This window comes from Meriones unguiculatus, chromosome 7 (genome assembly GCF_030254825.1).
Source record: "Meriones unguiculatus strain TT.TT164.6M chromosome 7, Bangor_MerUng_6.1, whole genome shotgun sequence".
NCBI lineage: Eukaryota > Metazoa > Chordata > Mammalia > Rodentia > Muridae > Meriones > Meriones unguiculatus.
Window position 1 is genome coordinate 50,730,171 of NC_083355.1, and position 72,089 is coordinate 50,802,259.

The 72,089-nt window shown below is 43.7% G+C and overlaps 1 protein-coding gene across 1 annotated transcript; it reads left to right on the forward strand.

The window, feature by feature from the left end:
* The first annotated feature begins 22,282 nt into the window (after positions 1 to 22,282).
* On the forward strand, positions 22,283 to 58,405 carry LOC132655333 (ankyrin repeat and fibronectin type-III domain-containing protein 1-like). Its single transcript, XM_060388324.1, is given in 13 exon segments — positions 22,283 to 22,356; positions 23,354 to 23,630; positions 24,839 to 24,929; positions 30,760 to 30,867; positions 36,913 to 37,017; positions 37,477 to 37,559; positions 37,562 to 37,606; positions 38,088 to 38,204; positions 44,345 to 44,452; positions 44,454 to 44,561; positions 53,869 to 54,035; positions 56,589 to 56,739; positions 58,214 to 58,405. Coding segments are annotated over 13 exon segments (1,626 nt in total).
* Positions 58,406 to 72,089: the final 13,684 nt, after the last annotated feature.

The following is a 72,089-nucleotide window of genomic DNA, read 5'->3' on the forward strand; positions in this document are numbered from 1 at the left end:
AGCCAACAATCATCCAGTCTTATCTATTTCTTAGCAACCAAGGCCAAAGTTCACAATGTTATTTGACAGAGCTGAGACAAACTTTGATACTTCCTACTCCCAGTTTACTGTTATTTTCCAGATAAAACTCAACAGAAACCACAGTGAGGTAAGGAGCCGAAACTCGGAATCTGAGGGGTTAATGCACCTTGCCCATAGTCTGAGAAATTTTCAGAGTGGGGTGAGATTTCTTCAGTTTACAGAAGTTGAGAATTTTCAACAAGAGAAGCCTGGTTCCACTCTGATCTCCAGAGGATTAGAGTAGCGAGCCCATGTGAAGGGCATCTTAAGCCCTTGCTGCTCCTACTGGTTTCAGAGGTTCACACTGAAGCCCTCAAATCCTAGCATTTTTTAACTAGGTAGAACCTGGGAAACAACCCACCAGATCAAACTCTCCAGGCTGCTACACAGCCCCCACTCAGTGGACAGGTGTCACCAGCCGACCATCCATTGTAGCCACAGCCCTGGTCAGAATGCTAAGCAACAAAGGTAAGACCTGGACTTTGCCCTTTGTGGAGATCAGAACTCATGCCACATTGTCAGTCACTGGGGGCCTACACTCCTCAGTACATAGACCAACCTTTAATGACCAGGCTGCTACCCCAATTGGCTACCTTCTGGTTTCATCTGCCACCACTAATCAGCCTATATGTTGTGCCTAAAATCCCAGAGCAGTTCTCCTAACCTCATGACTTCATTGTATAATCTCATGCCTTTGTGTCCTTCTGTGTGCTATTCCTCTGCTTGGAAAGGCTTTTCACCTCTCCCCTTCCCGTCCCTGACATTCAGATTGCATAAATAAATGGTTGCATGGATGGATGGTTGGATGGATTGATGGATGGATGAAAATAAATGAGGCAAAGAATAAATATAATCTGAGGAGCACAAAAAAAAAAACAAAACAAACAACAACAAAAAAAAAAAAAAAACAACCTGCTATCTTCAAGTAGCTTTAGGTCCTACTCAAAAAGTAAAATTAAAATGGAGCTATTTAGTCTTAGTGCCCTTGTGGCCCACAGCAGTCTTGTGATTATTGGCTATGAGGTACATAGCAAAAAGTTTAAATGGTCATTATGACTCTGGCACCGGCGAAATGGAGTGAGCATTCCTTTGTGTTTAATATTATAGGGAAGCCAATGTTATTCATATAACATTACTCTCACTCACTTGCCTTCTTTGTGTGCAAAAGAGGTGAAATTATACCTGAGGTAGGTAAGTGTGCATAGCTCTGAATACACTAACGGAGTTCGGTGTATATAAAAAAGACAATGATTCACCAAATAATTAGCAGAGAGAACAGTCTTAGCTTGGGAAATGTTAACAATAACGTGTTGATGCATCTGACTCCCTTATGATGAAATTAATTAAAATACATCATCCCATGGCAGCAAGGTGTGCCATCCGCACTCATAATTTTCTGTACTCTATTGATAAATCCTGTAACTCTTAACTAGAAGTTCCACTTTCCTCACTATAGCTAAGTTCAATGTTTTGATAATGGGGAAGATGGAAATGACTGGGGACACAGACTACCATGTTGCAGGATTCTAAGAGCATAGGAACAGGATGCCTCAGTAAGAAATATATTGGTGCTGTGTGAAGTGTCTGTGGGCTCTGGGTGATGCCAGGTTGGTTGAGAGATGAAGGGGGAGACGTGAAAGAAGATGGAGAAAGAGCTATTAACTTCATTACAGCATTCTTCCTCTCACTCATTTGCTAGTCGTTCAGTGAACAGTTACTGTCCCAAGAAAAGAGTACTCAGCTTTCTTAGCTGCTTTGAAACCATGGTGGCACCAGTTGCCCTTTGAGATGGTCATGGTCAAGAGGCTCTGCTTGAAAAGGAAAAATACAAAACAATAGCGAACTACAGGCACACAAACCCTGTCTATTGTGACTCCAATTTTAAGCCTTTAGTAGATACTAAAATGACAACAGCTTTAGATCCTAGATTTTGGGGATGTAAGCACTCAGTTAAAGACCCTGTGTTGTTAACCCAGGTCCACCCTTCCCATGAATGTGAAGTGTCAATTGGGTACCATCTTGCTTTACTCCTGAAACCATGTACCATCACCGAGATGCATCAGAAGACATTCTCTGTTCTTCTCTACATGGGAAAAGAATCTAAAGAAAGTTGAGAACTGGCATAATGTCCCTGGAAGCAACAGAGGGTGGCTATACCTGTGGCTTTATGCATGAAGTCATTTTTTTCTTTAAAGAAAGATACCTGATTCACTAGTTTCCTGCCTGCCTTTTCATCCCCTTTAGTAGAGGAAACGAGTAAATAAACTCTTTCCTGTGTTTCCCAACAACAACAACAAATCCTTCTTTTATATGAACTCATATATAATTCTAAAACCATTTCTCTTCTAATATTAGATAATTAATGAACAGATTTTTCAATTCAGGCATAAACTTCTTTGCATCAGTGACTACAGTGAACCTTACTAGTGCACAGTCCATGTCTCTGGAATGTTCTATTAAACTTATTAAAGATTGTGATTCAGCGGGCTTCCTAGGCTGTGCAGTTTTATCTCAGATTTTTTTTTTTATATAGTAGATATTAAAGTAAACTTTCTCTTCTTCATTTTACAGTCTCAGGAAGCAGCCAGGTATATACCCCACCTTACATGTTAAACTATGTCTTCTTTTTGTATGCTACTATAATTTTTAGACCACTAAATGGTCTAAATTTTTAGACCATTGGTAGCCAGTACCTGAAAATGCTTTTGGGAAAGCAAGACTAGCAGCCAGCTTATCTTATTTTTTTTTTATTTCAAAGCTCAAATTAAAAATGGCAAGAACATTTATAAATGGATAAGGACAGTGAACGCCTTTTGTTTGTCTCGGTCTCATTATTGTTTTGAGACTAGGTCTCATAAAGTCATGGATGGCCTGGAACTCATTCTTCCTGCCTGTATGTTACAAATGCTGGGGACTTACAGTTATGTGCTAAGGACGAATGAGATGAAAACTTATCATTTCAAAATTCTTTGAAGTAATCTATTAATGGTGGCCACATGCAATTCCTGAAAATTTTTGTGTGATGTTGCCTTCACACAACATCAATGGGCTCTTACGTTTCTGCTTAAAATGGGGGTGCTCTGGTTCTTAAAGCAAATGGCTGGAACAGCACAGGCCCTATGTAGCCTCTGCCTGAACTCTAGCTCATGCCTCATTTCCTACTGGAGCTCAATGGCAGGTGTGCCGAAGCTGAGCTTTACGTGGCATCCTCCCCCACTTTTCCAAAGCAGAGGAGACCATGCTAGCTCTGGAACTCTAGCTGGTCCATGCAGAGGACATCTGGGGGCTCCCATCAGCCCATCCACAGGAAGATGAGGGAGTTCCGTTCTTGAAGCACCCAGGAGATTCATCTTGCTGAGGTAACAAGAATAATAATATGTGCAATAAGGAATGCGGGTCTGCATGGGATTTCTGCATTACCTAGGCACAGTGTTGAGAGGGAATAAATTGGCAGACCACTCAATGATCCTACATCACAGTTTCTGCAGAAGGCAGAGGCCTTTGTCACACATTGTCACACATACTTCAGGTGAGGTCAGAAGCCCATCTCTAGAAGTTCTCTGGGAAGTCCCTGAAACAGCTTACGAATTGGCTTCCTGATCCATAGGGGTGAGAAAGCCAAAGTTTAGTGAGACTTAACTGTATCCATCAATCATCCCTGTTGTGTTAGAGTTACTACTGCCGTGATGAAATACCATGACCAAAAGCAGCTTAGGAAGGAAAGGGCTTATTTGGCTTATAGTTCCATACCACAGTTTATCATCAAAGGCACTCAAGGCAGGAACCCAAACGGGGGAGGAACCTGGAGTCAGGAGATGACCTAGAGGCCATAGAAGAGTGTTGTTTGCTCACCCATCACTTACTCAGTCTGCCTTCTTATAGCACCTAGGACAACCAGAGCAGTGAAGGCACCACACACGGGCTGGGTCCCCCCACATCAACCACTGATTGGGAAAACGTACTGCAGACTTAAGGACGGGCCAATCTTTTGGAGGCATTTTTCTCTCCGTCTTCCCAAATGACTTTCTGGCCTGTTTCAAGTCAACTTTTAAGGTACCACAGCAGCCATCAAACTATGAATTGGCCATACCATTATTGTGTTCACAAATTTTCTAGGGCTCTCCATGAAATGAACACCAGCCCTCAGAATGGTAGACAGTCATCCACCCATCCCCCACATGTTTCTTCACTCTTCTGCACAGAGTCCCTCTAATAGCTGATCATGTCCAAATCCTTTAACTAGAAGTGGCCCTGCCTAGAATGCCTGTATTTTTGTCCTGCTCAGTAGGTGAAATGAGAAAATGAACTCTTCCCAATGACTTAAAACAAGAATAAAACACCTTCTTTTATACAAACTCATATATAATTCTAAAACAACTTCTCTTCTGATATCAGATCATTAGTGGACGAATTGTTCATTTTGGAGCAAACTCCTCTGTACCGGTGACTACAGTGGACTTCCCTTGTATCGGAGCGTTCTGTGCGATCGCTCATTGCTCTTCAGTAGCCTTCCTAGGCTGTGCAGTTTTATCCTAGATGTTTTGATACAGTGGATGCTAAAATAAACTTCCTCTTCTTCATTTTACAGTCCCAGGCGGCACCAGCTACACACCCACCCACATGACTAATAAAGGCTGCATCTCATTCTCTCACACTTGTATTTTTAGCGGCTCTCGGGGGCTGTAAGCGCTTCAGAGGCAAAGAGAACCACGTCCTTTGTGCTCGCCCCACTTGCCAAAGAACCTTTAATCTTCAGAACCTTAGAAAGGTATCGTTTCACTTAGAGAGACGTGAATGTTTTCACCTAGGAAGTATCACTGAAATGTGGTACACCCTCTCAGCGTCCACAGGAATTTGGGTTTCCACCAATCTGGCTACTTAAGTTCATTCCATAAAATAGACTAGTGCTTACATGTAACCTAAGCCCACCCTTTGGTAAACTTTAAATCATTTCTAGATTACTTGCAACACTCTCTTGGTTATGGTTTCTATTGCTGTGAAGAGACACCATGACCACAGCAAATTTTATAAAAGAAAATACTCAGTTGGGGCTGGCTTACAGGTTTAGAGGTTTAGTCCATTATCATCATGGCAGACAGACACTGTCCTAGAGAAGTAGCCAAGAGTTCTACATTTGGATCATCAAACAGCAAGAAGAGAGAAAAAGACACTCGGCCTGGTTTGAGCATTTGAATCGCCAAAGAGCACTCCCAGTGGTAGGCTTTCTCCAACAAGGTCACAATGCCTAGTGCCACTCCCTAATGACCAAGCATTTAAATATATGAACCTATGGGAGCCCTTCCTATTCAAACCACCACAAACACTTAACAAGACATAAAATTCTATGTAAATCAATGTTTCGTCACCTTGTCCAGAAAATAATGACAAGGAGTTTGTCCATATCCAGTTCAACTCATTCCTTTGTTAACATTTACCTTTATTATGTTTAAGCATGTGTGTGTGTGTGTGTGTGTGTGTGTGTGTGTGCGTGCACACATGTGAATGTGAAGGCAGATGCCCACAGAGGCCAGAAGTGTGCTTGGAGCTGGAGTTGTGAACTTTGCAATGTTGTGCTGGAAAGCAAACTCTGACCCTCTGTGTAATTATTGAGACTTTTCTGTCCCACCTTGACTGTCCTAGGACAATGGAAGAGGAAAGACTTTTCAAAATCTGAAGAGGGCCTTTCTCCACCGTCCTAACAATGGTGGCCTCTCTTGAATAGTTGCAAAATAGTAATTTTGTTCTTCTTTGTCAACTGTGAATCTGACAGACCACTTTATTAAATGTATTCACACCTTTCAGATATCTTTCTTGTAGTCTTGGTCCAAGAAAAATGACATGCATGGGCCAATTTACATATAAAACAGATATGCTTAAAAATGCCCAGCATTATAGAGTTGAGGTCCAAACCACCAGTTCCCATGAACTTTGTGAATGCTGAAATTCCAAAGGTACCACATAGAGGTAGAAATGCAGAAACCAATGGCAGCAAATGTTAAAAGAGATAACGTGAGGAAGGTAACCTGGCCCTTTCCGATGCCCTTGCTAAGGGATACAGTGTACATCTTGATGCTTTACCCTTCAGAGGATCTGAAAGCAAAACAAAACAAAACATATATGTATTCCTTTTGACATGAAGTTTTCTTTGATGTCCTAAAGTCTCCCCAAGACTCCCCGAGAAAACAGCCCCGATGTGTTGAGACACATTGCTATGTGCCTCAAGGACACCCAGGCTGAGTCTCCCACAGAAGCACACGTTGAGCCTGAGAATAGAAAATAAGGTTCTTTTGTCTCCCTAGGGACACATTTTCTTGCCTTGATGGGAAAATCTAAAGATTGAATTTTGTTTTCAGGGATCAATAAGGTACCTTGTTGAGTAATTTACAGTAGAATGTGAAAACAAACACAGAGAGAAAAGGCCCCGAATAGCACACTCCCCTTGGGAAGACACAGGGGAGACCTACCCTGGCTACTCCTGAGGTGGTCCATTCCTCCTTCTTATTTACTTACTACATTTTGTTCTCCTTCGAATTCCTTTAGATCCTGAGTCACTGCTTTGGAATTTGTTTGTTCCATTGTCTGTCCTCCTATCACACACTTATAAGCTTGCACGCCTGGAGCCTGGGAAGAGAGAAAAGGATGGGAAAAAAACAAAAAAGAGAAGCCTTGTTGGGAAACGGGCATGCTCAAGGAGGCTGCAAGAGGGTGGCGGCATCAGTGCGGCTGCGCACTCTGCAGCACACGAGTTATGCACAAGCTGTTTCTTCCAAGTCTTCGGTGGCTGTTACATGGCTGCTCCCTACCATCCTCCCCTCTCTCGTCGGTACTTATCTGGGACCCCGTTCTCACGTGCAGCTATCATGAGAATACAGAATATACCTTGGCAAGCTCAGGGTCTACCGTTCTGTTTGGTGGCTCCTGCCCCTCAACTGTCCCTCTAGAGATCATAAACAAGGAAACCACAGTATGGAAGACAGCCCTCTGAGCCGTAGAAAAGTGGGCAGAGGTGCCATCCGGGAGTCCCTGCCTTGGCCTGCCAGAGCAGAAGTCCAGTACTGCAAAATGTTTGACGGGGCTTCCTGTGGCCCCAAAGACCCCGAAATGGCCATGAATCCTGTTATTTTCTCCCTGTGTGGACTCAGGAGGTTAGGGCGAAGCACCTTAAATCAGAACCCTGCATGGATTCAAGCTCATGATTTAAAAGTTTTGAGACTCAGACAGCTCCTCTGTAAAATGAAGGAAGTAGTGTTTACCATAAAGGATTCTCACAAGGATCGAATGATTTATAAGAAGACACAATGCCCCAATAAATATCAACATATGCTCTCCCAACATCCTCCAGCCATTATACATATTTAATTCAAGACTTTCTTTTTGCCTTTCATTTTGTGGCATTATTTGCCTGCTAAGTTTTAAAGATAAACGTTATTGCTTCTTTTGAAGTAACTGGATCGATTTTCTTAAAGCCACCAATCCAGCCTCTGCTGCTGGTTCACAGGCACTGTCAGAGAACAGCGAGCAACTCTGCACTGACTAGAGAGATGCTCTTTGTTGCGGCACTTGACATCCCAGTAGCCACAGTCCTCCAAGGACTCCGCTAGTGTCTCATTAGAATGAGCAAGCAATGCGGTAGAGACAGAGATCAAATGGACAGCATGAGGACTACAGTTAATATTGTACCCTATATTAATAATTAACTAAGAGAGTAAATTTTCATAAGAATAAGAGTAACTATGTAAGATGGTGGATATATTAACTGGACTGACTCTAGTAATTATCTCACTATGAGAACGTTCACTAAACGACCATATCACACATCTTAAATATATATATATATATATATATATATATATATAACTTTAAAATTAATAAAGTCCAGTAGCAGCTGATAAAAAAGATCAGACATTAATTTCATAAATGTGTATTAGCATTTGCTAGCTTCTAGGGACCAGAGAAGTGGGGCAAGATGATCAGAGTCTCTGCCATGGAATTAAAGGTAACTGCTCAGCTCTTCACTCTTTATGTTAGAAAAAAAAAAACAGTGTTAAATAGTTAAATACTCTGAAAGAGATAAGACCTAAAGTAGTCTTTGGAGTCAGAAAAAGACTTTTGTGCAAAAGGGATGTTTTAGTGATTACTGTGAAAAGAAAAAATATATATGAAGGTCAAGAGGAAGGAGGAAGAAGAGGAAAGAGGAGGAGGAGAGGAAAGAGGATGAAGAGGAAGGATAAGGAGACATTTCCATCAAAATGACCAGTGTAAGTGAATTTGCTGAAAGGAAGAGCCTGTCATGTTTGAGGATCTAGAAACCAGAAAGTGAGAAAAACACAACCAGTTATGCTGAAGCCAGAGGAAAGGAAAACAAACCTAGAGCTTGGAGAGGGAGTAGAGATGCTCTCCAGGGTCAGTAAGACATGGCAGTCACAGTGGGCTCAGGAACACCTGACTTTACCTCAGAGTCCTGCCCACTTTGATTACGCTTGTCAAATTCCTTAGAATGGCTCAATCTGTCTAGCAGGGATTCTAAGAAAAAGTGATGAAACTGTTTGCAGAAGATTAGCTGATGATTGTGAAGCTTTGGCTTTTCTTCCCTGGAGACAGGAGAAGGGAGTCATGCGGAGTACCCAGTAAAATGTCTTTTATTGTGTCCCTTACAGGGAGCAAAACAAAATCAGAAATCCAGCCGACCTTAGTGCTGAGTCCATAACTTCTACTAAAAGAAATAGAGTGGAGGTCAAAATCAGCGTGGCAGAGATCCTGCCCTCCACAAATCTGAATCGTTGAAGGAAATGTAAACATTAAGGGAACGAAAACAACAACAATGGAAAAAACAAAAACAAACAAACAAAACAGAACAAAAAACAAGCAAACTGCCTGCTTCTGAAGAAAGACTCATCCCCTGGTAGGGAAGCTGACACATTCTGATGCTGACCCTGTGGCTGGTGATTTTAATTTCTTTGAGTGTACAACAGGATCCAGAAAGCTGGGAATTGTGCATACCTTGTATGTTGTCTCGATTTTTTCCCTGAGGGCAACTAAGTACTCATCCACACTTCTTGTAAGGTCCCCATGATGAAACGAAGATGGATTCCAAGTTCACCCTGAAGAAACAGGTTACTTACAGAACATGAGTGAGATTACAGTGACCCTACAGCAGCAGTTCTCAACCTGTGGGTCATGACCCTTTTGGGGGTCAAATGACCCTTTCACAGAGGTCACCTAAGACCAACTGCATGTCAGATATTTCCAATATGACTCATAATACCAGCAACATTATAAAGTAGCAACAAAGATAAGCGTATGGTTGTGGGTCACCACAACATGATGAACTGTCTTAAAGAGTCACACATAGCATTAGGGGGTATGTTATGCCCTAAAGCAACCTCACTGGAAAATTTGCTCCCATGATGGATGAGAACTTCCCCAAGGCTGCACGGATGCAGCACCGCCTCCTCCTTCTGCCCTCCCTAGTCAATAAATTTGCAGGTTCTCTGTGAGACCATGAAGCTCTGTGCAGTCAGAGCAGAATTACATACTGCCTGGTTAGGAGGAGTAGCCTCACCCAGGTGAGGACCCCATGACCCTCCCTGTGCACCTCTTTTGTGAGAAAGGTCAACCAATAATTAACAGGTTTAGCTAGGATGGTCTTTTACAGGGAGATGTGGCCGGACTCGTGAAGAGGAAAGCTGTCTAGCTTGAAGAATAGTCCTGTTCACCCTGCATACACACAAGACAGCTGTTCTCTTTATCCAGCATCCCTCAGAAATGTAGACTACATTGCCAAGGAGTTCTTCTTGCAGTGGCAGGGGTTTACCCTACTCAAAACGAAACTCTCAAATTCAGGAGATTGATCTAAGAGAAAGGCTCTCACCCAAGGAAGCAGTACGCCTCACCTTCAGATCTCTGACTGGCACTCAGTTTTGAGCCTCTGCTATTGCTTATTATAGTCTTACAGTCTTTAAAAAGCAAAAGCTTCTTTAATGAACCAAAGTTATCCCAACAGTGTCCCCCCACCAAAAAAAAAAAAAAAAAAAAAAAAGCCCAAACAAGTGACAATCTAGCTGGACATTTTACAACTCAACACTATGGCAGTGTTCCAAAGAAAAAGAAACAGTGGAGTACTTTATCTGGATTACTGAACTGAGTCTATTTTCTCTTCATAGCGTTCTAAAACTGCCTATTCGTGAAGCCCAGATAACCATGGAATAAACTATAACAGCAATATAACAGCAATGTATGACAATAAAATATTCTTATAACTAATAACAAAACGTAATTCTAACGATGAAACCCAGATAAGTCCTCTTAGGCATGGGGCAGTCTGATGCCATGGGGAGGACTGGATTGGTATTTCTTGCCATGAAAATAGTCAACATTCAGGTTTGTTTGTTATGAAGCTGCTCAGTCAAGTTCAAAGCTGCCCACCTTGCATGCTTTGTCCTTTATCATTTTCTGGGCCAGCCCTGAGTGATGCCGGAGGAATAGGCGCAGAAAGGATGGGCACGCTGCTGGCCATTGTTCAGTCCTCTCAGGCAGCAAGTAGTTGGTAACTGACCTTCTGACCTCTGTGTGCCGCTCCCGCCTACCTAGGAGGCATGAGGATTTTGTTTTGATCACTGCTATGAGGATGTTACCTAACTCATGCCAGGAATCTCCACCCCCATCAGATGCTATATCCAGCTGGCCAGTGGGTCCAGCAGAGCAATCTCATAGCAAAGATTTAACTTGTTTCTTGAGGATGAGTGGATTCGTGTTGATGCACATATGTGTACATAAACACAAATGAATCTAGTAGGAATTTTATAGCATGTGATTTATAAATACCGATAATATATGCAATGTTCTTTATTGCAAAGTCCTTCGAACCCAATAACTTTGCCCAGATGCATTTCCTTATTTATTTCAACCCCTAACCTGTAGCCAACAGTCATAATTAATTCGTAAGTACAATTTTGACGTTAGCATTGGCTGCTATTTTCTTGCACTTAACTGCAGCAAGACAAAGACAAAGCAACGAGATCCTCTTAGGAGCCTGACTTGCTTACCAAGGCTGTAAGCAACTCCCCTGTTAAAGCAAATCATAGTTTTAAAATAGTAGACTGTTTTCTCAGTTCTTCGTGTGATTTGCCTTGCAACTGCCACAGACATTCTTCACTTCAATTTGTTATATTTATGTACGTGTGTGTGTGTGTGTGTGTGTGTGTGTGTGTGTGTGTGTGCAAGTGCACGTTATGACATGGTTGGGGGTGTCAGAGGGCAACCTGCAAAAGTCAGCTCTCTCCGTCCATCAAGAGGGTTCTAGGAGTCACGCTCAGGTCATCAGGTTTGGGTACAAGTGCCTTTACCTGCTGAGCCATCTCACTGGCCCTGAAATGTTTCACTTCAATTTGCATTATTAATATCATCTCCATTACTTTGTTAAATCTAGACCACGGATCAGTACACTTCCTCTCCCAAAGACCAGAGAGTAAATAAATTAGACTTCGCAAGCCACATATGGTCTCTGTCACACATTCTTTGTGTGTATGCTTTGTTTTTACAATCCTTCAGAAACACAAAAACACTAAAGCCGTCCTTTGCTTGCAAACCACACAAAACCAGCCTTGGGTCAGGTCTGGAAGGACAGTTCTCTGGTACTCGGGTCTAGACAGCTCCTGAAACAATAAAACAAGCTGTGATTTATATCATCCACCGACTCTATGGTATAAATATCCCCTTCGTGGACAATGCCAAGATCCCATGACTTCACCGGACAGGTGCTGAGAAGGCGCAGCAGGGCAAATTACCAGTTCTCAAACACACACACACACACACACACACATACACACACGAGTGCACCACCTCAAGAGCAAAGAGCAAAGCAGTAAAACGGGGTGCAAGGAGCCTGAGCATTTGCTGTCTCTTGATGTTATCTATTCAGCCTTTTACCGATACAATTTTCTTTTTAGCTATAGTCATGTTGACCAAATTTTTAACATTATAGCAATTTCTAAGAGTTAACTGTAGCCCAGCACATCACACACTCTGTGGGGCTCCCGGGACCAGCGCTGCCTTCTTCTCTCTTCCTATGAAAGCCACCTTAAAGAGCCACGCTCTCCTACTGCATGGTCCCAAATGGGCCATGATGACTAGGTTTTGAACGCTCTACTTTGTCATTTGTCTGAGAGGGAAAGCACCCACACATCTTACTGGCGACATTTGGCTGGCAGCAGCTGTGCTTAAGCATGGCAAGGTAGTGAACTACTGAAGGCAGCAAGAACAATAAAAACTGCTATCTCCCATGTAGATGTCCAAGAGCATTAAGAGAAAGAATAAATTCACACGAAGCAACAGTGCTATAACTCTTAGGAAATTCAAATGCAAATGAAAACGACTATGTAGCAGACATTTGGAGGTGACCAGTCATGCTTGTTCATCACTTTTTTAAAAAAAAAAAAAACCTGGATGTTTACACATCTCTGCTCCCTGATGTATTTCTGTGTAGTGCTGGCACAGGACAAGCAAAAACCAGAATGCAGAGAATACTCACAGGTAAATTAGCTCAGGCTACTTTTGTGGATGGGAGATTCTGACACTAAATAGATAAATGCAGCCTTCTGATCCCAACTTCGCTTTTAGTCTTCTAGAGGGAGTAGGTGCAGGAAAGTGTTCCTGATATTGGGGTATGCGGGGAGACTTTTTGCCCTTAATTTAAAGCATTGTTTTCCTAGGGAAATTTAATTTGGGAGAAAATGTTTTTCTAATTAACTAGATGACCATGTGCTGTGCAAACAATAAAGATTCTTGTTTGAAAGTAATGCATGCCCCTGCTCCTAGGACTACCAAGGGAATTTAAGATAAAAAAAAAATGCAAGCAGCTCTGACCTCACATTTTATCAGAGCTAAAAAAGACTCCCCAGCAGTTTTTAATGTCAGTTCCCAATTTAAAAGCCACAAGAGTTGAGCGGGGTCGCACTGTACTGAGCCGTTTCTCATCCCTAAAAATGGCTGCGATTGATTGCAACTGGGTCTCTTGGTGGGTGTGTCCTTCCCTCCCTCTCTGTTCCTCTTGTGCTGGGTTTGGCCTGCAAGGTTAGAAACTGCACATTTAGATGGCTCAGAGGAAGATTTCATAATACTAGTGTTGGGCTGGGCAGTCTAGCCAAATTCCATTCATTAGCCCAGGTGCCAGCCAGAGTATGACCAGCAAGAATGCTGTTTTGGTTCCATAGTAGAGATGATAGGAAATCAGAAATGTCCCCACCCCCCTTTTTTACGTCTGTCTCTTTCTGCTTTGGTTCCTAAGAGGCAATGTATAGACAAATGAAGGGTCCAGGATTCCGGGCTATGGAAGACAGGAAGCTAATCGCTAACTCAACCCCTAGTGGAGCAGCTCAGTCAACAGCCACTCTCTTTCTGGCTGTGTTTTAATCTATTCCGACACTATTCTTTTTTAAAGGTATCTACGTAGAGACATCAGAGTTGTGCGTACGTTAGACTTTAAGCATCCCCCAAACAGAAATTGAATATCCAACCCATCTGATGTTTCCAGAGATGCTGTTACTGAGTAAAGACTAAGGTGGGGGCTTTGGGGAACAGCACATTCACAGACGGTCCCTGCCATAAAGGAGCTTTACATTTATAGAGGAGGCACCTGGGGCTGTCAAGGGAATCAAAATTCTAAAATCCCAAGCTCTGCTCTGCAAACACAAAACAAAGGAGGAAGCGGAAGCTTCTTGGAGAAGTCTGAAAGTTGCTGGGGGAGGGGATATTGGCAGGGGTGCGTGCCCTGGGAAGTTGGGGGTCCCCTGAAGTCAAGGCAGCATAAGCAATGAAGCTGGAGTGGGGCGGTAGAGGGGCCAGGGAGAGGATGGTGTAGAAAACCCAACTTTCACAGCCTGGTCTTCCCGAGTATGCACTGGACGGATGAGGCACCCGTGACTGGAAGATCTGCAGGGTTGCAGGTCTTATTTGTGTGTTGGCAGTGTTGCTTCCTGTTTGGGATTTTTTTTTTCGACTTGAGAGAAACCAGTTCAACACTGATACAGGCTTGTTTGTTGATGCTCTTGCTTCTGGGTTGTCCCTTATCCTTTGGAATAAGAAGCAGCCTGAGACGGAGGAAAAGTGTGCAGGCCACAGCACTCCACAGCTTGCGCTATACCTGCTGTAGGTGATGCTCTCTGCTTGTAGAGTCATGAGTCTGTGACACCTTCCATTGCATCAAATATTTCACCTTCGGGAGATCTTCTTGCTAAACTTCGGAACTGTATTTTAAAAAGCTGCCATCAAGTCGCTGTGGTGTGAAGACTAGGACTTTCTGGGCCCGTCTTAGTTCATTTCTGGTGCTAGAACAATATATCTGACACTGGTTAATTTATGACAGAAAGCAGCTTTTCTCTTGGGTCAGGGTTCCAGAAGCTGGGAAGTCCAGGTGGGTGATACCAACAAAACCATCATGCTTCTTCACCTCACAGCTGAAAGCAGAAACGTACAGAGGAGACAGAACAGGGGAGACTGCCTCATTTTGAGATGACCCACTCTCATGGTAACTAGACAGAAGAACTGACCAATCCTGTGAGAGTAGCATTACTTCCTCTTAACAGCCAAACTGTCTCTCAAAGACACTACTGCTTCCCCGCCCTGGTACATTGGAGACCACATTCAGCACAGCCAGGACAAACCACACTCAAACTATAGCACTGCCCCAAATGACTCAATGCTTTTGAAGCCTGGGCGAAAATTAAATATTTGCTAAAATCGCAAAGCTTGTCATTTGAATAGCCAAAGTTATCTGACATAAATACAGTAAATCAGAGTTCTGAGCCGCAGCCTGACTTTAAGGGGCATTGACGCCTTTTTGTGTTCACTCTCAGTTATTATGAGCCTCCTCGTGGTTTAACCCTGCTTCTGTTCCCAAACTAAACAGAGACAGTCTCTGTGATCTTTGTGTTCAGGTTATGTAGCTTATCTGGTCTTGAAGTTTGTCTATATAGCTCTCTTCCTCTGGGGGTTTAGAAAACATAATTTTCTCAGGGTTCTACTACGGAGTCTTTAAACTGCCTGCGGAGAACTTTCCAGAGGGGTCATGCTCCATCACCTTCCTAAAATCTCCTGTTGCTCTCAAGGGGACTCCTGTGCCCTGCTCTCTTCTTCTACCCCAGCTGATCATGTACCTTCAGGCCAAAAACAGCTACCCCGTCCCCACCCCTGACCTCCCCTACCCCCAACCCAAAGAAGGACATGGAGAAGAAAAACTGTTAGCAACCCAGAACAGGCTGGCTACCCCATGAGGAGAAACTTCACCCTCTGATTTGAATTCTTTTTCTCAAACTCTGTCACCTTTGAAACCTATCAGATGGGTCACAGGATCTAATCAGACTTCCATGTAAGACCAGGCAGCCTCGGAGTGGAACCTACCTCTGGTTTTGTTTTGTCTGTCAAGAAGCCAGGTCCTCATGTTCTACTGAAACATGTTTTTGTAAAGCACATTTCAATAAAGCAGAAATACTTTCTGTTCAGACAAAAACAGTGGTTTCTTCAGAAATGTTAAGCATTGTATCTTTGAGCAGAGTTTCACTGATGGCTTGCCAAGCGCTCTGTTATAATTCCTACTAACGCTTCCTCTGATTTGAGGCTGTCAACTGAATTGTTAGACCAGAGTCCCAGCCCTTCCCTGGAAAACTTCAGCATGGGGCTCTGTGCCAGGGTCGTTTTCCTGTGGATCAAGATTTATATAAAAATACCCCTTTTTACTGGAAATCTTGGGTGACGGGAGTTGAGCCTGAAGTTTCTGCACACTCGTGGTGCTATTGACCGGGTAGATGAAATGGCATTCCAGGTGACCATGGCTGCTGTTGGCACAGGTCTGTCTTAATGGATGTCATCTCAAGAGGTTCCCATTTTGCAGCCAGCCTAGGGGGCGGCCCTTGTCCCACCGTTGCATAATAGATGTCAGTGTGATCCGGGCCCTCAGACTGTTGATTCTCATGTTCTGCATCGGAAAATAGAAAGGAACCTGGGTCTGTGAGAAAGCCTGTCCAAAGCTGGCTGCTCTGGCCAGTGATTCATATATGTCAGAGGAGCAGCAGGGTTCTGCCTTCCCTGAACAGCTTTTGTGGGGGAAGCTGAAGGAATCCCAAGGAACAAAGAACAAAGACAAGCGCAGATGTCTCGTCACTGCTGCAGGAATTAGAGCAGTGGTTCTCAACCTGTGGGCCACGACCTCTGCGGGAGGGGAAGGCTGAACAACCTCTTCACCGGGGCTCCCTAAGATCATCAGAAAACACAGATATTTCCTTTGTGATTCGTAACAGTAGCAAAATCACAGTTATGAAGTAGGAACAAGAGTCGTTTTATGGTCGGGGTCACCACAGCGTAAGGAACTGTGTGAAAGGATCGCGGCGTCAGGAAGGCTGAGCAGCTCTGGATGGGAGCAAACAGCTGACCGGGAAGTGAATAGACTGCCTAGCTGCTGCCTGCTGCCTAATGGGCAGACATGCTCTGCCCTCTCCCCCCTGAGGGTACGGGGTTCTTTGTTTCTCTGCGAAAGCTGGGTTCTTGATGCTATTTTCTTAGCCAGTTCTTTTCTGATGGCAAGATCCAGGACTCCTCTCTCACAGGCCTTCTGAGGAAGTCTGGCTGAATTCTTGTAATGAGCACCTGGTACGGAGCAGTCAAGGGTCTCTTTGTTCCTAGAGTTCTCCCCTACGGGCTCCCCCGCGTGTTGGTTCTTCTAGATGTGTTTGTGTATTTGCTGCCTTTAAAAGATGTTTTATTTTTATTTCATCTGTATATGTCAAAGCCTGTGTGTGTATGTATGTTTATGTGTGTATGCATTCTGTATGTATGTGCACCCCATGCATGCCTGATAGTCACCAGATCTCCTGGAACTGGAGTTACAGGCACTTATTAGCTGCCCTGTGGACAGGGGGGAACCAACTCCAGAATTTCTGTAAAAGCAGGCAGTGCTCTGAACTGCTGTCTCTCCAGCCTTTGCTACTCAGTTTATTTTGTTTTGTTTTTGTTTTTTGTTTTAGCTTTGAGTGCTAACTCTTGCATTGCTTTGTTGCTGCTGCTGCTGCTGTTTACCTTCAGTTCAGTGTGACATTTTACTCTGATTACAAAGTTTTCTCAATTTCACTTTAAGAGACTCGGCCTCTTCAAGAGCTAGTAGCTCATCAGAAGAATAAAATAGTTTGAAATAATTATGTACATAGTTTAATATATAATGTATTAAGATATAATCTAGATGTAAAGAACATATATATATATTTTTTTTTTCAATGCAGTTTATTCAGGAACCTTGAACAATCCTCGGACCCTGCGGAAAGCTGGCCCACAGCTTAAATAGCCTCTGGGTAGCCAACCCCAGCGTGCCACGTGGGCAATGCAGATAGGTCCACATACATGGAAGCAAGCCAGATCCTCAGCCTTAGCCAAATGTGGAATTGTTCGTGACAGAGAGCACTCACCATCGGGAAGGTGGAAGGTGGAAACCAGCTCCATCTTTAAGGCATAGCATTCCGCAGCTCTCTACAGTTCCCCCTTTTTGTTTTAGGCGCATCAGGAAGAGTAGAGGTCTGATCTCTGATATTAGAAATAAATTGGGACTTTGTACCGATGTTCATTTAGGTGTCATCCACCCAAAGAGCATCAGACCCGACTGATACCTTTTTCTCAGAGGCGGGACCTGGGGCATCAACCCGCATGCAATCAGACATGCTCTTCTCTGGGTCCAAAGCGGCTGACCCTGAGTGCAGTGCTTAGCCTCGCATCCTGAGCTTATCATTTTAGCTTTTTATGGTATCCAATCATGCTTGGGGAGAATGTCCTGCTTCAATGGCTGTAAAGGCCTGAATGAGCATGGCTGCATCACACTGTTGTGAGACTCTAATCTTGCATATATACCACAGGCAAACCAAGGAGATCAACACCAGAAGGCCTGCTAACGCTCCCATGCCCGCCCATTCCTTCAGATGATTCATGGCTGCAGCAATCCATGTTGATAATCCTGTGGCTAGTCCTGCGTCCACTCTGGTAGAATTTACTGTGACAATGGCCACTCTCAGCTGCTCCATCGTAGTATCGAATTCTCCAGTCCAATTACCTAAAATATAGCTCGACAATTGTTTAGACAGATTTGCAGCACAGGAAAAATTCTCATGTTGTATGCTAGTGACACAAAGTCCAGCATACTTTCATTGACAGCCAGGTTGAGTGATTTGCCATAGGGTATCAATTTGCTCCTGCAAGAGGTCAATCCTCTGATTGAACACCATCAAGCTTCCTTTTAGTTGAGCATTAATTCCTTTTTGTACAACTAAGGCATGAGCTACATTGGCTAAAGGATTATTCAGGGTCTGAGCAGTCTGCCCAGTATGACTCATGGCTAATGCCCTGGTGGTAGCTCCAACAGCCGCCAATGAGATGGTAGTAACAATGGTGGCTGTAGTTCCAAGATCCCTTTTCTGTCTGAAGAAAGTCATAGCGTGAGGGGCATCAATGGGCACAGGCACCCAGTGAGGCATGCGAGTAACCAGGGTATACCTAAATTTACTAGCATTCCAGCATTGGGCAAAAAAGCAAGTATCATTACCACAATTACTTGGCTCTATCTGGCTAATAATGAATAAAAATGGGGAATATAGACAAACAGGTGTGGGCTTATAGGAAATATTATGAGAAGCCTTAACCCCTCGTTGGAACATCCTGTGTCAGTTCTAGAACTAGCAGTGGTGGTGTCTGAGGTCTGAGTAGGTTCAGGAGACCATTGCCCCCAGGGGCGAGACGTGCTCCATGCCAATTGACTAACTCCATGTTTTCCTCCACTTTTGAAAGTCATTTAAGGTTCTTAAATTATTTTTTTCCCTTTTTTTAAAAATTTTTCATCAATTACACTTTATTCATTCTGCATCCCCCCATAAGCCCCTCCCTCCTCCCCTCCCCATCCCACCCTCCCTCCTCCCTCTGCTTGCATGCCACTCCCCAAGTCCACTAATAGGGGAGGTTCTCCTCTCCTTTCTGATCTTAGTCTGTCAGTTCACATCAAAAGTGGCTGCATTGTCCTCTAATATGGCCTGGTAAGGCTGCTCCCCCCCAGAGGGAGGTGATCAAAGAGCAGGCCAATCAGATTATGTCAGAGGCAGTCCCTCTTCACATTACTATGTAACCCAATTGGACTCTGAACTGCCCTGGGCTACATCCGTGCAGGGGTTCTGGGTTATCTCCATGAATAGTCCTTGGTTGGAGTATGAGTCTCTGGGAAGTTCCCTGTGTTCAAATTTTCTTGAAGAACATATATATTTTTAAAAGATCTTTTTATATTATATTTAAGGATATATATTATATGTTATATATTATATTTATTATATATTTATATATTTTATATTACATATCATACATGTATGTATTATTTATATTATAAATATATAAAATATGTAAAAATAATTAATATAATATATACAGAAGATATATATATATGTCTTCTTTAAAGTATATATGTGAGCCAGATATGGCCACTCATACCTACAATTAGAAGGTTGAGGTAGGAGGATCATCATGAGTTCAAGGCCAGCCTAAGCTATGTAGGACGTTTTACGCCCACTTGGGCAACAAAGTGAGACTCTGCCTCAGGCAAATAAAATATATATTTACGGGTTTCATGGTACACAGGATAAGGCAATGCACGTAGGACCTGGAAGTTGATTCATAATCTTACACATTTGATTCTAATTACATTTTATAATATGTCTGAGAGCTTTGAAGACAGGAGACAGGAAAAGTCTGACATTAAAAAAAAAAATCACTGTTTTGTAGAAAGTACTTTTCTGGGAATGTGTGTATTTGTGTGGATACATACATAAACTACAAAATCTATATGTAGTACCAGGAAGGGAAAGAATGAGAGACACTTCTGAGGTTTCTCACAATTAACAAGAGAAAAGACCACATACCATAAAACAAAATACAATGCTAATGCGAACAGAGCATGCTCATAACACAAATCGGGAGAATTAGTTATGTCCGAGGTCCCTAGAGTTGACTTTGCTGGGTCTCACATGCTCATCAGCATTTCACCAACCAAAGACTGGAAGACAAAGAGTAACAAATAACAAAATATGCATCGTGATCAGCTAAACAGGGTCTTACAGCAGAAAGCCCTTCTTTGCACAGAGCAAGGGAAAAGAACAGTAGTCCTGGCTGGGGTCAGATATGAAGGTCCTTGAGAGCCTTGCTAAGATTTCATTTTATCCCCAAAGCAACTAAATGCAATGAAGAGATAGGATAAATAATGACTTTAACCTTTAATTCTCAGTTTGAAGCTTACCTATTGTTTGAAGATCTCTGTATGGATGAAGAGCCAAACTTGTAGCTATCAAGATCTGTTCCAGGATTGCCACAGTAAAAGAAGAAATGAGGAGTTGACAGGAGACAGTTTGGAAATGGAAATTCCGTGTTTAGCCATCAGTTGGTTGTAAGGAAGTAGGAGAAAGACAAGGATGTGCTGAGACTCTGGTCTGGTGGTTGGATAGATGAAGATTCAATTCACTAACATTGAGAAAAGACTCTTGGCAAGGAGACATGCTTAGAGAGAATTCAGACAAAGCAGGGGTACTCGTGGAAAATTTACAGGAGGAAGCTCAAGTGCAAGAGAGAGGCCATACCTAGAGTCACATGTTTAAGACCCGCAGAGACACAAAAGTTAAGGTGAGCACCAGGGGCAAGTACACAGAGTAGAAGAAAAGGCTAACAATGCCACTACCCACCATTTCACCCCAGGAACATAGCATCAACTGGAAAGAGGAAGAGGAGGAGCCAGGAAGAACTTAGTCAGAGACAGTCAAAGAAGTGGGAGAAACTTAGAGAGCTGTAGCCTGGGAAAAGGAAGGCCGCAAAACAGTAGAGGAGGCCAGAAGCAAGTCCTCCTTCATGGCTGCTACCAGTTAAGGGAGCTCTGGGAAGTTTAGGGAGAGTGATACCTAGAGAGTGAAGAAAGCAAGCTGGACTTTCAAGGGACAGAGAAGAGGGGCAGTGGACGGAGACAGCAGCCTCAAAATGAGAGACGGATGACCCACAGGGCAGCAAACTGAGAGCCACTTTGTCTTAATTGTCAATTATTAAGGTGCCATAGAGAATATATCATAAGTCTTCATGTCTCTTGTTTGTCATCAAGAGGTAGGTGTTCCAAGTGGCTTTGGCTCCTAGGGCTCCTGCTTTGTCAATGTTTGCTTTTAGTCCCTCCTGTATGGAAACAGTTATATAAGACGCTAGCTACCACTTGTGATGTCCAATTCATCTTCCTCTGACTGTGGCCTGTGGAACCGGTGGAAGATGCTATGAAAGGGTACAGTTGCATACTATGATGGGATGTTAGAATTTGAGTGATATGAGAGTGGATGAACACCTTCTTTGAGGATGTCAGAGGAAAAGAGCACTGGACAGGTCAGCCACAAACCCCAGCTCCAGGGAAAGCTGTGGAGAAAAGCTGGGAGAAGGCTGACTAGGGAGCAGAAGAGCTTAGCATACAAGACACTGGAGGGAGAGGGTATTCTCAGGAGAAGGTGCTGGAGGAGGAGCTGAGCAAAAGTGTCTTCACCTGAGATGAGAATGTAGTGAGACTCCGAGAAAGCATTGTCAGTAAAAGGAGACTCGGGAATTAAGAAGATCCTAACGGGCCCTTTGCTGTATTCCATGACCTGATGTCCCTGCTGTGTGTTTGTGTACACAGTGTCTTTACATAGCAATGGCCTCATGAACAAAACTTAGGAGCACTCACCCCAAAGACACTTCAATAAAAGATGAGCTAAATGGCTCTGGCCTAGTGCATGCTGACTTAGGTTTGCGTAAGTACACTCTACAATGTTGCTGCAAGGAAATTACCTACTAATGATGACTTTCACAGAGCACATCCTTGTCATCAACCAATGCATATTTAATATGCATTATAGCTCACATTAAAAACATCACAAAATGCATGCATACTGTCATATAAATCATAACTATCAATATTTTAAAATGAGCTATGTGAATGAAAATTAAGTTGTTTTTCTCTGGAGGGGAGAGGCTTACTTTAAAAAAAGGTGAACTTGGAAAGGGAATGTGAGGACATCCAAGGAGGACTGTGAGCTATGCGAGGATGGGGGCAGGGAGGGGAGGACCACTGTTAAAGGCATTCCTGGCAGCACAGCTTATCATGTGACTGAGTCTGGTCTTACTCTCCCCCTCCCCCACAGTGGAATGGAGCATGTCTAAAGACTTTTCCCCTTTGGCCGGGGAGATCATCATGGACAACCTGCAGACCCTGAGGTGGACACCACAGTAAGTGTCCTCCTGATGGACTTGCCATCCTCTGCCTTTTGCACAGGGCGCCTGGTAGCAAATGCCCACTCAGCCAACACCCAGCCCTCTGACAAGAACTGCCATTCGTTAAGTGTGATATGTCTGGTCCCCATAATCTGAGTCTCACAAAGGGGCGAGCAGACAGCATGAACCACTTTGTAAGCTGCCATGTTCTAAGGAGATCAGAAAGAAACTGGCCTCGTGTGAGCCTTGAAAGTGGCTGCTTTCTGGATCACAGTCTAATCTGCAAGGGGATCAAAGGCTCCGAGAGATCCAATTTTGACTCCCTGTCTGATGGTAAAAATAACAGCCTCATCTAGCCCTCACCCCCACCGCCTCACTGAGATCCGTCATCAATTGGAGTCACACAATTTCCTGAGAGAAATCCTTTTTCTCTGATTAAAAAAAAAAAACCTGCCTAAATCAGCTACCACACAAAAGAAACTTATACATGGCAAAGATACAATCTTTCTGTAACATAAACTAACTGTGAATGAAAAGCTGGAACTAACCATCTTTATTTGTTTAACCAATCTAACTCAAATATTAATTATTCATTTATGAACCACAAATAAGCATCCACAAAGCTTTGCTAGTAGAAACACCTAGCAAATCTGCTCAGACTGAGGAAACTCTGAATTTCCTCAAACAATTACAATTCAGAAGATGTTATTATACATACATACATTATATATATATATATATATAATTTTTAAATCAAGATCTTTTAAATGTAATCTCAAACTTCTAAAATCCAACTCAAATAATTAACAACTTAAGACCTTCATATGGGAGGAGCACAGAAATATTTCTGTTGTTTTCTTAGAGGTTAGCCAATTAAAATAGTTATCCATACTACATAACCCCGAAACCTAGCATTAAAAAGCTGCCGTCCAGATTATTCTAAGAGAATTGTTGGTGGTTTGGTCACCACCAAGAATTCTGGCTTTTAGTCCTAATCACATGTCTACACCAGAGAGCAGAACTGTGGATCACCAGAGCGAACAAAGCCCCCAAGTGGGTGGCCCCAGAGATGCTATCAGGAGAAGACTGGCTCCAACACCACAGCTCGCACAGTGGAAGGATGCAGGAAGAACCCCACGGAATTTCCACTGCTTAAAAGAAAAAGTGATATCGTGATAAAAATGGAAAACTCTCCACAGAGAGGTTCTCTGACATCTAAACTGGCTTCTCCAGGGATGAGGTTTTTCCACTCTGCCGTCCAATCAGAGTGGTGCAGGTATTATGCTGAAGTAAATTTATAGTTCTAGGCCATTCCTATAACCCTGAGGTGCATGAAACCCAATTTTCAATGTTAGAGAGAAAGGTGTTAATGTCATCATATGGTAAGGTAATATCATTGAAATCCTAGCAAAATCTCCACAAAGATTTCTTTTTTTTTTTTTAACGCAAACACATTTATAGTAAGCAATTGTTCACCCAATATTGGCTTCTCTACCACCCCTTTAGTCTCACAGAGAAAATAAAATAAAATAAGAAAAGAAAGAAACCTCAAAGCAAATACTAAAACCATACAAAACACTTTAAAGGATTATCAGCAAGCAAAAATCAACACCTTAATTCTTAATGCCATAAAAAGACGTTAAAGAAAATAGGCCATCCTTTTAATAGCAGCTTTAAACTTGAAGTCACATCAGAAAGTTGATTTTTTTTTTTCATGCTTGAACAGCTAAGTAAAGGATGCTCACTGGATCACTATTTATTGTGGCACAAAACGAAAAGAATCCCAGAATCCACCAGTAAAAGACTGGTTGAATAAATGAAGGGCTCTGGTCATAGTCAAGGACTATGCAGCCACTGAAAGGAGTTCTGCCTTCATGCGCTAGCCTGCCAAGAGATTTATTGTAGCTTGCTAACTTTCTAAAGAAACCTGATTGAAGGCTGTCGCCTTTGGAGAGGGGAAGATAAGTAGAAAAAGGTGAGGGTGGGAGATTGCTGTTGTTAGTAAACCTTGTAAAGCTGTGTGGGTTGGAAGAATTTGTGGTGTGTGTGTGTGTGTGTGTGTGTGTGTGTGTGTGTGTGTTAGTCTTTTGTTTCGTTTTGTTTTTCTATTTTTAATTATTTTATTTTGTTTTTTGGTTGGGGCTTTTTGTTTGTCTGTTTGTCTGTTGGTTTGTTAGTTTTGTGAAAAGAGAGAAAGAAAGGGCGAGTTTAGTGGGTGGCAAAGTGAGGGGGATGTAGACAGAGTTGGGGGAAGGGAAACTGTGACCAGAATATATTATATGAAAAATTGATTTTATACATACAAATATATATGTATATGTATGGAGAGAGAGAGACAGAGAGAAAATTGGCATATAATTTAGGGCCATGAGGAGTCAGGAAAAGTAACTATGATATTCTAATTCCAAAATCGAGAAAGTGCACAGAAACCGAGAGAATCCTCCAAATGTGATGGATTACAATGCCTGACGCGGTATCCTGTTTCACTTCTTTGCAGGGCCAACAGTATTTTGTTCAAGTCTCAGCTTACAACATGAAAGGATGGGGACCAGCTCAGACCACAACTCCAGCCTGTGCCTCGCCCTCTAGTAGGTGGTTGCACTTCCAGGATGGCAACATGCTCGGCTGCCCCACCCCTTGGGTGCCCCTGCCAGCTCCCCTCCCCCACAGCTCCTCCTAGCAGCAGCCCTGGAAGAAAGGTCCCTCTGCGGGAATGCTCAGAGGGTGGCAGCTCAGGGGATGGAAGGGGCCATTGGAAATGACAGCAGTTTGCTAACAGTGGTATCTTTCATTATCATTAGCGGTAAAAAAAAATCTCAGCTTCAATTCAACATCTGTAGAATGGGTCTAAGTCGCATCCTCTCGCAGGGCTTTGTAGGGATGGAGAGGACACCATGAGAGTGGCCAGCCATTTTTAGTTCTCAGGGTTCCTTTCCTTGTCTGCAATGGACTCATCCCATTGGTCTCCTATGAGAATGAAACCAAACACCTTTGACTTAAAGACAGTCTGCCAAAGGAAAGCTAAAACTTTTAGTGGTGACTGAGGAACCAGCAAAGACTTCTTCCAGTCATTTGACGATTAATAATTTATGCCTGGTATGTTTGTTATAACTCCCTGTGTTTGGTATAACCAGAAATTTTAATTACGCAGAACAAACATCTTCAGACAGACAAAAGAGTAGACTGTTCTTGACAATGGGCCTCACACTCCAGGTTGTATTTTCATCTGTTCAGAAAGTTATTACTGTCATAATTAAGAGTCATGCCCTGCACTTCTTGTAAGAGTGAGAACTGCTTAATATTTTGTGGAACATAACTTGTATCATATTCAAATGCCTTATGGATGTTTGTTTCCTTCTACCTCACTTTGCACACTTTGGAGCTAGTTTGAAGAAATCAAGATGCAAATAACTGCACAAAATGTGTGCTGCAGCAGTATATTAATAGTGGCTTAATATCACGTGTAGCAAAGAAAACAAATAGCCCAGTATTAGTGTAAAAGTGAAGTATGGTATATTCATGTCCATATTAAAGAACCAAACATGAACAATCACTAAAAACATGAGAAAAAGGTATCGGACGGGTCTGATGCTCTTTGGGTGGATGACACCTAAATGAACATCGGTACAAAGTCCCAATTTATTTCTAATATCAGAGATCAGACCTCTACTCTTGCCTGATGCGTCTAAAACAAAAAGGGCGAACTGTAGAGAGCTGCGGAATGCTGTGCCTTAAAGATGGAGCTGGTTTCCGCCTTCCACCTTCCCGATGGTGAGTGCTCTCTGTCACGAACAATTCCACATTTGGCTAAGGCTGAGGATCTGGCTTGCTTCCATGTATGTGGACCTATCTGCATTGCCCACGTGGCACACCTGGGTTGGATACCCAGAGGCTATTTAAGTTGTGGGCTGGCTTTCCCCAGGGTCAGATGATTGTTCAAGGTTCCTGAATAAACTGCATTGAAAAAAAAACCATTGTGTAGGACTGTAAAAAAAAAGTCCCAAAATAGAGCCTGTATGTAAAATAATGATGATCATGATGATGATGACAAGGAGGAGGAGGAAGATGAATGTAGGAACTCCATTCATTTAACCATTAGTTTATCTACAACTGGCTAGGTTGTGTCTAGATCACTATCAGAATTTAACAGTGGGCTGGGGAGGTGGTTGAGGCAGTAAACTGCTTTCCACACAAGCAAGAGGACCTGAATTTGATCTCCAAAACCCACATAATAAAGCCAGGTATGTTTTTGTAGCGCCAGTGCTGGGGTAGGGACACAAGCAGAAGGAGGCTAAGGCAGTCTAACAAGCATGTCTCAATGAGAGACCATGTTTCTAAAACAAAGATGGATGGCAACTAGAGAAGACACCCAAGTTTCAGGTCTGACCTTCACATGTGCATATATGTGTGTGCACATGCACACAGACAGACAGGTACACACACATTTAATAGTAGATACCCGGGTTATGAGTTTATGATTTTTCTGATTTGTGTGTTTATAATTTTCAAATGTTATGACAACCTTTCACCAAAGACAAACTATGAGCCAGGTGATAAATTGTGGGCTTTGTGCGCAGTGTCTCTCCTTACCCTCACAGAAATCCTTCACCTTCCCCACAGCCTTGTGGATTTGCATCACTGTCATTGTCATCTGTGGCAATGCCACCATCAGAGAGAACCTCCATAAGACTCATTTTGTTCTGGGCATTAACCTAAGAACTTTATACAGTAGCCATGATCTCTTTGATGATGAAGAGGGAGCGATAACCTAGAGGCCTATTTTACAGAGCACAGCCTTCGCACAGTAATTCAGACAGAGGCTTTCCCGGAGGACACATCACGGGTACACAGCTGGACCGTGATTCAAAACTTGAATTTGTCAAGACCCTTCCATGTCTCCTATGGTAACCAGAGCCCCATTATCAGACAGAATAGCAGGCTGAAGACCAGCCAACTATGCCTACTACCTCCAGGAGGATTGTGGGGTGATACAGGGTTACACACGGCCCTGGACCACCGATACCACTGCTCTCCAGACTCCCTCTTCATTTGATAATTTCATTATGAGTCTTATTTGGATATTTCCATTGCTAAAGACTTTTCAGAAACACACTCTGGGACTAGCAAGAGTGAGACACTGAGGAACCAGTCCTATTGGCAAAGGCAGGGGTGTGTGGTATTGGAGATGGAGCAATAGAAAGCACAAAAAGGCTAGTCTCGGTTAACCTGGGAGCACAGGAGGGGAACGAATTGCAAAGACGCACCCCACACAAATACTTACCTGCAGACGAGGCTTAACTTCTAAAGCTCAGATGTCTGGGTTCCATAAGTTTTGCCTTCTGTCCAGACGCCCCTCACACAAGCTCATGTGTAGACCACTCTCCGGAATGACAGGAACGGTTGTTCAGGGCTTAGATGAGTCATTTATTTGTTGGCAATTAACACAGCGAAATGCAATGCTTTCTAAAACGGTGTGCTTGATTAGCAAGGGAAAGAACAGAAAGCCTAGCATGTGGTTAGAGTTGCTGCAGACATGCCATATCACTTGGAAAGAACAATATAAAAACACTCCCATTCTATTTATAAACAAAGTATGACATTGTGATGTAACATGTATCAGTCTTCAGATATTTACTAGAGGACAATGTACTCTAACATGATAGAGTAATTGGAAATTTGGTAATATGTTCCAGTAAGCTATAAAACTTTTTTTTAATATTTTTACAAAAGGCCTTAATGTGTTTTTATAGACTTATGTTATATGGTATGGTACATAATAAGAGAAAAGCACCCAGACAGGCTTGTCTGAGTTACGATCAGGAAAGCCCTGATATGGCCCAGTGAGTGTAAGCTGTGCATTGTGTTGCGATTGAAGTGTCTCATTCCCAGAACAGTGAGCTGTGTTATGTGAAACAATCTGCCCTTTTCCTACCAGGCTAAGTTTATTCCTGTCAGGTTCCTGATTTCTTAATATATTTTCAATTTTCTCCCTCATCCCTGAAGTCTCCCATTTTATGTAGTCATCAGAACTTTCCCAACATCTATGAGGGAAAAAAAAAAAAAAAGAAAAACATAAAAAAAAACAAAAACAAAAACAAAACAAAACAAAAAAAAAAAAAACAAAAAACAAAAAAAACCCCACTCTTTTCCAAAATGTTGGCATTGCTCAGAGCTTGCTTGGGCTGCAAGTGAGCATTAGCAATTTTCTTATGTATCATAAAGTCATCAGAGCCAGCTCACCTCCAATGTAATAGGACTAGGCTGAAAAGCAGAGGCCCATTCCACTGCCCCTACACCCCTGCTTGTACTGATGACAGCATTAAGATTCATTAGAACACATTACCATGCTCAGGTCCATGTCCTAACTCAGCCACCCAGGAGTATTACTCCAGTGCAGGCTCCTACTCATCCTCACTGCACCGTGGGCACTTTGAGAGCAATGACTTCAACTAAAGGAGCAAGGACCCATTCGGGGTCATGAGGGCAATTGTTTATTTTGTGTCCAGATGCAAGCTGCACTGTAAATGGTCTAAAGGCCTCTGGTGGTTATTTCCCTAAGCTTCAAATGGGCCAGCCTTCCTCAACACCAGCATGCTTGTATTCCCGGTGCCTCGCCAATAGCATTCTGGGCATCTCCTGTGTGCTGGGATGCTACCTGACTCATACTCTTTTTCTTTCAATTGCATCTTCCAAAGGAGATTAAAAACTGACTTTGCAGAGGAGAAAAGTGAGGCAAAGAGGAGTTCAGTCATGGATCTTGCCCACAAGGAACAGTCTACAAAGGCCAATGTTCTGTCTCCAGAGTTGACCAGAACTAAGCCCCAACAGAAGAACTCCAAATAAGATCTAACTCTCTTGCCCAAAAGTGCACAGAATAATGAAATGAGCATGACCGCTACACATGGGATCACTAGACCTCATCACAATGCTGGCAGGGCCAAGGAACTGAGTGACACAGGTCTGGAATGGGGAAGGGATGTTTTAGCTTCATCTTCCTCAAGGTAAAAATGGAGAACCATACATAGGAGAGAATGGGAATGAAGAGGGACTTGAAGATCTCTGAGGCCTCTTTCTTCTTAGATAATCATCAGATGGGATGAAAAGTAGTGTTTCCACACTAACTCGCCTTCAGGTCTTATTTACAGAATGCATGTTACAAGACAGGCTTTGTGCCAGGTCCCTAATAATGAGATGAGAAGAAATCTCATTTCATCCCCATAAACCTCTCACAAGACAGACACCACCCTTGTTTTTCAAGTTAGGGAGTGAAGGCCCTGATGACAGAAAGGACTTGCCTGGGAACAGGAAGAGGCAGTGCTCAAGTTGGAGTTTAGAGCAGACCCCACGACCTAACTGTACCTTACCCTGCCTGATGTAAAGAACCCTCTCTGGGTTAAGCTGAGTACCAGCGATGTCCCTCCTAAATGAGCTGTGCATGGACCCCTGTGAGATGCTTGGACCTATCTGCTATGAAGTACTTGACTGTGTGAATGAGGAAGATTCTATTTTAGACTAATTCTGTCAGGGAGCAATTTGAGACTGACTGGCTTCTCTGAGGGGGAGTGACTAGCCTTCGTGGAGATAGATGTACTTGAAGTTGTTGCCTTTGAGATGTTCAGGGGGAAAAACTAGAAGAGGAAAAATAGAAGCAGGGTTGCACAATGAAGTGACTGACCTGCTGGGGGAAAAAATCTAGAGCAGAATTGCAATCTTGACATAAGTCCCATATGAGTTATTACTCTTGATATCATTATAGCCAAATGGAATGAAAATAGAAAGGAGAGACAATCTCAGTGGGGACTGCAATTTAAATTTGCCATGTAAGCTAATACTGTATATTTAGAGACGGAGCAGACAGGGTGGTTGGTGGCTCGGAGTATGTGCAGGGGCTGCTGTGCCAGCTAACCAAAGCAGACATTCATTAGAGCAAAATGTAGATTTCCATTTCTTGGCATCTGACGTGGGCTCTTTCCTTGGAAAGAAATGTCAATTTGGCTAAAAGTGTGAAACCTACAATAAAAGCATTGGGACTGTGGATTTCATCTGTCTGCACATTCTCGCCTGTCTTTTCTACTGTGAAAATCCAGTTGAAAGTTGGGGTTCCGAGTGAAAAGGTAACAGGGGTGCTGATCAGGACAGGGGATGCTGAGGAAGGGAGGGGGGAGGTCTAGGAGAGGAGATATTGGGCTTCCAAATTTCCTATTTCTTTTGGCTCTCGAGTACTATTTTCTCTTGCCCAAAAAACTGCCCAACACAAGAAGCCAACCACAATTACTATTTTGCATAGGGTTCTGAACAATGGCAGCTCCCAAACTGTCGGTCGGCATCGCCGCCTGCCAGGTCTGTGTGTGCACTGAACACAAAACCCCCGCGCCTCGGCTTTAGAATGTCTCTCTGTCTCTTTCTTTTGTTCAATAGACTGGAAAGACTATGACGACAGAGAGCCCAGACACAAGGGACAGAGCGAAGTTCTGGAGAGCCTACTGCAGCAGGTCCGAGCCCTTCATCAGCGTTACAGCTGCCGGGGTAAGGATGAAATCTGCGCTGGCCCATCAGCTGAGGTCTCAGCAGCGCCAGTAATTTTAGCAGTTTCCCAGCTGGGCCATACCTTCTCATTCATCAGGGAAAAAGAGATATTAATATTTGTACATCTGGAATCACTTTACAGTACTATCTTGCTTTAACACTTCCACTGAGCCTTCCCTCTCCTTTCCTCCCCTTCCTCTCTCCTTCTCTCCATACACACACACACACACACACACACACACACACACACACACAAGTTTTAAAATAAGCACAAGTTGGGGGTGAGGGGTGGGAACAGCCTCTGCTACCATTCTCATCTCTGAGTTAGTCCTTCTCAACACTCCTCTGTGGGGCCTATGAGACAAACTCAACAATGACAGCCACGACAACCCTTCACACTGATTGCTAAAATAGCTTTACAATGCATTTCCACATCCACTGTGCCGTCCTCACTTTGGCCGTCATGAGGGAAGCTAAGTTGGTTTGCCCAGTATCCTAATGCCAAGCTACGGCCTGGGATTTGTGGTGCCATGTCCAGTCATCCTGCTGTGGCTCGTTTTTTTTTTCCCCGTGAACTTTGATCCCATCTTGAACTTTAGTCTTCCTCCGTCCCACTGATTGGATGTGAGGAGAGCTCACCTCCTCTCCGTTTTAGCCCTGCTTCACCCAGAGGCTCTGTGAGATGCTTTTAAAAGCTTCTGTTGCTTGGGCCACTCAGATGGGACAGGGTCGGGTTTCTGATCTGTGTAATGATTCGTGGAAGAGGCACTTAGTTTTATTTGGAGAATTAAAGCCTCCACAAAGTTTTCATTTTCCATGCTCCCATCAGATCTCCAACTGCTCTGCTCTCTAGATTCAGGGCGCTGCTGAGCCAGCTGGGTAAAACACCCATGGCTCATGCTAAGATGCTATGCTCGCTGTTTAGACGAGGAGGCATAAATCATACTTAGCATTAGCAAAAAGTTTCCCAATTACTATAAAGCTCTGACAACAGGGCCCTTCAGAAACACTAGCTCTACCTGGATATGAGGACAAGTGTTTGCTAGAAAACGATGTCTTTCTAATGAGAGGTAAATACATGCGAGGGCAGCTGGAGAGGGAAACCCAAGTGGGATTTTCATTCCCAGATCTCTAGGAAGATTTGACATCTCCCCACACCCCCACTTCACAAAAAGGAGACCTGCAAATGTTCTACACTGACCAAAGTCCATTCAGTTCTGGTTTCCTGGGGCTCATTTAATCAAGTTGGGTGTTACCTCAATTCCTCTCTTTTCTGCCTCTCCCTTGCTCCCCTGCCTACTGGCTCCTGTATGAAAGCAAAGGTGATGGAGCAATCGCACAGGTGATCTTTACAATCCACAGCTCCTCTGAGGAAGGAAGCTGAAACTGCTCATGACCAGGAAAGTTGATTTTGGGTTTGTATATTACTAAGGGTTCAGATGCTCTCCCTATTACAATATGACTACTATCCAGTAACCAAGAAATGACTTCCTGGATAGCCCAGTTATTTCTATGATTTCCACTCAATTCTTATTATGCATGTACATGCCCCTCCCCCAATCAAAGCTGTACGCATATTAGGGATGCTGCAGCTAAGGAATAAAGTGAACCTTCCCCAAAAGGGACTTTTTTTTAATTTTTAAAAGATATCCTGGGCACTGAAATAATACAGACAATGTGAGAGGCCCAGCAGTCCCGTGAGAGGCTCGGCTCAAGAGCTCAGGTCAGGTAAGGTTAGGAGACACAGAATTCCTCACCACTCTTGTGGAAATGGAAACTAGACTTCAGAATATTAAAAACCACAGTAAAGAACCTAACAAATTTGATTAAACAAGTATGTTCTGGATTCTTCAGCCACGTAAATCCTTTGCCATAGAATTAGTATTCTATGGTGTAAGCGTTGGGACAGCGTTGGCTGACCCTGTAACCCATCAAGATAAAATAAAGTACCTCACAGACAGAAAAAAATAGCAGTGATTCTAAGATGCTGCAATGTAACTCTAGGGGTCAAAGGTCAAGCAAAGGCTGTGTAAAGTCTGCTAACAGAGAAGCACGAAGACGATGTTTTGAACATTCGACTACTTTGAGATAGTGCAGTTTACGGGGGACGCACACCTTTATGAACTTTGTATATAGAAAAGCAAATAATTTCCCTGCATCCTACGTCTACCGTTTAGAGTTTTCTAACCCCATCACAACTTCCTCATCAGAAAATCGGGCTGTCTAACTTGCAGTGTTATTATGAGAAGGAAATGAGAAAATAGATTCAAACCACCCTCACAGACTCTAGCTCATTTTCAGTCATTGTTCTTGCAAGGGAAGAACACTCCACCCACAGTGATTGGCTGGCACATCCTAGCATGAAAGTGTGGGCAGGGACTTCACTGTACCGAGCTGGGGTACTCACCAATTCTCAGCAGATTCCATTGCAGAAGTGATAGAAAAGCATCTCCACTCCTCCCCAAAGCCTATGCAATGGGTACCAAAATCTTTCAAATCCTTATGCCCTTCAGTTTTGAAACTTTGTTTTCTTATGTAATTTATTTCTTCCACCATCAGTACCCTTTCTCCTCCCTTCTTTCCTGCTAGAATTATTGTTAAATAGAGGTTGAAACCTCCTAAGCTAGTTTTCTTTCTCCACCCTAGTTCTCTTGTTTGTTTTTAAGGTAAGGTCTCAAAGCACATCCCTAGTTGACTCACTATGCTGAAAAGGATGACCTTAAACTCACAGTGATCCTCCTGCCTCTCCCTATTCAGTGCTGGGATTTCAGCTGTGTACCACTATGCCTAGCCTAATTCCTTTGATTTTCTTTAGTGTTCCCCTCTGCTTTTTATACTGACATCCTTTTACTGCACTTTCTCAAAAATGTGTGTGTGTGTGTGTGTGTGTGTGTGTGTATCTTTCATTTTCTAAGACTTCTGTTGGATTTTTAAGCTTCAGATAACATTTTTAATTCTCAATGCTCCTTTGTTCTACTATTAAAAAATAAGTAATCTCTGTCATTACATGAGTTCATTCTTGTCTCCCAGAATGTTAATGACAAGCTCCATCTTGTACTTCCTCAACACAGTCTCCCTTCAGACTTGCTCTTTTCGCTGGTTTTGGCCTTTGTGTTTCCTGGTGGGTATATTTTCTTAATAGCCTAATGAGCCTTCTGTGTTTGCTTAGATATAAAAGAAGAGAGATAAATAGCCACCAGGGACATGGACAAGGAACTTTATTCACAGGCTTCATTGTCCAGTGAACTGATGTCATGTTTTCATTGGGAAATCACCAGTGTCATAATCTGTGGGTGTATTCTCTGGTAAAATTCTCCTTCGGACAAATTTCTTCCATGATCCAGCCTGGAAAATATAACTTCCAGTATGTGTGTTCTGAGAACATAATGGGTAAATATTATACATGAAAACTTTCATTTAATCTACCAGTTTTAATAGCTAGTAGCATCACCACAGTCATCCCATTTCCAATTGTCCCTGAGGTCTCCCTGTCTCCAACCTCAGAGGCTTCACTTTTGTGGTCCATTGATTTTTTTTGCCTGTTTGTTTTTCTTCCCAGAGAATAAGCCACTGACTTTCACCTAGGCTAGGAGAGGGGTCTTTGTCTAGCTGTGCAGTAGAGGAAGAGATCTAGAAGTCTGGTTTTAAACAGATTTCACAAACTCCTGGTTTTAGCTGCATATGTGGCTCCTCTCCCCATTAGCAGCCACGGAGCTTGTGGAATGAACCACCTTACTTCTTCGTGGTCCACCTGGGTTTTAGGCATCATCTTTCTCAAGTCTTGCTAAGTCCATCTGTCTACCTGCTTTCTGCTACCAAACCTCACCTGCTGCTGTCTTCTGCCCTGTCGATTTGCCCTCATAGAAACCACTTCCTTCAAGCCTGTGCTGAGGTTAGTAAGGTTTAGAGTGGTGGCAACAACCACGCTGACTCCCAGCTTACACAGCAGCATCATTCTCCAACAGCCAAACTCATATTCAAATCACAAACAGAATTTTTTTTTTTTACCTTTTTCTGCCAGCAGCAACCACTACTAGCGCAACATTGAGGCTGATGAAGAGACATATGTAGCCAGTGACTCCTATAGGATTACATGCAGAAGCCCACAGGGTGGGCCTCAAACGTGGGTCATCCACCCAGGCTTCTCTGTCTTAAGAGCGCTGATATGATAGGGTTTCTGTTCTCATCCCCAGGAACATGCCTACCAAAGCTCAGTGATGACACCAATGGCCTCAGCTTCCCTTCAGTACTAGACCAGACTAGGTGACAGCAGGGATCGTCTTGCCCAGCTCCGTGGAGCATCCTTTGCAAAGACTGTTCCCAGATGTCTGGGGTTTTGAATACAGCTCTCAGGGAAAGCTCCCGGCTATAAACAGGAGAGGAAATGTGGACAATAGTCACACTCTCATACCTACAGGGCATCACACACAGCAGCTTCCCCAAAATGGCTTATTCGGTCTCTTTGGGCCCTGGCTTTGCTTTTGGGGGTAATCCATTTTATTTCACAGTGAAGGTTATATTTAGACATTTCCTTACAGATATTTTTTGTTGTTTTTTTCTTATTTTTAAATGTTTTTAGTGAAATAGAATTATATCACTTTCCCCCTTCCTCTAGCCCCTTTCTGTTATCCTTTCTTGAATTCTTTCCATGTTCCCCTCCTCAAGTTGATATTGTCCTTGACTATTAATTGCATACTTACATATAGGTATGTTTATATGCACATGTATGCACAAATATATACAAATACAACCTGCTGAATCCATTTTCATGGTGATATACAATTTTAAGGCTGGCCACTCTGCATTGGGCAATGAATATGGAGACTAATCCCTGGCAAAAGCTAATTATTCTTCTCCCAATAGTCAACATCTCTAGGGGTGGGACCTCAAGAAATTTCCCCTCTTCCATGTTAGTGTGTTCATTGATGTTGTCCTTGTTCCTTTTTTGTCTATGCAGCCATTTCTAAGATAGATTGTTCTGCAACAGACTCCCTACTATTCTGGCTCTCACAGCTTTTCTGCCCCATCTTCTGTGATGTTCCCCAAGCAGGAGCTGTGATGTAGATATGTGACTTTAGGCTGGACTCTCCGGGCGCTACAGGCTTTCTCATAAGTAAGCACACATAGTGGAAGAGACTAGCCTAGGATGCTAATAATTGTAGTTATAGGAAGTGGTGGGATGAGTTGAGTGAATTTGTTCCTTTTGTTATTTTTTTTCTACTCTCCAGATCTTCTGTAAGGTGTTCACATTAATCCTATAAGGGACAAATTTAATTGGACACATAAAGTAACAAGGATAACTTTGGGAGCCTTGAGAATTGGCGAATATTAAAATCCAGCTGGCGAAGGTCGGGGGGGGGAGAAGGAATTGGCTCCATTTCTTTTCATCTTACTTGATAATAAAGCACTTACCCTAAGAGCATAAACAAGAGACCCTAAGTGGTTTCCCGCAGTTACAAATATTGCTCACCTGCAACACTGTGAAGAGCTGTTCTTTGACTGAGTCAGCTGCTGGGGTATACTTAGATTTTTCACAGCACCAGGCAGAAAACTCCTTAGAGGAAGAAGGATGTGTTTTGTCTTCTGGTTTCACACCATGGGTGGGGAGGGCATGGGGAAGTGCTCGTACCATGGAGGCAAATTAGCCTAAGAGGCATAATAGCGGAACAGCTATTGTCAGCCACTCTTTGGGGAATGGAAAGCTAAAATAGCAGAATGGGCAAGACACCCCCAAGGGCCTGTAACCAACCTCCACCAGCCAGGCCTCACTTCCCGACGCCTCCAAAACACCAACACCACCAACAATTCCACTGACTAGAAACCAAATATTCAAAACAGGAGTCTATTAGGGCCATTTCCAATTCCAGCCATAGCAGTTGCTATCTCACTAAATACAAGTGTTTTGAAGAAACATTAAGCTGGACCCCCTGTATGAAATTAGTAAGTGACACCACAGGGACAGGGAAGGCCAGGAGGTGGGAATAAAAATCAGGAGTGTTGATTTGTTAGATGGAATTTGCACAACATATTCTTTCTATGTTCTAGAAAGTTCAAAGTTGCAAACCATGGGCCGCAAGCAGTCAGTATCAAGAAGCCTAAAGCACCTATCCCATTCCTCAAACAAGTTTGTGAAGACCTTGAAATGGTGGGTTCTAAACACTTTGTCTAGTAAGTCTTAATGACTCAGGAATGAACTAGTTAGAGTTCTAAGTGGAAATGAAGTGGAAGTTACATGTTTTTATTAAAGAAATGAATTCTCCTGAGAATGTGGGCAAGAGTTCAGTCTCTAAGTTCTAACCACTAAATTTGTGATACATAGCAAAAATATTTCTAGGTGTGTTTTCAACTCAGCTTGCAACATGTCTAAAACCAATTTTATATCTATATATTTAATTATATTACATATATTTAACTCCGTTATATAACAATAATATATTTGATTAAATACACATATATGTAGATGTAGTTATATTATATATTAGTAGTTATATCATATATCATATATAATATTATATATATACATACATATATATATATATATATATTCAATTTCCTAAGACTCAAGTTTGGTAAAGCAAACAGTTGAAGATTTCTTTATCTTCCTCTTTTTCTTTATAGCCGTTATATTTTATTATAAAGACAGTATGTTAGTCAGCAATGAAGATCAAATACCAATTGTTGAACTAGATGACACTCTCACACCAGCTCTATTACAGAAGATTTTCTCTGGTTCACGAAGGTACACTGAGTTCTCATTTTATTTTTTCTCTACTTTGCACCATGGTTAACACACATAAATCTCTGAAGCTTTACTTGAGGGGTCCCCATGATCAAAGTTTGGGGACGGGAGTGAATAATCTCAAAGACCCCTTACAGGCCCTGCATGCCCCACGCCAGTTTTTCAAAGGCCAAAGTAGTGTCTCAGCTACATTTTCACAGCAAAGAAGCGTGTGTCATGTCAGATTGTGTCTCCACTCTTCAGAGTTATGGGATCATTTGGCAATGACTCGAATGTAGATCTGACTGTTTCATTAGCATTCAGATCTTTTTCCAATTGGACAGAGATCAAAAAGTTGTTTCGTGTGTATCTGAAAATGGACTGGAGAGCAAATATCGGGGTGGGGGGTCAGGTTTCCTTCTCCATGCCTTGCTTTGATGCCACCACCTAAATCATTCGCTGGCTCCGATGATGTGATGAGACCTCGTGACTTCTTTTGCAGCTGTCTTGTATGTGGGAAGACATCAGGTGGCTAAGGCAAAGCGTGCCCATCTCTATGTCCTCATCCATGGTGCTGCAGACTTGGCAGAAGATGCTCGCTGCCACAGCCCAGCTACAGGTGAGGGACCAGGCCTGAGCTCTGGGAAGAACCTTCAGACTTGAAGAGCTCGGTCACCAATCCTTCCTAAAAGGAAGAGAGCTCTTCCAGATCTCTGGCCACAGAAAGCTTCCTAGACAAGTTGAGCTATGTGTCTAGTCATGGTGGGCTTTGGTATGGAATCCTAAACAAAGAGTTCTCCATCTGATACTAATCAGTCAACTTGGGTTTTCTTCAAGGTCTCGTTTTCATCGCCTGTAGACCAAGGGGACTTTGACCGGATCACTGAAGGCCCCATGCTGTTCTGTTGGAGTGTATGGAAGGCATCAGTGAGCAGCAGGGGTTTAGGGCAGCTTCCTGATGTGCTGTATGCTTGTATATGAAGCCGGGAGCCTTAACAGAACCTTGAGCCTCTGTCAGGGATGTGAATCTACTTACAAAGCTATCTCAAAATATCAAGAAATTTAGTAAGTCGTATTTGGCAAGCAGGCTCACACCAACCATGGTATGCAAAAAAGTTCCTAAAAATCCTCCAGCTCCACTCCCACCTACGATTGCAAGAATTTCTCCTTTGAACCCCAGCAATCATAACTCAACCCTGTAACCTCGTAACAACTACCATGCCACCGGGACAAGCTACATTTGTCCCCCTTGCTACACTCCACTGCATAGACCTTAACTGCTCCATTTCCCCAGTGGCTTCACAGGCTTGAGTAGTGTTCTTCACTACAGCTCATTCTCCAATAAGAATCCTCTCCTACGACTTAAAGAAAAGCTCTTGGACCCACGCCATGACGTTGGGGCTAAACTCAGAGCACCCCTTTCATCACTAAGTCACCCACTTGGCGGGACTATGCCATCGTCTTCCCAACTGTTTTTATCTTTAAGATAAAGGATGTTTCCAAGAGGCTTGGCCCCTTCACTAGCCCTTCACTGTACATCTGAGGTCTGCCTGGACATAGATGGACCTTCGTGTTTATTGGAGTCTTCTTCCAACACTTCCAAATGCTTTCAGCAACCTGGGAAGGACAGGCTGTTGCTAGCCAGTATAGTCAGATGCTGAGAGATTCCATGGTGGCCAGTGTGACCCTGCCTAACTCCTACCACAACACTCTTGGATTTCCTCACTCCCCACTCCAAACTTCGGATCCCACTATCTTTTGAGACTATTTCCCTCTTTGTCAAGCTGAGATTTCTTGGTACATCACAATCACTCTTTGAAGATATTGTAGATTTTTCTCTTGAAAAAAAAAAAGTATATGTAAGCCCAGACCACTCCAACACGTCTATACTAAAGTACTTTCACCCAGATTTCTGAAAAGAAACATATCATGCATGATGTTTATATCATGTATATATTTATACTTAGTATCAGTATATTTTTATACTGATACCATATATAAATATATACATCAATATATATTACACTATGCACATAGCCACAATTCTCACCTGGGATGCTATCTAGCGACCTCTCTTTATTTTTGTAGTAACTTGCTTTCTTGAGCTGTAAAGAACTATTTAAAATACCTTCTTTATTCTCCCATGTTCCTTCCCATTCCCACTCTCTGTCCTGACAACAGGTGAGGATCTCACTAATTCTCTTAAGAGATGGGAGTGGTTTTCCATCACCAAAATTTCAAAAGCTGCCGAGACACTCACCTCTTTTTTTCTCCCCTGTTCCTAAGTTTATATGGCCTTATCCTTATCTTCCCCATGAAAGACTCTCCTCCTTGTGTGCTCTGAATCTCATCTCTCCTGTCTTCATTTTAAAATACTCATCTCAGACTGTAGATATGGCTCGGTGATGAGGAGCACCTAACTGCTACTGCAGAGGTCCTGAGTTTGTGCCCTAAACCTACATCAGGTGGCCGCTAATCACCTGTAACTCCAGCTGCAGGTGGATACATCACCTCTGCCTTCCATGGGCACTGCATTCATGTGTACAAATCCTCACACAGACACAGATATGTAGTAACAATAATGAAGAAGAAATCTCTTCTCATTAATTTATTTATTTACTTTACATCCTGATTGCAACCCCTTTCCCTCCTCTCCTCCCAGTTTCACCTTCATTTCACCTCCCCAATTTCTCCTTCTCTTTTCCTGAGATAAGGGAAGAACCCCCCTGGGGTACCAACCCATCCTGGCAGAACTAAGAGCATCCTCTCCCACTGAGGCCAGACAAGGCAGTCCAACTAGAGTATAGGGATCCAAAAGCAGGCAACAGAGTCAGAGACAGCCCCCACACACACATTTCAATTGTTAGGGGACCCACATGATGACCAAGCTGCACAGAATAAATCTTAAAAAAAATTCAGCTTCAAATTCTCCTCATGTCTAAAGTGCCCTCACATAGTCCTCGAGCTACCAAACAATCATTTTTTTATTCCCCACACTAAGTCTCTTGAAAGAATTACTTGTATTCTCCTCCACCAGCCTCCACATTCCCCATCAGCTGTAGTGCCATGCGCATAAAACCTGCACTGTCGGGACCCCAGTCATCAGAGCAGACAGCACTACAAAGCTGGGCTGGAGGAGCCTCATCTGCATGATGGGGCTTCAAGTGTGGGAGGAGTTCCAGGGTGTTTGTGGGGACCAGGGAAGGTGGGACTAAAATCAAGTGGCATTTCTGAGAAACAGCCTAAAGAAATTTCAGGCAGAAAGGGGACCAAAATTCCAGTATTGGCAGGAGGCGGAAAGGGAGCGTGAGGATTTCTTTTCTTGTTCTAAATAAACATTCACTTTTACACCTAGTTTTGCATTCTTTAAGAGAACCCCCAAATTGTATGACAGGCCTTCACATGAAGCTTTCTTCCAATCCTGCCTTCCCTCCCTCCCTCATCTCCTCCTATGTCCCTTCCCCAGTCCACTGATAGGGGGTGGTCCTCCTCCCCTTTCATCTGACCCTAGCCTGTCAGGTCTCATCAGGACTGTCTTTCATAGTCTTCCTCTGTGGCCTGGTAAGGCAGCCCCACCCCCACTCAGGAGGAGATGATCAAAGAGCCAGCCACTGAATTCATGTCAGAGACAGCTCCTGTTCCTCTTACTAGGGCGCCCATTTGGAGACTGAGCTGCCACGGCCTACATCTGTGCAGGGACTCTAGGTTATTTCCGTGAATGGTCCTTAGTTGGAGTATCATTCTCAGAAAAGACCCTAGGCCCAGATTTTTTGGTTCTGTTGTTCTCCTTGTAGAGCTCCAGACCCTTCCAGACTCTTTTTTCATAAGATTCCCTGCACTCTGCCCAAAGTTTGGCTATGAGTCTCAGCATCTGCTTTAATATCCTGCTGGGCAAAGTCTTTCAGAGGCCCTCTGTGGTAGGCTCCTGTCTTGTTTCTTGTTTCCACCTTCTTCCAATGTCTATCCCATTTGCCTCTTTGATTGAGGATTGAGCATCTTACCTAGGGCCTCCTTCTTGCTTAGCTTCTTTAGGTGTACAGATTTTAGTATGATTATCCTATATTATATGTCTAATATCTGCTTATAAGTGAGTATATACCATGTGTGTTTTTCTGCTTCTGGGATACCTCACTCAGGATGATCCTTTCTGGTTCCCACCACTTGCCTGCAAAGTTCATGATTTCCTTGTTTTTAATGGCTGAGTAGTATTCCATTGTGTAAATGGAATACTTGTCTCAGACTGGAGCGGTGGCCCTAGTGGCCTGCTTACTCTATAAGAACCCAAGCTTAAAGACTGTCTCTCCTGGCTATCATCATAACTTCAATGTCTGACATGTGGCAGAATCTCATCCTAGGTATTGTGTAGATAAGAGTGTTTGTCAGCCAGTGCTAATTCAACTTTTACTGAGTTCTTCCTATGCACTGTGCAGAGGACCTAGTGACACAGAAAGCAAGGAGCCATGACTCTGGACAGGTGCTTCAGTTACATGCAATGCAGCAAGACACATACTGATAACTTTGTACGCAGGACGGTAGAAAAAAACAAAAAGAGGATGGTGGTCTTGAGATAATGTGAACAGTTCTTTTATCGCTCTGACATACCCGAAAGGAACAACTTAAAGAGGAAAAGACTACCCTTGTGTCTTGCAATTTCAGAGATCTCTGCCCAGTTCAGCTGTTCTGCTTCTTGGTGCCTGAGGCAAGACAGAATATCATGACAGTGTTCATGTGCCAGGGGTGGGGGGGGTGGGGAGGGGAGCTACCTAACTCCGAGTGACCAAAAAGCACAGAAACCATGAGAGACTAAGGACATGACATACCTTCACAGGCATACTTTCAGAGATCTTCTTCCCCCACACAGGCCTCATTTTCTAGTTTTCATTATCTCCAGTAATACCATCAAATTTCAAACCTATCAGTTTTCGGAATCCATTGGTTAGATTGGAGCCTTCATGGTCCAATCACCTCTCAAACGAGCCTGTTGGGGGTGAGGGGTATTCCATATTCAAGCCATAACAGAATTAGATATGTCTTTCCAGAGAATGTGGAAGTAGGCTGGATCTAAAGAATATAATTGGAGACCAAGAAGAGATTCTAATTACAGCAGATTTGTAAAAATCCCATATTCAGCAGGGGAGCAGGCTCGGGAGTTAGTGAAACACGTTTTTCATGTGTTGCTTGATTTAGTCCCCTGAATGCTCTGAGGTGTGGATTAACCAAAGTGATGCCTAAACCTGTGAAGACCTTTCATTTAAAACGGTGACACTCAGACCGGAGAGAGTCAACAGCAGAACAGTTCATGAATGGTGGCCAGCCCTGAAACTCAGCACCTGTGTGAGCAAAGTCTTAATAGCTGTGCTGTGCTAAAACCAACTCATTACTAGCTTGGAAACCCAACTGTTAAATATGCAGACACTTTGAAGGCTTATTGTCACACCCAAGGTAGCTTGGAGTGGACTACCCTATGGAGACTGTCACTTACCATAGACCAGCCACCCACCCCTTGACCTTTTGTTTTGTTTTGTTTTGGCATGGTAGTGTACCAGCACAACACTGCTCATACAATAAGGTATTTATATAAAACTATGGTGCTACATAGTTATAGACTAAAAAATCTCACCCAAAATGGCTTTTTTTTCTGATTTATAAGTAACTTGTTATAGAAGAAAAATCAGAATGACGGGGCCACTTAAAAAATTAATCTTACCAAATGAATTTTGTCAGTAATTACTTATGAAACTCCTTACTCATTCTGTATCTGGTCTTCATGAGGAAAAATAGAAGGCTTAAGACACAGTTCCTGTCTATGAGGGAACAGTCCATTGTAGGATATTTGAAAAATGACCAGCTGGGTCGTTTATTTTAGATCAATATTGTCATTTTTACAAATTCCAGTCCTACATCAGCTCTCACACTAACACATCATCACATCATCATTCATGTGAGTTCACCCAGACAGACAGACAGACAGACACACACACACACACACACCAACTAGGAACTCTGTGATGGCTTTTATGGGGTTCCATCCTAATCATCTAGTACTTTCAGCTAAAGAGCTTCAGCCCCTTCATATTTATACAGTTCCTATTTATTCTAATAACGCAGGCCTTGGCTTCTTCAAATTTTATGTAGCATCCTTCTCTTCCTACTTTCGTAAAAGTATTGTCTGACTCTGTCGACAGAGTTTGTAAGAAATTTCAACAAACTTTCAGTACACAGAACACCTGGAGATGCAGATAAGTCAAAGCAGGCCAGTCCCAATTAGAGAACCTTGCAGGTACTGCGCAGTCATCTGGGGCCCTCTGCACAATGCGTGACATTGTCAATTCACTTCATCATTTTAAACAACCCCACCTCATAACTCGCTTACTGGAGATCTCTCAAAAACTCCACAAGTTAGCATACTTGAAATATCAGACATTTTTCTTTAAAACATCTGGGATTCTCTTCAAGTGCTGGTCACTGAGGTTTATGTGCTAGTGTGCCTATGTGGGCAAAAGATATTTACAGATATTGAATTTGCTTAAAAAAACATAGTGTCTGTGCCTCTCGCTATAATCTTTGCAGGCTCACAGTGGAGACCTTTCTTTGAGCTCTCTGCTAAGCACATTTCTGCAATGCCACCTAGGCTAGGTCTAAGCCTGAGAAAAAGCAAACAGCTCCTCAGAAATCCAGCGGTTGTTCAGTCTTTTGTTGTGGTTTTGTTGCTCTGTTTTACAACATCAACTGAGCTACCAGGAATCTGTTGCTTTCTAGAATTTACTTGGAACGCACAACTTGGGAAGACTCTACTATGAGCCCATTAAAGATCGCCATGGCAACATCCTCATTGTCACCATCAGGGAAGTGGAGATGCTTTATTCCTTTTTTTAATGGCAAGTGGATGCAGATATCAAAACTGCAAAGCCAGAGAAAGTCTCTGTCAACACCTGAGGAGCCAACCGCCTTAGATATCTTGCTAATAACCATCCAGGTATGTAGGATTTTCTTCGGTGCCCTGATGGTTCTGATTCTGATACATTTATGGCAGCTCCTGTACAATGTATATCAAGAGCTATTCACGTAAATAGTGATGCAGCAGAGTCCTGAGATGAGTCACTGTTCACACTCCGTATGTAGGAGCGATGCTGTGGCTCACTTGCATCGATCTCTGTCCAAATACAGAGCTGATCAAACAGTCATAAGGGTGGGCACTCTGAAAATACCCTGACAACTATACTGATCACTTTCACATCAATATGACCAGAGAAATAACATAAGGGGGCAGGTTTCTTTTGGCTCAGAGTCTTGGAGCATTACAGTCCATCACAATAAGAAAGGCATAGCACAATGGCTCAGCCATTCGAGAAGGAGCCTGAAGCAACAGCTGTTCACATTGTCACAGATCAGGAAGCTATCGGTGGCCAGAACTAGGGGTTAGGTGAGGCTAACAACCCCTAAATACCCTCTGGTAGTGAGCTACTTCCTCCAGGCAGGTCCTACCTCCTGAAGGTCCCGTTGCCCTCCAAGATTCTACCAGTCCGGGGAATAAGAAATCAAAATGTGAAGCTAAGGATTCAAACCTAGGATTCAGATTCAAACCTTAACACCGATGAGCCAGCGAGAAGAACTGAGTCAGTCAAGTAGGGAATCTGCAGAGGCTGTGACAAGCATTAACTCAATATCAGAATGGAGTGTGACAGTACAGGGATCACACCTACATATTTATTCTTGCCTGTTCTTCATAATACTCTCTTAAGACAGCAGGGCACAATTAAACCCACTTTAGGAATGAGATCATCAAGGCTCAAAGAGGTTAAGGGACACAGGGTAGCACACAAGGGTTAACTAGGTGAGACTCATGAAGCTTTGGCCCCACTTAGTCCTTCATTTGCACAAGCCCCTTTTCAGAGCCTCCGGCACTCCATCAATTAACATTTGAAAGTTTAAACTCTTTTTGGGGGGTAGCATTTCTTTATTAGAGAGAGGGAGTGTGCCATGTTGTACTCGGGGAGGTCAAAGGACAACTTGCAAGGACCAGCTCTCTCTTTCTACCTTGTGGGTCCCCGGATCCCACTCATGTCATGAGGCTTGAAGGCAAACACTTTCACCTACTCAGCCATCTCACCAGCCCTCTCTTCTTTTTCTGAAAGAAAGAACCAGAAATTACTTTAGCCTCGGGTGCTACAAGCCAGAGTGTGGCCCTAGACACAACAACAACAAAGTGCCAAAACTGAGAGTTCAGCTCAGATCATCCGACGCAGGGATGTCTTTCAGCTGTCAGTCATACCCTGCGGTATGAGGAAGAGACTTGAGAGTAAATACTCACTTAGTGTTTTTAGTGAATGATGGGAGATGAGAGCTGCCAGCAACCACCAAAATTCAAACTGGAGTAACTCATACGCAGACCTGGACTAGATGGCAGGACCAGAAGTAGGCCTGGCTGTCCCAGGGGCTCACAGATTAATAGGTGACATGGCAGTGGCTCATAGTTTCATATCTGACATGGACTTCAAGCTGCTTCATTGTCTTTCTTTTGTGTGTGTGTGTGTGTGTGTGTGTGTGTGTGTGTGTGTGTGTTAACCCACTGATTGTATAGAATTCACCGGTTATGTAGAAAAGCTGGTGGAAAAACATCTGCACTGAGCAACCATGGGAGTCTGTCCGCAATGAGTCCCTTCTGTACGTGGAAGAGACAAATCCCAACCTCAGCCACACTAGTGATCCATGTTTGCCTTAAATGGCTTGCTCCCTTTCACTCCCAAGGGGTCTAATGCAATAATGAGCCCAGTCACTGCTTGCCCTGGTCCAAACGAGGACAAAGCCTAACACAGCAAAGGTAATTGGAATGGTCAAGACCAATAGCTCTGGATTTGATTTTGTAAAATTTAGGTTCATAGGAAATTGTGACTCATCTCAGAATATATGTGCATGTGTGAAGTGAGTGGGAGCAGGGAACACAGACACACTCATGGCTCCTCTCTTTGCCTTTTATAAGAAGTGCTAAAAGAAGCATTCAAGAAATCATAATAAATTTAGTTTTTACAGGGTGACTAATACACCAATCCCTAGAGGGATAACCTGGGGTCTGGCCTAACTTTGCTGCTAGAAACACAGACCCCAGCATGATATAATACCTGGGGTCTGGGCTATCTTTGCTGCCAGAAACACAGGCCCCAGCATGATATAATACCTGGTTTCTCCCAGACTTATTACATTAAAAATGTGTTACAGGTGCAGAAAAATCCCAATCTGGTGAAAGGTTGTTAGAGAAGGAGACCAAAAATAGAGGCGGGATCAGGTTTCCACACAGATCCAAGTGGAAAATTCACCCCCGCTGACTGGCGCATTCCTGCTTGATGTCTTTCCTACCCACCCCCTCTCCCTCCTCCTCCCCCCACCTTTTCTCTCCCACCTCCCATGCAGGTCTTATGCTGGACAGGAAATGGAGAGTAAGGCTCTTAGGGTGGGTAGCCAAACTCTGAAGACTGGAGACGAAATTCTATCAGGAGTTGTCTTTACTTTCAACATGAAGGTTGAGCTAGACCTTGGTGGTCCAAAGATGGCTGGATATGTCCCAGTGACAAGCCACACTCTCCTCTCCCACAGAAGCAAGGGACATAAGGCATCCCAGAGGAGGTCTTGACTTCTTCCTGGCGCTTCACAACACATTGTCAGTATCCTTTTAAAACAAGGGTGACTGAATGACATTCCAATTCCATCCCCTCCACTATGTGGCCAGAGGGAATTATTCTTCAACCCTTTGTCTCCTTTTCTGAGGAAAAAAAATGTCTTCCTCACAGGAATCTGATGACAATGAGAGGAAAGAGGATGTAAGCATCAGGACAGTAATGAACACTGTAAATGTTCACCATTTTTATTACTTCTCCACTCAGGTCACTTTTAATCCAACTCCTCCAACTTCTGGGGGAGACCTCTGTTCCTGGCTGGTCATCCTTTGAGGCATTTTATCACCTCACTTACATTTTCATAACAAGTGAGAAACTCTGTATGAAAATTATATGATTCACAACTGGATATTCAAAACAGGTGAAGGCTTCAACAAAATCTTACCCCACAACGAATCTATTCATCTCTGGAGAACCTAGGAAACTCCAACATCCAACTCCTCAAATTCCCAACCTTCTCAAGTCTCAGGCTTTCCAAAATGGCCATCTCTCATATATCTGGGAGATCCTCTTGTTTGCTTGGGAAAGAAGTGTTATGAACAAGTTAGAGTCCCGCTGAGCAAACTGATTGGCAGTGCGGGTATTTCCAACAAGCAGGCTGCTCTGAGGTAGTGCTTACTCTGTGACCTTCAGGGACTGGATATCTTGCATGTGAAGTTGTCTAAGACCATTAACCTCATACATGTGTACTATATACTCAACCCTGACACGTCTATATTAGCATCAATTCTCATGAAAAGCCACTGAGGCTGGATAATTCTGTGTCCAGGCCAGATATAAAGATATACATATCAAGGATATAGTGTACCTTGATTACCCAAAAAATGAGAGGAAGATGGAACACCCACACCCCTAGCCTGGAGCCCTTCCTGTTCTGCTGTGTTGCTATATGCACTCTCTCTCCTTTCTCCAAAGGCTGCTCTAAGAAAACTTGCCCAACTTTGCCTTCTGTTCCCTTTCTTTAGGCCTTTCCTGTCACAACTAGATGCCCAGCGCATATTACCTCTTCTGCCTTCTCTGCTGTCTTACTTGTACGTTCCTACTACACCAGCCCCCCCCCCATTTAATACAGTTATCCAAAAGGAACCAGAACCATTACTGGAAAAGAACTAACTGAGATGGAAGTAAGAAACAACTTGAGTTCACGTGAACCATGTGGATATAAACCTTTATAAGCACCAAAGGATATAAACAATCTCCAATCTCTAATAGTTAGTAAATGGGTGAACAAAACAGGGTGCAGCCATGTAGTGGGAAATTATTCAGCTGTGTACGTGAGCATAGTATAATCCATGTTGCGGCCTAGATGAGCCTGAGAACACACGAAGCAAAAGAAGCCAGAAAGAAAATATCACAGCTTATGTAACTCCATTCATATGCTATGTCAATAATGAGCAAGTTCAATGAGACAGATTGCCTGGGTGCAAGGAAGAAAGATTGGGGAATTGTGAATAATGAATGTGAGGCTTCTTTCTAGAGTCATTAAAAAGGTCTGGATGTTAGGACTGGCAGCCTTGTCAGTATGCTAAGCACCAATGAGTCGAATGCTCTATGAAGATGAAATTTATGAGTTACGCCTCAGTTTGAGGGAAGAAGTAGTAGGAGCAATAGAGACTACAGTAATTTACAGTCATCCTTCCATAGGAAGAGGGCAGCCCCCAGTCGACCCCGGCCTGCTGTGGTGTGCGAACAGAGTTCCATTGTCAAAACATTTTCCACTTTTTCAAAAACAGTTGGAAATGTGGAATTTAGGATAAAATTCTCCTTTTTTTTAAAAAAAAAAGCCATAAAACAATTCAGAAAATTTAAATACTTTCTGATCTGATTAGTCCTGGGCCCACAGTGACCAGCAGCCCTCCTTTGTGACACAACTGGTTTCTCTATGCTTTACTCAGGAAAACAAATAAACAAATAAAACAACATCAGCAAAAACAAAAAACCCTCCTGTGGTTACTGGCAGAGCAGCTGCCTTATTATTCCTTTGGCAAGCTCTTAAGATAACTGACCAGCGAGGGTAGACTGAGTGGAAGATTCTCAGACCCCATATCAGCAAGACCCAGGCCCAGACCTCACCCATACCTCCTTACCTTTCCCAGACATGTTTTTGCAACATCAACAAGGTGGCGGGCTCTCTTTTAGGTGCTATAAGAAAATCAAATGAGTAAGTCAAGGACCTTGCTCTCAAGGAGTTCAGTCAAGGGAGGGAGACAGACTTGTAAACAAATCACGGTAAAACAAGGCAGGACAAACAGTGTACTATGGGAGCACACACAAAGCAGCCATTAATTCTGCCTGGAAATATCAGGCATTGCAGAAGAGGGGGCATTGGGCTGAGCTATGAGGGGAAGCTAAGTTTATCAGATGGAGAAAAAAAAAACAGCCAGAGAAGGGGGAGAGGGAAGCATTAAATGAGAGAACACACAGCAGAGACTAGACAGGAGCTGGGAGAGCAGCCTCAGCTTCCTTGAGTTTCACACTGGCCTCACACAATCTTCATATGGACCTTATTAAGCTGATTAGAAAAACTGGCTCAGAGCTTTCTCCCTTGCACTGGAATGTAAGTTTTACAAAGGAAAAGATAAATATGTTCATCAACAACCTAGCGTAATCCCTGGCATGTATGTAGGTATTTTGTAAAAGAACTAGACCTGGTAGTGAAAGGCTCCTGTGCCTGAGGCAGGAGATCCCAAGTTTGAGACAAGTCCGGGTTACAGTGAGTTCAAAGCGAGCCTTGGCAAGTTACCAAGCCCATATCTAGAAACACAAGTAGTTCGAGGCCAGCCTGGTCTACAGAGCAAGTTCCAGGACAGCCAGGGCTACACAGAGAATCCCTGTCTCAAAAAACTGACAGCGAGAGTCTGACTGGATTGCTCTGGGGGCTGGAGAGATGGTTCAGCAGCTAAAAGCGCTGGCTGCTTTTCCGAAGGTCTTGAGTTCAATTCCCAGCAACCACATGGTGGCTCACAGCCATCTGTAATGAAATCTGGTTCCCCCTTCCTGCGTGCATGAAGATAGAAACACAAGAGAGAAGGCAGAGGATACAGTTCAGTGCTGGGGGTGCTCCCTTCACATGCCCCAGTCTGAGATTCCACCCTCACCCCAGAAACACAAGCAGGAGGCTGTAAGCAAGTGGGTCCATGCTGGGGAAGAAAAAGCAACTCCTTGTGTCTATAGACAGGGAACACAAAAGGACGGGGTCGATGGAAGGCAAAGCCTGGGGTGCAGGTTAGAGGTTAGATCAGGTGATCGGCGCTCAGCTTGCTCTTAGAGGCCTTTCCTGGTGCTTCAGATTATGTGAATGAGACAGCTTTCTCTTCCCATTCATTTTTCAGGCTCCAAAAACATTCTGACTAATAAAAAATAAATGACTATGTAAAGACACAAAAATACACAGTAAGTGCTCAGGAACATTCTTTTTAAAAATTGAACGAAAGAGTGAATTTCCCTGTCCCAAAGTGGTGTTGGTTTTGACGTAAGCACAGTATGTTCCTAACTCACATTTGACCTGTGGTCAGCTCCAACCCTCACATGTTTTTCTCTAACACCCTCACCCATCCTATATTTGTACCCTAGCGTTTGGGTCTTCACAAGCACATGTTCTTACTACATTCCAACCCTAATTATGATAGGCTTATTTTTCCAATGCACTGGGGCATTCATAGCTTCGCTGCTATTTTCCAGAAAATCCAAACCACACCAAATTTTGGACCCACAAATTTGATACACACATTCTTGATGTGCTTTGTCCAGAATGTCAATAAATGAGCTGAAAACACTGGCTCTTGGGACCACTCCCTACTGGGCTATCACTCAATCTGTCTGCTGTTCCCATACCATCTTCATTATCCACAAGCATTCAACCCAGTTATCTGGCTTGTTAAAGCAATATGGTCAAGAATCCGTTTTTCCCCCATTATTCAGTGGAATGGATTCCATTGGAGGCTTCACTCTGCTCTTGTAGATCCCTATTTTGTTGCTATTGGAAACGAAAAGTGACTTTCTCTTCATAAATCCATACCGACTCCTCTCTGGTGCCTTGGGATTGCCTGGTTAGGTGAAAATTGATTGTGTGGTGGTTCTTTCTCATTTTCCCCCAAAGATCAATAATTTGAAAGTCTTTAATTACCAGCAACATCCTGTGTTGTCCCTGCTTCTTTTGCAAAGATGGGCATATTTGTCCTTTCCTTTTCCACTCTCCATGAGGTCTCAAAGGTGACGGCGTGTGGGTCTATAGCCACATCTGCCTGTACCCCTAGGGTACAGATCATCAGACTCTGCTGATTGGAATACTTCTATTTTCCCTTCTCACATTAATCATTTATCATCCTTTGATGTTATTCACTTCCCAGAACAATAACCTTGGCTAAACCTCTTCTACTCAACTACTTGCCTACGATCTGTCTGGAAGAGACGTGGGGGAAACACTGCTAAATTCAGGCTCACCCATCCCTACAATTCATAATAATTTTTCTTGGTCATATTATGTTTCCTCTATTTTTTTTTTTTTTGCCAAGTGCCTTTTGGACATTATTTTAGACTTTGTTTTTGTGACTATTCTGATATGCCTGTCTTTCAGTTCTTAACTTGTCCCTGTTCTGTTATTCTGTCTTAGAGATCTGACCTCCACATCGTATACTAATTTCATTGTCTAGTTGAAGAAGACAAAGGGACTGTGGTTCTGTGTCAGTGCACTTGAGGATGTGTGAGGACCTGGGCTTAACTCCCGGCTGTGCAAAACAAAAAGCAGAAAAGGAAAAATGTCTCCGTCAAGTTCATTTAGTGCCTCCATTTACAAAACTGAAGTCGGCCCTGTGTAATGGGTCTGCTCACTCTCCTGCCTTTCTTGGCCTCCTGGGAGGAGGCATCGCAGCCTGTTTACCTAAGGCCTGGGTGCTCCTTTTTGGGTAGAGCACCCTGCGGGTGATGGACAGGACAGAGGGTATGATGGGGAGCACACTGAAGACAGTGAGCCCGGCCGAGGAGGAGTCGTTGCTTCAGGGAGAATCTGTCCAGGACGCTTCAATCCTTCCTCTTCCATAAAGATTTATGTACAGGTTCAGGTGTCTGTTTCCATTTTAATTCTTGTCCTCTTCACATTTAGTGGTAAAAGTTGGTTCCCTTGATTTTACTCTTCTAAAAATTTAATTCGTCTTTCTTAACATTGTTTTTAATTGAAAAGCCATAATTATAACCATTAACTGAGTACAGAGTAATGCTTTCACATGTGCATGCAATGTGAAATAATTAAATCGGGCTGATTAGCATATCTATCATCTCATTCACTTACTATTTTTTTGTGGTGGTGCATTTTGAATATCCTCTTACCTACTCCATGTTTTCTGAAAGCCAGGTTAAATGCAGCTTACAGAAACCTTCCCCTCTAATCAGTTAACCCACTCATCACTTTTCACTTTTTTTTTCCCCAAACCCTGCTGTCCAAAGGTAGTAGATGAGTCTACCCACACAAGGAGTGGGCAGCGGAGAATATTAGTTGTCTGTCATCTGAGTTTCTGCAGCTGCGCAGAGAGGTAAAAGTCAGAACCCACAAAAGCCACTGAGAACTGATCACAGCAACCAAAATCCCATTCAGCCATATCACTGCCCTTAATTTGGCATACCCTAGCATATTAACAGCTCCATTCACCTTGTGGGACATTTTCACATGACAGCATAATACAAATTCAACATAAAATCATGTCGTGTTTTGACCTTGTAAAAAAAAAAGAAGAAGAAGAGAAGTTTTTGAAGCTTATTAATAAGGAGACTCAATCAAAGTCATGGTCAATGCAAAGTCATTGACCATTGAGAATCCAGACATGATAAAACAGTGAATGGGTGAAGAACATAAAATGAACCAGCTCTTCATAAGGACATTACTTGTATATCAACATTTTAAAGGTCTCAGGAAAATGATGGGAAGACTTTGAATACCTTTGTTAAACTTGTTTTCTAAGTCAAATATGAAAAGTCTCATGAGCTACCATACAATGGGGTCTAAAATGCTAATCCAAATGAACCGTCTTAGCATTATTGTGTAATTACAAATGCAACATAACTATTAATGGTTTTTAAAAATTAAATGAACCACTTAGTGCTGGTTTTTTTAATTTTTGAAATAAAGAGTGATACTTTTTTTCACTGCTTACTACTTGTATTCTATTTTAAATCATTTCTTTAAAGTGAACTTTTCTACCTTAATTATCCTAATGTTAAAAATAATGTATTTTGTCAGCATTTATACAAATGTTTATTTTTCCACAGCTAAACTATAAGCCCCCTCCTTAAGGACAGATACTGTGAACTCTATCCTTCTTTATTATCTGCCTCCCCCAGCAGCGCCCTATTCCCTATCATAACCCACAAACTTACCCTTGGCACAGAAATCTGAGAAAAGCAAACATTTAAAATATATATTAAAGACTGATTCCCTGACTTGGAGAAGTCATTTTCCTGCACCTGAGACAGGCAGTAACCTCAACAACTTTCCTCTACTCGCGGTGGTGCTGGAGGGTTCTTACGTCGGTCACTCACAGCGGGCCCACCTTGAGAACAGGTTTTGAGAGCCCTGCAGGATGACTGTATGCTTTCCAGTTTCCTCACTCTGCCTTGCAGGACCTCCTCTCCTACCACAAGAGGAGTCATCAGCGCCTCTCTCCTGGGCTGGATCTAGGATACCTAAAGCTATGCAGTTCTGTGGATCAGATCAAAGTGCTTGTAACCCAAAAGTTATCCAACATTCTCAGCCACGTGAAGATCCGCGAGAACAGCAACATCTCCAAGTAAGTGGTCCAGAGTTGGGACTTTGGTCTCGTGTGCTCACAGTCAAGTGCTCTCTATCTACCAGTGTAGTGTCCCTGGAGAGATGCTCCGCAGCAAGATGGAGTCCTGGCACCTAAGATACGGTCAACTGGGAGGAGCAAAGGCACTAAAAGGAGGTGTTGCACCTTTACTGTCCCTTCTTGTCCCACTCAGGGTGCAACCAGGGATGCTCCACCCATTTACAAACAAAGACTTGTCTTCGCATACTGCTGTTCCCAGTATCTTTCCTCTGCATTGAGAACAGCTATGCCCTTCTTGACCTTTGTTTCTAATATCGCCGAGAAGGATGGTATCTGGTGATGCTAATGCTTCTACCTGATCTAAAGGAGCCCCACCCATTTCATTCTACCCACTCCTAACTCTCTCACTCTCTCTGCCTTTAGGGCTTTATATGCTTCCTCCATGTCTGACAGTTCTCTAGGGAAGAACAGAAGTATCAAGGCCCAAACACTCAGAAATTTCCTCTATGGTTTGGCATTTGGTGAATTACTTTGTTAGTTTTGGGACAGTTGCCTCGTCTTGGTAATCTGGCTCAACTTTCTAACTGACCCTAATAACAGGGCTCTCATTCATCTACTGTAATGAACTGAACTGTGTTCAGCATGAAAATAAAGAAAAAGGAGGAGCACAGAATCAAAGGAAAAGGTCTCCAGATTGCCGTAGGCATCAAAGAATGCAAACTTGACTTTCAAGTTCTTTACAAGTATTGACTTGCTTAACAAAAACAAAATTTGGCTCTTTGAAATTTGGTGTCTACTGTGGCTAGACTTTAGTAACTACAGCACCTCACAGGGTTGCATGAGTACTGCCAGGGACAACGAAGAAGACAGTTGAGGCGGGAGAGATGTGGGAGTCCTTGAGTACTCCCTGACCACCCACTCCCCTCCTTCACTCAATTGCACCAGGGCCTTAAGTCTGCCCTCTGGTGGTCATTTCCACCATCAACATTTTGTAGTTTCAGAGTCTTTTCCAGAAGACTGCAAGGCTTGTTCGTGAGTTGACTCGATAATGGTCATTTTTACCCGTGTCTGGATTTGCGTCGTAGAGTCTTAGTCACCACCCTTTAGTAATTATATCGACAGATTCTCCCTTTCCGAGGTCCCAAGATTCACTAGTACAAAGACTGTGCCCAGCCTTCCTTCCGCAGGGTCCATCCATCCCGCCATCTTCAGAGCCCACACTGACTAGTTAGCTAGAGTGAGGCTTTCACTGGTGATTTTCTAATTTGGTTCAAGATCTCGTTTTAGCATATATTAGGCTAATCTTAAGCCTCTCGTCTAGTTGAGTATCAGTGATGAGAAAAGGAAAACCATTCCCAAGTAGGCTCTCAAGGATTTCCATTATTTGTGAAGCTAAAAGTATGCCCAAATTGCAATAAGAATTAAGTTTGATTTTTTCTCTCTCTCTCATTCGCTTTCTTATTGGAACAAATGATAGATTTTTCCATAGTCTTGTCCAGTATGAGACTTGAAATGAAACAGATCTCTTAAAAACAGAAACTTTTCTAAGAGGGCAGTGAGAGAGTGGTGGGGGGTGGTTGATTGACTTGCTTGTTTCTCTTGCTGTTTTTTTTTTTTTTTTAATGAACCTCCTCCAGCATAGTCAATTTGATTTTCTGACCCAGAGACTGGAGCCCAGGCTGTGATGGACCTTTGGTGAGAACCTTCCACCATGAAGAGGACGGCTTTCCTTTCTCACTAGCCTGCTCTTGAGAGCCCATTACTGCTCCCTGTGGAGCTACAGGGAGAAACTGGGCCAACTGAGTGTGTTTAGAAAATTTGCAAATTACCTGTGGAAACAATGTTGCCCAAGAGGCATTTACCTTGATCTTTTCATGCCCCTTTTGAAGAGTGGCTTTTGGGGGACCAGCCAGATGTTCTTTCCTCCCACCTCTATTCTTTCCCCTTCCCTTCTGCTTGACATTTGGAAAAGTTCATTAGGAAGAACTATAGAGCATGCAGAATGAAGACACAGATGACTGGATTTGGGAGAAGGAAGGAAGCAGTGATGTGTGTCCCTGGTTCCTTTTTTTGGAAAGGGAAGGAAACCAAAATAGTTCCCATGATTACAACAGGCCAGGGCTGAAATGTGGTTTGTTGCCTGAGTTGGATCGGAGTCCTGTGGTTAGTCAACTGTAGAATTAACCAGTAGATGCCCCTGTGGTAAAACGTGGGCTCTTAGAACTAGCAGAGAGCTGCAGAGGTAGGAAAATAAGGACAGTCAGGAAGTGACTATGAACACCTGACAGCTTTCAGTCTCAAAGCTGATCCACACAAGCCTGTAGGCCTATTGTTCAGAGGGACAGGTGCTTCAATAGGTGAGCTAAGCTGAACTCAGAAACAGCCCATTTGAACTCCATCTAGACAGCAAAAGGTTCAAGTTCCATAAATAGTGATTTTTTTTTAACCACCGAGAAGTGACTGTTTAGGTTCTGGACATATACACCAAGAAAGTTCTGAGCTGGATTCTGGACTTTTCTTATATTTCTAATTTTAACTTGACTCAACATACAGAGAGGAGTGGGAATGGATCCAAAAGATTTCTGGCTCCAAATCTATGGAAAGTGTGGATCATAATGCTGACTGCCCCATGCAATTGTTCTTCTATGAGCTCCAGATGGCAGTTAAGGCTCTCCTGAAGCACATCAATATACCTCCACACCAGGTACTGGGCTTTACCATTTTATCTACTTTTTATGGTTCATGGAAACTGAGTCGTATCATAAAACTTACTCAAAAGGCATATATATCTACGTATGTTTATTGTCCTTTATTTAAGTACCACTCTGCCTGTACACACATGTTTTGGATTTAACAGCTCGACCCAGGCCATGCTCAGGCACTTTTCACCTTGTTCCTTCATATCAACCTCTTCCAAAGTCTCCAGACCCCCACTGTAGGGTACTCTGACCAAGCAAGGGAAGACCCTCTAGACTACCCTGAAAGATGCCAAGATTGTTTCAGGACAGCATGAGATATGAGAATGTGTACATACATGCATGCATAACCAAACAGCAGTATAGTTAGATACACCAATTATTTAAGAGCAAAAGAATAATCATGGGGTTTAAAACAATGGTCAACTGATTTCATGTCTGTTATTAATAAAATCATTATTTAAATGAAAATATGCAGACCCGTCCTCTATAAGTCAGAACATCAAGGGAAACTGTGGGCATGGAAAGAGTAAAACTGTTTTAGGCTCTGTCTAGTGGTTTAATACAACCTAACAACACACTGAATTCAGGGATGGGGTTGTCTACCATTTGGTTTGGTTTGGTTTGCCTTTGCTCACCATTCCTGTCCCTTCCATCACAACATGAACACAGAGCATGAGAGAGTCACAGCACTGTTCTCTTTTCATAAGAGGAAGAGTTACAGCCGGCCACACAAAGGCAGGGGTGTAAGCCAGCAACTCCAAAAGTGTCCGTCTATTAGGCTGCTGCTGATTTTAAGTCCATACTTCACAGACAGTGAAACCCTGCCAACACTCATGCAGACTAAATTGCAAGAGATGCTGAAGACGCTATGGGAGCCACGGGATTATTCCGGGGGTAGCACTCGGCTCACAAGGAGAAAAAAAATAAGAACACAGCAGCTCTCCTTGTGACAGTAGGTACTATTAAAGGGTTTCTTGGACTTAGCACGTTTGACACAGCTCATATTTCATTGGTGACTCGGGCTACATATACATGTTGGGAGAAGGCTGCCTAACTGCAAAACAGTGCATAGAACTTTTTTTTTCTTATACTTGTAAATTTTTCTCAGTCCTTGGCCAGAAACTACATTTTTCCCCCTTAACCAACTTGAATTGAAACGAGTGGATTTTTAATTCAATCAATTTTTGTTGCTTCATGTAATTATATTCATCATTTTGAAAAGCCCACAGAATGCAATCATTTTTTGCTTTTATAAGAAGCATAAATGTTGTTTTCAGAGTTTATGTGGAACATTACTGCCTTAAATCTTGATTTTATATAGCATTATTAAATGGGCTGAACCATAATATTTATGTTGTATAAAAATTCCAAGATTGAAGTTGTGTAATTTTGTTAGATGTTTTATGCCGGTTTGGTGTTGTTTATGTAAGTGCCATGTTGTAACTCTCCTATTTTTCCTCTGCGCATGTCCCTCTGCAGGCAAGGAACTTCCGCCTCTACACACAGGAGGTGTTGGAAATGGGTCACAATGTGTCCTTTCTTCTCCTGCTCCCTGCCTCAGACGACGTCTGTACAGCCCCAGGACAGAATAATCCTTACAGCCCGCACTCAGGGTTTCTTAACCTCCCTCTTCAGATGTTTGAACTTGGTATAGTAGCTTGTTTCACCTAGAAATATTAACCCAGCCTCCTTATAATAAAATCCCAAAGTGATATCTGTCCCCCCTTGTCCCAGTGGAGGGTCAGGAAATCACATGATGGCTTTGGCAACAACCCTTCCTGGAACTGTGTACAAGTGTGAGCAAAATCAAGGCTCCGGGACTAGCCTGAGCAGCTAAGGCCCTGTGGAGAGCAAGGAATTCTAAACTGAAAATTCAGTTATCAGGCTTACTTACTGCCTCCCTCCTGACTTCTTAGACTATAAATACAAGAATGCTGTGTTCATGAAAAGCCCTTTTCTCTCTCTCTCTCTCTCTCTCTTTCACTCTCTCTCTCTCCCCCCCCTCCACCCTCTCACAGCCAGCTGGAAAAAGGAACAATGAAATTAATATGGAGAGTTTATATCACTTTGGAGCAAACAAAGTGATAAGTAGTTTTGATGTATTAGATAAGCAGATTGATATTAAATAGCCTAGACAATATGAGAAATGGGCAAGATCTCCCAGGATGCAGTGCTGTGGTCTTAATGTGAAGGATCTGGATGGTGGAGGATCTTGTCCTGGCACATAAAAACCTGCTTCCAACGAAATGACTAAAAAAAAAAAAAAAAAAAAAAAACACCTAAAAACCGGCTTCCAACAAAATGACACCAGGGCACATAAAAAACCGCTTCCAACGAAATGACTCCAGAGCACATAAAAACCCGCTTCCAACGAAATGACTCCAGAGCACATAAAAACCCGCTTCCAACGAAATGACTGAGAAACACCTAAAAACCCGCTTCCAATGAAATGACTGAGAAACACCTAAAAACCTGCTTCCAACGAAAGGACTCCAGAGCACATAAAAACCCGCTTCCAACAAAATGACTCCAGGGCACATAAAAACCCGCTTCCAAGGAAATGACTCCAGGACACATAAAAACCCTAACCATAACCCTAACAACCTTAACCCTGACCCTAACCCAATCCCAACCTCAACCCCAACCCTAATCCTAACCCTCACCCTCACCACCCTCACCCTAACCCTCACCACCCTCACCCTCACCACCCTCACCCTCACCCTCACCACCCTTACCCTCACCACCCTCACCCTCACCCTCACCACCCTCACCCTAACCCTCATCCCCCTTACCCTCACCCTCACCACCCTCACCCTCACTACCCTCACCCTCACCCTGACCACCCTTACCCTCACCACCCTCACCCTCACCCATACCCCCTCACCCTTACCCCCTCACTCTCACTCCCTCACCCTCACCCCCTCATCCTTGCCCCCTCACCCCCTCACCCTCACCCCCACACCCCCTCACCCTAACTCCCTCACCCTAACCCCCTGACCCTAACCCTGACCCCCCTGACCCTAACCCTGACCCCCCAAACCCTAACCCTAAACCCCCAACCCTAAACCTAACTCTAACCCTAAAACCCTAATCCTAAAACCCTAACCCTAAAACACTAACCCTAAAACACTAACCCTAAAACCCTAACCCTAACCCTAACCCTACCCTAACCCTAACCCTAACAACCCTAACTCTAACAACCCTATCCCTAAAACCCTAACCCTAAAACACTAACCCTAAAACCCTAACCCTAACCCTAACCCTACCCTAACCCTAACAACCCTAACCCTAACAACCCTAACCCTAAACCCTAAACCCAAACCGTAAACCCTAAACCTTAAACCCTAACCCCAACCCTAATCCTAACCCTAACCCCTAACCTCTAACCCTAACCATATCCCCTAACCCTAACCCTATCCCCAAACCGTAATCCTATCCACTAACCCTAACCCCTAACCCTATCCCTAACCTTAACCCTAACCCTAACCCCAACCCCAACCCCAATCCCCACCCTCACCCTCACCCTCACCCTAACCCTAATCCCCTAACCCTAACCCTAACCCTCTTCTGGTGCCCCCTAACCCTAACCCTAAATCTAACCCTACCGTAACCCTAAGGTTAACCCTAACCCCAACACTTAACTAACCTTAATGCTAACTCTTAACCTCAAACCCTAACCGTAACCTTAACCCTAACCCTAACCCTACCCTAACCCTAACCCCTAATCTCTAACCCTAACCTTAACCTAAACCTAACACTATCCTTACCCTATCCCTAACCCTCACCTAACACTAACCCTTACCTGATCTCCTAACCCTAACCTAATCATCCTAAAAGTAATCCTACCCTAACCCTGACTCTGACCCTAACCTAACCCTAAGCCTAATCTACCCAAACCCTAACCCTAACCTAACACTAACCCCTAACCCTAACCCTAATTCCTAACCCTAACTATGACCCTAACCACTAAACCTAACCCTAACCATAACCACTAACCCCTAACCCTAACCCCAAAACCTAACCCAAACCCTAACCCTAACGTTACCCTACCTTAACCCTTTCCCTAATCCTAACCCTAACCCTAATCCTAACCCTAACCCCTAACCTCTAACCCTAACCCTATCCCCTAATCCTAACCCAAACCCTAACCCTAACAATAACCTAACCCTAACTCTAAACCCTAAACCCTAACCCTAACCCTAACCTAACCCTAAACCCTAACCCTAACCCCTAACCTAACCCTACCCTAACCCTAAAGCTAACTCTAACACTAACCCTAACCCTAACCTAGACCTAACCTTAACCCTAATCCTAATCCTAATCCCTAACCCTAACTTTAACCCCTAATGCTAACCTGAACCTTACCCTACTCCTAACCCTAACCCTACCCTAATGCTAACCCTAACCCTACCCAACACTAAACTTAACCCTAATCTTAAACCTAAAACTAACTTAACTCTAACTCTAACCCTACCCTAAATCTAACCTTAACCCCCTAATCTTAACACTAACCCTAACCCCTAACCCTAACCTTAACCCATAACCCTAACACTAAACGTAACCCCTAACGTTAACCCGTAATCCTAAGCCTAACCCTAACCCTACTTTAACCATAACCTAACCCTCTCACCCTAACTTTAACCCCTAACCACTAACTCCTAACCCTAACCCTAACCCAAACTCCTACCCTAAATATAACTATAACGCTAACACCTAATCCCCTAATCCTAACCATATATATATATATATATATATATATATATATATATATATATATATATTAAGATGAAGCAATTCTTTGCCTATTATAATATAAATCACATTAGATTTATACTATAATATGCAAAGAAATGTTTCATCTTACTATATACATAAATAGGTTCATTATCAGTCTTAATTTGTGAAAGTATTCCCCAAATTTCTATTATTTCCAATAAATAATAGACAATAATAAACAATCAGCCTTTTCAGCACTTGAAGCAGTTGCCCACTGAAACCCTGGGTATACATCTAGAATATGGTGTACATACCTTTGTTTTCCAAATTCTGCAAAATGAAACACATCCATCTGCCATATCAAATGTCCATCCTATGGGCTTAAAGTTGCTCAGAGTGTTTTGGATGTGGAAGCACATTATGTGGACATGCTGTTGGAGATTGAGGCTATCCCAGTAGCATGACAATGCCAAGGACCCTTGTCCTGCATTCAAATTCAGGGAGACCCCAGGATGGATGGACCGTACATGTCAGTCACACAGACTTCTGTGTGTCTCACACTGCGATAGTTGTTGACACAGTGTAGGGAGAAAGAACACAAGAGATGAAGTCTTCCCAATGTGATACTAGGATGGAAAGATAAGGCTTCCCAGAACTCTCCTCAAAGGCTGTGCAAGGCTGATTAACTGTGCAGGTGCAGAGGCTTGGAGAAATGGAGGCTGGCTTAAGATCTGCCCAGCTGAGTGCATACCTGAGGTAGAGGCTTAGGCTGCCATGAGGCAGGGACACAGCAGGTTGCTCCTCCAACAGAGACTCTCTAAGACTCTTAGACTCTTCAGGACACCTATCACACCATCACAGCGTGGCGTGTGGTGGTGAGTGTGGGATCTAATGTGAATTGTAGCCTTGAAGGAGCAAACATAGATGTGCAAGAGGTGAGTAACTAGAGGGCAGAGCTGGTGTCAAGAGAAGGCACTTTGGAGTCACTCCAAGGTTGTGAGTTTTCCAGGCTTTGTTGTGAGTTGGGTCTGAGGACTCAAGCAATGGAACCTGTGATGGCTTTGGCATGTGTGTGGTTGTGAGGCTCTTACAAAAGGATGGCAGGAGGCTGCCCTCTAAAGAATTCCCGTCGGGTTGCTAGTAGGCCTCAATTCTCAACCTGGAAACCCATCTTGGGGCAGGTGGGACAGGCAGACTGGAAACTGTATCACTAGGGAGAGAAGTCTCACCTTGTGGAAAAGATCATGTTCCCTGCTAAGAAACAGAGAGTAAAGGACAATCACTACCCAGAGGGCAATCTGTGATGTTTATGCAGGCTGGGGGAGAGGGCAAGGGATTAGTGTGCCACACAGAGCTTTAGGGCACCTCTACACCTCAGCTCTTCCCCTCTGAGGAAGACCCAGTGGAAAGCCAGCCGCTCCTGCCTGGGATTTTACGTGGACAGATCTGCAGTGGGTGGGTCCTATGTAGAAGGGTCCCATGACCACACTGGCGCCTGGACATCTGGCCTGGCTTCCCCGAGAGGCTTTCCACATCTCATCCAAGCTGACCCCCAACCTGTGGCCCACAAGCCACAGATCTGGGGCTTATCCTCTTCAGGACTTCAAAGGAAAAAGACAGGTAGGAGACTCTTACTGACTTTGAAGCACACAGAACTTTCTGTCCTGGCCTTGCAGCACCAAAGTGCCATACTGGTTTCTAAGCAATCTCTGCTGCCTTTGCCGATGCCCCACTTGCTCCTCTCCCTTTATAGAGACATGACTCTTATCTCTAGCTCCTTTGTGGACTCGTGACGCTTGACCTGCCGGGAAGATCCTGAAATAACCAGCTAGGAGGAGCCTTTGTTCTAAAGCCCAGAGACACATTGGTGTTCTTCCTTAAGAGACCATCCAGTGTGACCATCAGTCCTCTGAACAGGAGTCCATGGCACTTGGCCTGTACTTGGGAAGTAAGGTACTGAACAGAAAAGGGAAACAGTGAGGGACTTGGAAGGGGTGGGAAGCAGGCAGTGTGATCAGGGGAATATATTCAAAGTTCTTCTTATACATGTATGAAAATGTCACAGTGAGATCACTCATGTTGTGTAGTTAATATAGTGTGACAGAGAAATAAAATCAAGATGAAAATGAGATGAAGAAAATAACAGTAAGCACAATCATACCTGAAGCCAATAAATGAATAAATACAGGCCAACGCCACAAAACCAACAGTGTCAGAAGGAAACTCACTCTGCTGAGGGTCAACAGTTCTGGTTGTCCTAGGGGAGCTGGCCAAAGTAGTGATTCACCAACTCTCCAACCATCCAAGCCGTTGGAGTAACCAACGGCTACCACACTTTATGGGACCAAACCTAGCCCCTATATGTGGCCAGGTACCACCCTTCCTCTCAATGATTCTTTGTGATGTCAGAGCAAGGAACCACCTAGCCACGCCTGGACACCAACCACACTGATTCCCTCAGTTTCTGCCCTCAAGGACAGGGAAGGCATGGGAGCAGGAGTAGGGAAGCAGTAGGGTAGCTGAAGCAGTAGGGACCTGAGCCAGCTAGTTCTGCCCAGTTTTCCCCTGCTGCCAGTGACCCTCTTTCTCCTGTAAGACCCCACTTCCCCACACAGTGCCACCTGCTCAGGCCTACTGTTCAAACACATGACTCTTTGTGGTATATTTGCCATCTAACGCAACAGGCTCAAGTTGTCCTTCAGTGGGCTGTGGACACTGATATTCATCCATTAGGGGACAGGTAGCATGCTTCCCTTTTCACTTGCTACCTAACACTCTACTGGCTTTCTGCATACAAAGCTCAGCACATACACACTCAAGGACATCAATTCCTTTCTCATTAGACTCAGGTGAACCAGAAATGGATAGTGGCCTCGGGCTGATGTTAGGGTGGTGGCTAATCATTGTTGTCTAAATGAGTACACTAGGAATTAACTGAGAGAGTGGCTCTCAGGAGTCTATGGGGGTGACTCTACCTGAGACTCCTAGCAGTGAGGGATATAAAACCTGATGTGCCTACCTCCTACAGCCAGGTAGGACTTCCAGGAAAGGGAGTCAATGGAGGGAAGTCACCCACCCACAAAATCTTCACCCCAAAATGTGCCCTGCCTACAGGAAGTGCAGGAATAAACATGGAGCAGAGATGGCGGGAATAGGCAACCAATGACCGACCCAACTTGAGACCGACCCTATGAGAGAGAGGCAACCCCTGACACTATTAATAATGCTCTGCTCTGCTTGTAAAATACCCAGATCCCGAGTCCCCAAAAGACCAACAGGCTTTGAATCTGATGTAAAACACACGAGGGTCCTTTATTACAAACTCGAGCTGGGTGGCTGCCCTTACAAGAACAAAGAGGCAAGCGACCCCCAACTCTGGGGGAACAGGGTTTTTAAGGGGTCAAAACGCAAGCAGGGAAGTGTAGGTCTTGGCATTACAGGATTGGGTGAAAGGGTCTCTAGGGGAGCTGACCTTTAAAATGATTGGTTTGCTTCTAGGCGCCAAAACTGCAAAAGGTTAGGTCTGGCTACCTGGGGGACACCTGGCCACCCCCTCATACGTGCAGGTTAGGCTGTAGCAAGGGGGAGGGGGAATTAACACATTCCATGGGCTTTCCTAGGGCCTACGTGACCCTAGTCACACTCTAATGTTAATCTGGGTAGGGGGCTGCTGCTGGACCTCTGCTCTGAAAGGACTGTGATTTCACCCCAGTCGCAGGAATTAACTCTAAGTTTTAGAACCTTTCACTTGCAGATGGGAGCCTAGCATAACTGTCTTCTGAGAGGCTTCATCCAGCAGTGAATGGAAACAAATGCAGAGACCCACAGCCAAACAATAGATGGAACTTGGGGAACCTTGTGGAAGAGTAGGAGGAAGGAATGAGGGAGCTGGAGGGGTCAAGGATACCACAAGAAGCCTTACAGAGTCAACTAACCTGGGTCCATGGGGCTCACAGAGGCTGAATCACCAACCAAAAGGGCAGGCATGGGCTGAACCTTGGCCCCCTACACACATATAGTAGAGGTGACTGTCCTTCATGTTGGTGCCTTAACAATTGAAGCAAGGGCTGTCTCTGACTCTGCTGCCTGCCTTTGGATCCCTTTCCTCTAGCTGGTCTGCCTTGTCTGGTGTCAGTGGGAGAGGATGCACGCAGTCTTTCGTCAACTTGATGTGCCAGGGTGGGCTGGTACCCACGGGGGACCTCCCTTTCTCTGAGGAGAATGGGAGTGGGGAATGGTGTGAGAGCGTGTGAGGGAGGAAATAGGAGGAGAGTTCATGTTTATTAAACTTACCATATGATGGTCCAAAAGCTTCTAAAAGTCAAAGCATAATCTGCCACGAGCGCAGAAGTCCAGTCTCTCTCCAACAGCAAGAGCTTCTGCTCTGTAAGACAGGAGGAGTGGAGAATGGTGTGAGCGTGTGAGGGAGGGAATAGAAGGAGAGTTTATGTTTATTAAATAAACATAATAAAATATTGTAGGTTAGAAAACAGAAGGAACTTACTATATGGTGGTCAAAACAGCTTCTAAAAGTCCGAGTATACTCTGTCACAAGCGCAGAAATCCAGTTGCTCTCCAACTAACAAGAGCTTCTGCTCTGTAAGACAGGAGGCCAGGCTCAGCCAGAGCCTTAAGTGGATAGGTGTCACAATGGCACCTTGTGATGTCAGAGCAAGGAATGAACCAATGATCACTAGGCATATCCCCCTGGGTTCCCTCACATTCTGTCCTCAGAGACAGGAAAGCTGGTCTTGGCATTGGGGCACTAGGGGCCTGAGGAAGCTGGTTACGCTCAAATGTCTGTCCCCAGTCTGACCACGGACCCCACCTCTTCCTGATAGGCCCACTGTCCAAGGTCCACAGTTTCTCCCACGTGGTGCCACCTGGTTGGAACAATGTTCAAACACTTGATTCTTTGTGGAACTTTTGACACCCAGACCTTAAGGAGGACACAAACACACACATTCCATCTGGACATGATACAACTAGATGTGCCCTGACTGAGAGTCCTTCAAGGGTCAGCTGATGGACCTTAGCCAGGAGGTCATAATGAAAGTCAGAAAAATCTCATAAAGGTGAACACGTGGCAGTTAGAAAAGCTAGAAAAGTGGAGGCAGGAGGTTCAGTTCAAGTCCTCTTTGGCCACACAGGGATGCTGAGGCCAGCCTGTGCTACAGGAGACCCTCCCTCACCAAAAAAAAGGCAATAGCAAAGAGAAGATGAGAAAGGACTGCTTTTGTTTTCTGCATGACCTGGGTTCCCAATGCTTCATAAGTTAATGGTTGCTGTTAGACATGGGGCATAGTCACAAGTGCATGTGACAACAACCCTTGAGGATGGAGAGCTGATCAGCCATTTCCATGCTCCTGAAGCTAGGCTGCTGTCACTTCCCACAAAAAGTCATCAGTTTTACACATTAAATGGACCTCACAGCACCCACCCAAGCTACAGCACATACACCAGAGAAACTGGGTGGAAGTTTACAAGAGGTCAAGGAGGATGTTCACAGCACATGTCTACACATCACTCACTCAAGCACTGGCTAGCAAGTCTAGTTAACTAAACCATCACACAACGAAAGGGAGACACAGGTACACCGATCAGCAATGGGCACCAAAGCGTAACTTGCCAGTTCTGTAATCAGATGTTAGATTTTTGGAAGTCACAGATGATAGTCCCTCCTCATCACCAACACCTTGGCAAAACAGAAAGGAACCTGAAGGGCTTTGTTGCTGGACCATGAAGGTTCTGGTACCCACTGCCTTTCCCCAAACGTTCAAAGATTAAGGAAAAGAGTAAGGAAGAGTGCTGCCATCAGGCTGTAAATTGAATAAAGAAATACTTTTTAAATATATGATTAACTGAAACCCAGGCAGCTGGTGCACATGAGAGGGATTTTCCTTGGTTGAATTATTTGAAGTGGAGACTCATCCTAAGTCTGGATATTTTGAAGCAGAAGACCCACCCTAAATGAGTCAAACCTTCCAAAGGTAGTCCAAAAAAGACACAGAAGAAGGAAACTTTTGCTTTTCTTGTCTGCTTGTTGGAACTCTCACTGGCAAGTTCAAGTGTTTCATGCCCTCCATTAGCTGGTGTCAGAAGCTGCTTCTGGATTCCAATGTGCACTGAAACTTGGCAGTTCCCTGGGACCCTCCCTGGGACTCCAGCACCAGATTGGGGCTGCTGAGACACCCATTGTCTTAGTTTCTTTTTCTATTGTTGTGAAGATACACTATGACCACAGCTGTTTGTAAATGAGGGCTTGCTCACAATTTGAAGTGCTAGTCCAGGACCATCACAGTAGGAAGCCTGGCAGGAGACAGGCAGGTAGGCATGGCAGGCATGGCACTGGAGCAGTGGCTAGGCCTCTACACCTCCATCTGCAGTCAGAGAGAGGGAGACAGAGACAGAGAGAGGGACAGAGGTAGAGACAGAGAGAGAGAGACAAAGACACACAGAAAGAGAGTGACAGAGAGAGAGACTGGGCCTTGCACTTTTGAAACCTCAAGGCCCATCCCCAGTGACACACATTTTTCAACAAGGCTACTACACTTCCTAATCCTTCCTAAAGAGTAACTAGGAGCCAAATAATCAAACTCAAATATATGCCTCTTCAATGGGCACCTGCACTCTCATGCATAAAATCATTCTCAGTGTCCCAGAAGACAGTGAGTTAATATATTGAAAATGAGCAGGAAAAAATATTGTTGGGCTATGATGGCGTGCTTTTATTTCCAGCATGTGGGAGGCAGAGGCTGGTGGATATGTGAGTTTGAAGCCAGCCTGGTCTACAGAGTGACATTCAGGACATCCAGGGCCCTGCAGTGCTGGAGCCAGCCAGCAGAGTCGAACGGTTCTTGAGTCGGGAGTGAAGATTAAAATTAATAAAATAACACACAGCACACAGGAGGCTTTTTTAAGAAGGTCCAGACTCGACAGCCGCAGCAAAAAGCCTCTAGCCTCTAGCATCAACTCTCCTTGCTGCAGCACTAGTGGCCCTAGCAGCCACTGTCAGCCCCTTAGCAGTAACTGTCAGCCTGTCTTTTTATTGTAGAGTTTCTAAGCCAGAGTAGACATCTCAGAACAATGGTTTAATTTCCACAAGAAGCCTCACAAGCTATTCCACCTACTGTCACAAAAAAAGAAGATGGACTTGCAAATTCTTCCCTGCCATTAGAGAGGGTCTGGTAAAAGCAGTCTCTCTGCTGAGATTTAAATACCAAAGCAGCTGCCAGAGGCACTGCTCCGACACTGCAGAGAAACCCTGTCTTAAAAAACAAAAACAAAACAAAGCCAAATGCCACCTGAATTGTCCACACAGCAAATCATCCTTCTCAGCTGTGGGTGATGGAGCCATAGCCAGTTATTCTGTTTTCTTCCTGACCTTTAAAAACACCTGTTTTGGTAAGATATACAAGAAATAGAAGTTGATTATTTGTGCTGCTGGAGGTTGCCAAGTCAAGATTCAGACACCAGCAGATTCTGGGTGGCATGAAGGCTGCTTTCTCCATCAAGTATGTCTCTATGTTTGTGTTTTCTCACATGGCTAAGAGAGGAATTGAATTCAGTTTTTCAAGATCTTTAAAAAAAACCCTGCACAATATAACTCTTTAAAAGCTAGCCTCACTTGAATGTAATGTTTCCCTCTCTAAGGTCCACATCTCCAATTCCTGTGACTTAATGCTAACTCCAAGCAAAAGGAGCCTTTCTAGTCACTTCAGGAGTGGCTCCTTAACATTGGGAACCCCAGCCATAAAACAGCTGAGGGAGTTCTTGGCCATGGAGGATCTTCTAGAATCTGGATTCCCCAGCTCAACATGATAGCTAAATCTATATTCCTGTACAAGGCCCTGAAGGAACCAGAGGGTTGAGAGAATCCTGGAAACTGACACCTCCATGGACATCCTAGAACAAGCACATCTGTGCAACTTAGCTCTGGCAATTTCTGACACTGCTAAACCCTTTGTCTGCTTGTGCTTGAGTGATAGGGACTAGCACTGGTAGTCAGCTAGTGGTAGTCAACAATGTGTAAGTTGTCAGCTCCAAAGGAAACTCTCTTTCCCTAAATTCCACAAGGGATTATGTGGAATGGCTCTCTGCAGTGCCTATTAGCACAGCAAAGTGCACATCCATCTTCAGGGTCCTTCAGCATCACAAGTACTGAAAGAATCAGACTAACTTTGTAACCTATATTTCTTTTAATTGCCTTATAACTTATATTTGCAAGTTTTAGGCCCATGTTAATTAAAGCCTCTTAGTGCTTCTCTAGAGAACCGAGGAATGTAAAAGTTCCTGACATTAGCCATCTGTGAGGGCAGAGATAAGGAAGAGAACAAGCAGAGATCTCTACTAAATGGAGAAAAAATCACCGGCTGGAGCCGGTGAGATGGGCTTTGTTTGGAAAGTGGGCCAAATGGCCCCAATCCTTCTCCTAACCTTTGATCCAAAGCCTGTAACCCCCACTCCTCAGAACAGACATGGGATGAGTTAATCACCCCCCCACATTTAACTGTGGATGGCAGGAAATTCCAAATTGACTTGATGATCAGATATTTACGACAGGGCTGACTGGACCTAAGGGTGACCAGAACTGACCCATTATTTTAAAAGTTAAACACTTCCTCCAACCCTAAATGGCCAAGAAGGCAACCCCAGGAGATTCCCGCCTTGTGTCTTTTAAAAACCCAAGGTCTTTGTCTCTCGGTGCCACTCCTAGCTGACCAGCAGGGGTGACCCCATTGTGCAATGGACAAGCAGAGTCTCTTGCGTTTTTGCATCGATGGATGATTAGTTTCCTGAGTTCTCTTTATACCTTCTTATATTTAGGCTCTTGCTGGGCCTAACAGTACCTTTTACACATTTCAAAGTCCATGTATCCCCCTAGTCTTTCTCACCTCCTCCCTCCCCTAAACTCCTTCCAGCTCACAGGCTTCCCTCCCCTCCACCACTCATCCTCCTTATAACCCTGCAACTTTGGCTACTTTCTGTCTTTCTGTCTGCCTGTCTGCCTCTGTCTCTGTCTTCCTTTCTGTCTCTCCCCACTCCCCTTTATTTTTTTCCTCTCTGCCTCTGCTTCTATCCCTGACAGGTCCAGTCTGCTGGCCATGTTCAATCTACTACTTTCTCTGTGTTTTGGACTCTTCCAGATGCCTCTGGATGTTCTCTTCTCCTATGCACAATAAACACTTTTCCCTTAGCCATATCATGGAGGGGTCTGTCTGTATGTATATGTACCATGTGCATGCACGGTGCCTGTGAAGGCCAGAGAGAGTGCTAGATTCCCTGAAACTGGAGGAACAGATGGTTTTGAGCCATCATATGGATTCTGAGAAGGGCACCTGGGTCCTCTGCAAAAGCTGTGAGTGCACTTAACTGCTGAGCCAGCTCTCCAGTTCCTTAGCACTGGATGTTTCAACACAAGTTTTGGGGCCTCCCAGCAACTGGTCACTAACTGTTTTTAAATAATAAAGATTCTCTTCAGGTTTAATAGAGAAGCGTTAGGACAGATTTCAGATGGAATACCTTGTGGTCGCCCTTGTCATTTGCAGTGGGAAAAGCTGGCACACGACAGCCAGCTTTCACAGGGAGGAATCTCTGATCTCAGCGGTTTAGGGATGGTTCAAGATATATCAAGGTATAGCTAGGGTTGCTCTGTGCCTGATTGGCAGGCAGCTCATCTTGCTGTACTGCCCCACCTCCGGGTTACCACACAGTAGGAGTTCAGCTGCTTAGTGAAGTTACAGCCCAGGTTATAAGTTTATCACTCTGGTTGCCTTAAGCCAGGGGTGGAAGAAGCTGTGGAGGAGTGTGTCTAATCCCCTCTGTAGCTGCAGACATAGCACTTAACCAGGAATTTCTGTGTGTTCAGCACCTGGCTGCTCCCATAATAACCTGTCCTGTTGGGTTTTATGGAGGCTTTATTACATTGTTTGCTAAAGATCAGCTCATCTTTAGACCTTTGCCTGCTCCCCTGGGATTGGCTGAAAGTCCTAACTCTGATTTACCTTGAGCAGCCCCATCCTGAAGCTAAATGGGACTGCCAGCCCCCAGCTGATAAGCATACCAAAAGACACATCTCTACAGATCCTAGGAAATGCAGCAGTAATTAGGGCAGAGAAATGATTCATAATCTCAGAAAGCACTTTGAATCTCCAGCACTAAACAGGGACAGCCTTGCCAAGGTCAGATACTGGAAAAGTTAACAAGATGTCCTATTTTCTTCCTGCTCAAAATTTTCCTCTTACAGTCTGACAAAGATCGCCAGGGAACCTATTGTTGTTGTTTTTAATCCCCAGTGTTTCCCAGTTTAGACTCCCATGTCAGAGATTCCAGGCAGTTTTTTAGTGGAGCAAAGTTTTAAGTGGAGTTTATAATTTAGGGGACAGATGTCAGGGTGAGACAGAGAAAAGTTGCCCAACATGGGACAAGATTTTGAGGGAGAAATGGACTCTCAAATATGGATTTCAATCATGGAAAATTGTCTCAGGCAACCACAGAGCCCAAGACAACAGGGGTGATGTCAGTGTGACTCAGGGACCAAGCATAGCAGCAGCTGACATCACCACCCAGGAGACCCAGGGAGGTCAGACTCTAGGGAGGGCCCTTGCTGGTGTCACACTCGCCAGGAGAACAGGAGAGA